At 35.7% G+C, this 72089-nt stretch overlaps 2 protein-coding genes across 2 annotated transcripts; both read left to right on the top strand.

Annotated features, from left to right (window-relative positions):
* The first annotated feature begins 833 nt into the window (after positions 1-833).
* LOC100372228 (aminopeptidase N-like) lies at positions 834-24705 on the top strand. Its single transcript, XM_085505273.1, has 19 exons — positions 834-1630; positions 8807-9592; positions 13044-13332; positions 13851-13971; positions 14172-14326; positions 15347-15460; positions 15577-15714; positions 17060-17125; positions 18128-18193; positions 18987-19168; positions 19769-19857; positions 20149-20282; positions 20603-20806; positions 21068-21141; positions 21260-21364; positions 21976-22143; positions 22268-22408; positions 22566-22647; positions 22861-24705. Exons 1-19 carry the CDS (start codon positions 834-836, stop codon positions 23029-23031), a joined length of 3882 nt encoding a protein of 1293 aa, XP_085361399.1. The 3' UTR covers positions 23032-24705.
* Positions 24706-63194: 38489 nt separating this feature from the next.
* LOC100372379 (somatostatin receptor type 2-like) lies at positions 63195-64534 on the top strand. The gene has a single exon (XM_006819265.2). It carries the CDS (start codon positions 63195-63197, stop codon positions 64362-64364), a length of 1170 nt encoding a protein of 389 aa, XP_006819328.1. The 3' UTR covers positions 64365-64534.
* Positions 64535-72089: the final 7555 nt, after the last annotated feature.

Below are 72089 nucleotides of genomic sequence, written 5' to 3' on the forward strand. Positions count from 1 at the left end.
GAAACACTGTCATTAGATTTAAAACAACTTCCGATCGCTGTATCCTGGCCCATTGTCCTAGAATTGTCGATCCCCAAAATGATTTCGCATCACCAGAGTTGGTCATTTAACTTTTATACGTGGGCAAGCCGAAACAAAGTACCGTAGTAAATAACCTTTGCCATCTTTGTGTAACTATGACTTTTACATCATAGACCTGAAGGTCCATGGTTACATCCCGTGACTCCACTTGTCGATGAGCGCCCATCTGTTGCGTAATCAGCAATCAACAGTCCGTCTTATGGCGTGTCGTACAATTACAAAAACGTGCTAGGACTGCTGTCGATGAGGAATCGCACTGTGGTTCGCGATAACACACGATATAACGCGCATTCCATGTGTGATCTAAATTAGAAATGGAATGGCGTCCAGTCGGAGATTTTAGCATCGTTTGTCACAGAGGACTATTTTATTATTGTAATCGTACACTCGTGTGGCAAATCGTAGGATGGTTATTTTGGATAACCACCGTCAGAACGCAGTAGGGGTGGAACATAATACGTCTACTGCCGAGCTATGCTCAGTCGTAGTGTCCAGTATATCGGTGCCCAGCTGAAGTTATACGGATGGAAACTATTAGAGCGTTTTTATCTCGTGATTTGGACCCAACATGTGCGTGATAACTCGGACGTTGACGAATTTTAAAGAGTTTTTGTATCAGGATCGTGTGGCTTTTAAAGGAAAACGTACACCATTGATCATGGGTCCGCCAGAGGTTCAAGTGGTAAATCTGTGTTAAAATACTCATTTCTTCTCAACGTTTCGTCGCTTGAGTATTGTGGTGCGGTCGGAAGATGGAAACATCCGAATCGCAGCTCGCGCTCGCACGACTTAGTAGTGTGATATCGGATAACGGTGCCGAGGTGCAGTTTGGTCAGGACGGACCCGCTAGTAGCACTGCCTCTACGAAAATCGCGATTCATTCGCCGAACGATACGCAACCGGACGAAAATGTGGCGGTCAAGACCTTTTGTAATCGGCGCAGATGCTCGTGCGTTTTGGTAACTTTGTTATTGTTTGTCGTCCTGGTCGTTATGTCCGTGGCGTTGGCTTTAACGTCGAAGCAGTCGGGCGTACCGGCGTGTGTGTCTTTGTGTAACTCAACCGCTAATGAATCCTCAGCATTTCCGATGACAGACGTAGAAAGGGAAAACTCGACTGTTAGTATGAATATGACTGGGTACATTTGGGAGGAGTCCCGTTTACCCTTTTCCGTAATTCCGACATTTTACCAAATCCTCCTTAATATCGATATAAGCTCTAGACGATTTGCAGGAAAAGTTGAAATAGAGATATTGTGCCAACAAACAACCAACTTGTTAATTCTGCATGCCCACCAGATAAATATCGAGAATACTGTCGCCATGGTGATGGATCTACACACTGGGGCTAACTTGACCATTATAGACAGATTCCAATACGCCCTGTATCAGTATGACGTCATCGTTCTGCAAGAGCAACTGGAAACAAACTCCCGTTATCTGCTGACCATATCAAACTTTTCAGCGCTGTTATCGGAGAACTACGAGAATTTTGCCGGAGGTTTTGGACTGTATCTGTCGTCCTATGAGTCTCCGACGAACGGGACCAGGTGAGTGTCATTGTATGTTTACTGGCAATCAAAGTGTGTCAACAAATAGCTTGTATAATGCCGTAAGGTCTGTAATCAACTCCCTAATTTTTAAGTAGCCGTCGTGATCTCGTTTTGAACGATAGAGCCTCCCCCCCGAATAGTGTCCATTCTTCAACACCATAGCATCATCTGGCCATGGGAACGAGGGTATCTGGAACAGTGAACGCTGTGGCGGTACAGGATAGAACACTATGGGGGTGCAGGCTGTATGGGTGTATCGCTTTCCCCGCGATCTCGTCGGCTATTTACGAATATGATCTATTAATCTTGAAACATGACCAATAAAGAGATTGTAAAATATGTATAGACATGCGCAATAGTGTTTTTTATCGAATAAATACTGTTGTGTCTGCATAAGCAACACTTTTAGATTTCGATAAATCAAAATCCAATTTAGCTTTCAGCATGTATCACACCAAATTATCATCGGGCAAATGTATGTAGAATTTAGCGAATTTTTGTGTAAGTAACATATTTTAGGTAAATGATTCATTGAATGCATTGTCATAGTGTGTCTCTCATATTCGTTGAGTATTGCGTGTTCTAATTTCGTGCAAAGAAACAATGTATTTGAGATGCGTTTTACGCGTCGCGTGGGACGCATATTAGAAATTGATGCGGCGAGGCGACCTTGCCACTTTGTACGCAGGCATAAACTGATTACGCGTTGCCAGAGAATTGGTCGTCAGTGTACACACACACCGAAACACAATAACGAAAACATCAACATAGATACAGTTTTAAGATGCGTTTACGACGGTATTTGGTCATTAACAGCTTTGTTTCAATAACTTTTAACCCAACGTGGCTCTCATCTAAAGTCGTTCGTCTCTGATGTATATGATAAACACGTCGATGTCTGAACCTATTATCACAAACGATTAAAATTTATATTTGTGTACGAGGTATATACACCGCGGATACCATTACCATGTGTGTGTAAGGGGGTGGGGGGGTGCAACTCCAAGTGGAAGCCGGCAAAGTCCGAGTCGTTGAACCACCCAGTTTAGATATGTTGTTATCTAGGGCAGTGTAACTGAGATGGTATTTTAATTTATGCGACTGTAAACTACATTAGAGTTAGATTGACAAATAGTTTCTCTCATTTAACGTTTCAGAAGAAATGTAGCTGATTGCCATGGTGACCAGACAAACGCGTGGTGTACCATAAGTTACGATACTTTAAACATAACAAAACATACTTTAAACCCAAAGCACGCCCTCAATTGTTGTAATTTTAAAAGATAATACATTTAAACAAATTGGCTAACCATTAATTCGCCAAACAAACGAATTATATGCTAATATAAACATACATCCGTGAGTAATGTTGAGTTATAACATTCATCTAACACGATCTCCGGTTGAACTTGTTGTTGAAATTTACAGCCGCTACTAATTGGAATGTCCGATGGTGTTTACTTTCAGGCTGGAATTATCGCTCTGGTGGTCCATATCTCACACTGGCAATCGTTAGAGCCAATCACAATATTGTAATACTATCATGTACGTTACTGCCTGTCAAAACTACCGCCAAGGCTGAAAGTATTCTTGATATGGTAGACTGTTGTTTACGTGAAACGTCATTTTTTTCTATTACTAATAGTTAAAGGAGGGCAACTCGAACGCTAAGGGCAGTTAACGGCATGTTTGGGGTCTCGCTCTTAGTAAACGTCTGAGGCCCTATCTACGGGTTTTCACAGTTTACTAGAACCAAGAAGAAAACATGCCGTTACCGTCCGAGTTGTCGTCCTTTAACGAAGTATTGCTGCGAATATGGCAGGTTGTAGGTGTTTTTTTCTGCATTCCCATCGCGGATTGTGTGATGTCACATTGTAAAAGACTGTGACACCACACAATAGGCCAACGACCTGTAAAAATCGCACCTGATTCATGTACATACCATTGTAAACTACATGTTGCAATCGACCTACCCAGCTCAATCAGTAGAGCGGCCGATATTTAAATCGCCTATTTTCAAATGGTGAGGTGAAAGTTCTACTATCGACTTGGATCATGTGAGAACAACTTCGCTCTGAAAACAGTCCTTTGCCCGTAAACAAAGAAACTAGTAAACGGGTACTGTTATTTGAGATTGTAGTAAATATAAAGTCTCACGTCGAACGTCGCCATTATTGCGAAAGAGATGAACTCGAGTAGTGCTGTTTAATATTACCTATTTATCAACACAATTTTTGTATTTTAATTAATGGTACTTATCAGTAATACAATACGCACGCGCACATACCGAATATAAGGCAAAACTTTCACGATTTAAAGATAATTACCAGCGAACTATTCAATAAAGAAATGTGCTATTATAATGAACGACACCAATTATATCCTATTTATGTTACAAATTACTTCTCAAATTTTTCTATAATTTATCATGCCAATATTCAGAGACTGGTGTAAAGCTATATCAAGGTGATTTATACCGACATACTACTAACTGCACAAGAATAACCCATTCTAGATTTAAATATTGTGAAATAGCAACCTTGTGACTACGCTGGAAATAACGCAGAGTCATTATTCTAAGTTAAGGTCAGGTCACTCAAGGTCAGTAAACACGCAGACATTTACATCTCTTTAAAAGTTGATCAAATCGTAAAAACAAGAAGAATTTTCATGGATACACGTGTTGATCCCTTTATTCTTTATTAATGGAGCCAGCTGATACTACGGGAGTTTACGATTACGCATTCTGTTATGAAAACTGGTGTCGGCGATTAATACGATCAACATAATTTATCTGAATGTGTTTCAGAATGGGCGAGTTATCCTGTGTTCGACTGTAAGAAAACACGTCTATTTAAACACAGCCTTAACTACTGATGAACAGTAATGCAGTATTCCCCGTTTTAAACTCATTAATTCATTTGCAATTTTCTACTTAATTAAAAGGAAACAAAGCTACTACAAATTGTTATTTCAGAGTTGAGATTTTTTGCAGCATTTTCAAACCTGTAACGCATTACTCATTCGGAAGGAGCTGTTTGAAGAACAGGGTTCTCAGGTTTCTGATTAAATTACAAAACTGGATCGAGCACATGTGAACATGCACATGCAATGAGTCGGTATATCTGTGGCCAACTATATTTTTTATGCGATGACAACTCCAATGTAACTTATTGAAGGAGTGGAGGTTTCAGGGAAATAAAATTCACACTAATTATTTTCACAGAATTGTTTTAAACCATATCAAACTATATGAAAGTTCACAATTCACACTAATTAAAAATCGACGTGGTCACGTGATTGCTATGTAAATTAAATTGAATATTCAAATGAGTACTATGAAAAAATTGAAATGAATACCACAATTTGTTTCATAAAAATGCAGAATAAAACATGAGAAACTTAACAGTTATAGCGATTTTGCAAAAATTGTCTATTTTTACAATCAGATAGTGAATCTTAAACATGCGTAATTTTACCAAGAATCGCTGATCGTATCGTATCGTAATCGTATGAATTATATATACCACATCTACAATCTCTGAAAAATGTGAAGAAATCTGCTGAGTGCTTCCTGATTAATATTCATTTTTATGTCATAATTAAAACAACGATATACACTAATTTGCATATCAATTGATGAATATTGGAGTTGCATTATTTTTTTAATGGTTATAATGCGACTAATGTTTGACGTACAGTAAAATGTAGATGATAGGTGAGCATCTAAAGATATTGCAGAATTATTTCATACTTGACTATTATGTGTGATTATTAATTAATTATTTAAAATACGTGAAAAAAGTATAAACATGATTAACATGCCCCCCGAATTCTACCGCATCGTTTAAGGTAGCAATTGGGAAAAACGAATTAAAAATTGATCTGTGATTCACATTCTCTAAAGGTTACTGGGCATGCTACTATAACAAACTATACATTTTCTGAAAGCTTAGATATATGTGAATATGGCAGTACACATGCCCTACCGATTTTTGTTTTGCTTTCGCGCTTTTCTGACTATACCCCTGCTGCCCGATGAAAAGGGCTGTCGCAACCTTCAAATATCAGTAGCCTTCCAAATGAATTACTATACTTCAATCGAGACAATGCAGACATAATTCACGAACAACATATCTCATTATTTTTTCAGCCTCTTAAAAAAATTAAAGCTAAAATTAACCTCGTTGGCTACGTTGCTTGGAATTATTTTTAAATACACCCAAACCATAGACACACATAGCCACAGTACACACATAACAAATACACTATTGTCTTTAATTTGCAGTGAAACAGCCCATGTGACATGCTTTACATCGTGGATACCTGAAACCATTGTTGCTGCAATCGGAGCTGACTGAGCGGCAGTGAAACACACTAGCCGAACAACTTTCAATCTTACTATTCTCCATCTAAGACTGACAATTGCCACCAGGCGGGATATTTACGTTGACATTCAGTCAGACTCTTTTGCGTATGGTGTGAATGTGCGTGGATCGTACATAAAAGACAGGCGACACTCGTTTTGAGTAGACTATAATATATTCAGTACAGACACTTCCGATGTGGCATATTTTACGAGGCATCTGATCTGAATTGACACATTTTTATTACCAAATACGACTGAATAGTTTTAGTCGACCTCCCATATGCTTTTCATTGAATCATTCTCACATTACTTTCTTACTCACGACTCGGTTTGACATTGTGATATTTCAAGGTCAATTTCAGATCCCGTTGGGATAAGTTAGCAATTCTTCAAAAAATAGATCGAATATTATTTAAATTAAAGATAATCATCTAACGTCAAATAACCATATACACTATAGTCGTTATTCTCTCAATGTAACTGTTTTTTTAGTGGTTATAAATCAATTAGATAATGACTTTTAATGTTTTAGTGCAGTCAAATATATATTCAGTATATAGTTGGCAATATTTGTAATTTTTGCAATTTTTGATAATCTACTAAACTTAGCAAATTCAACTCAGTAGAATACATCGAGTCCGGCGGATGCTTCACTGAATTGGTTTCATGCGTACTTATTACGAACATGCTAGCAGTTGTTTTGCGTTATGGTTCGACCAGATCATGTGATAGAGGCGCCAAATGATTGGTCGATGGGGTAACGTGTTGTTTCACAATTTTCACAATGAATCAACTTTATAAATTGCCATGAAATAAACGCGTAATTACTGTAAATAAGAAAAGCAAACGTCCCTGTAAGTACTGCCCTCAACATAGTTTATGCCGTGTAATCATGACACAGGAAATTGACTAGGTTCCGTTTAATGCCACCACGCTCTTTCAGTTGCACATTAACGGATATGGAGTAAATTCAAAATTAACTACAGAGAATAACTTTTTATTTAAATGACAAAAACTTTTTTTTCAGCCGTCGGGCTCAACAAAGGGACGGTTTTGTACATTATATATATCAGAAGGTGTTTGCGTTATCTGGAAAGTGTACACAACTGCGACCTGAACGCTGAAAAACTTGCTAATGCCAAAATGGGGGATATTTGTAAGAGCTTTCTTTTCTTTATACAAACTGATTATTTTTTATTCCACGTAACAAAAAGCAAAAATTACATTTGTATCTGTACAAGAATTGTTTTCGAGCTCAATTTATAACCGCCAAGCTGTATTTATGCTGTTCATGTATGCATACCCCGAACATCATAAAAATGTAGTTTCATACGTAGTAATTCGGGAAATCATGTTTTTTCTCAGTATTAATGTACCAGACAATCGACTGAAACTGCAGCCCATGCTTGTTTCAAAGCAGAAACATGTTTATTACCTGTATTCTACCTGTATAATCAATTTATATGATACATCTAATCATTTTAATGCAAACAGCTCATCATACGTAATGTATACAACGCCTCTCTTACGGGGACTAATGCAATAATGTTTTAGTAAGAATCCATTGTAGCGAAAACGATCCATGCGTGCGAGCAGATAGTACATATAACCACTAATCGTGACTTATTGAAACCGATGTCTCCTTATATCTTATGTCCCGGGGCTGTCGTTAATAAGTACACAGCAACTAATGTTTATATATAACTCAATAATTTGTTTTGTCAGCTAGTTACGATGAGCGTGTCTCACTCAAGAGAAATGCTGGGATTTAGGACTGACTAACCTACGGGTGAATTCATTGTAATTTCCAACTACTGAACTCACTCAATTAAACAACATATCAGTCACTTGCCTCTTATTGACTTTTGTTCGAATTGTTCAATAAGTTAATGTGCATAATCTTTGTTGAGTTGAAGTTTAGTTCTTTTAATACAACATTTGCGTAACTGGCTAATGATTAGTTTCTATCATCACCTATATAATCAGTAATTATTAAAACGTGTTTTCAAAAGTTTTTTTTTCAATAGCTTGAACAGACAGATGTTATTCTTTTTATTTTTTAAAGAACTTTCTTTCTTTGATCGACACAACTGTTTTTGTTTTGTAAGCATGACACCAGCAATAATCAAGCTTTTAGTATTTTTGTAAAGGAATTACTATCGCTATTTGAAAAAAGTTGACTGAAACATATTTATATAGTGTGAATATTCAATTTGGTCGACATTTATATTGTTGCAATCATCACATCTTCATTTTGTTAATGTTCTTTCAAAATATTGTGTGCCGCACCAGTTTTTTTTTTCAATTTAATTTAACAGTTTAATTGTCATGCGAAGAAATGCGATATGAAATACTCCAATAGGAGCAAATCAAATCCAGGTCTCGCCCACCTATGTTATGTAAGAGGAAAGTATCGATGTTTTCGATCCTGACTGCTTATTCGTGATGCATTGCTCAACGCGATCGCCGTGTCATCGTAATCTCACATAGTTAGTCGTTGAACACATCGAGTAGAAACAGTATTACAATACAGCAATTGACTTGTTCATACTCAGTCCATTTATTCCATGCTTTTAGTGTCAGTATTCAAGACAGCTTGGTATATTTCAGGGTCAGTACACCGAGTGTATGCCTGTATGGCTCGTGGACACTCATCAAATACACGAGAATAGATCTTAATCAAAACAGCAATCAGGATTGGATATACCTTACATTAAGAAATGATTGAATTGCACTTAGAATATATTCATTGTTTTTCCGGGTTTCCTATATAACTGATTTGCTTGATTACAATCGTATATTAGCTTTTGGATGGAATCGGGCAGGCTTGATGCAGTCAGACTTGTACTCGGCGACAACTGCATTCACAGTCCTCCAGTCGTTGTTGTCGACGGCGGCGGCGGCGGCGACACCATGGCGACTTCCCCAACGACAACGCAAGTACAGACGTTTCCATCGAACAATTTAAACTACGGCTGTAACAAGCAAGTCAAGGACCTCGAAGTGCGCATCACAGAGTTTCAACCCCACGCCAATGGACTTTACCTTTCGCGTTATAAGGCAGCTTTTCTAGCTACCTCCATCCTTCTTCTGTGCCTCGCCGTGGTACTACTTGTAGTGTTTGTCATGAAAGAACCAGCATGCATTGACGGTCCCATTGCCACGCAACCACCCACCAAAAGTGTAGCCGCTGTATTAGGGGATCCCTCGTGGCATAGTTACCGCCTGCCTACAACTTTAAAACCTTTGTTTTATAGGCTTGAATTGCACCCTTTCATCGAAAAGGAATACTTAAGTGGTAGGGTCGAGATAACCCTGACATGCTTGCGCCCAACTAATTTTATTCTTCTCCAGAGTGACTTTTTGGAAGTGACATCAGCTACTTTAGAATCAAACAATCCAGCACAACATTCGCCGAGCATCGTCGATGATCCGGTATATTCCGAAATATACAGTTACGTTTTGTTTAAATTAGACAGTGACCTCGTGGAAGGTGGACAATACACAATTCATATTGAATATTCGGGATATATACTGTCCGATGTTGGTCTTTATAGAACGGGGTACATTGATGACAATGGAGAAAATAGGTACAGTATATCTAAAATCGTATGCTATTTTATGTTATTGTACAAATTGCTACTCTCTATTTTTAACACTTAATAATCGTGGTTTACGTAAGGAACTGTCCCGACCGAGTTTAATCCGTTATACCATCCCACATGCACAACGAAGTAGTTCTACACCTTCTAATAAATTATAACAGCCGGCGGTAACAAACTGAGAGACAAAAGGGCAGGCATACCGGGCATTGACTTAAAATATTGCCAAGCTCAATAAATGTTATACAGAGCATGGAAGGTACTAAGTTACCTTCCATGTACAGAGCAACGCTTCCAGACAACTAAATGATGTGCTCATGTAATTCCTTGTAAATATAGCAGTATGTCTTTGCCTTGAAATGTTTATTACAAACAAATGAAAATAAATGAATTAACGTTAATTATACGCCGTTGACACATAGCACATATTTACAACAACAAATGTAATGCCACTCTGCGTTAAACTGTACCATCTATGTGTTATTTCTTGCCCTTAATAACATTTGAAACGTGATTTGTTGGCAGCAACGTGACAGCCTAACTCATCGACAACGCTTATTTAGTCCAATCAATCAAATTGTAATCTTCCTAATCGTATTTGCTACCAGCGGGGACAGCATACTGTCGTACGCATACTGCGACTATCCGTCTGGAATCCCCAACATATGTTATATCAATCTTTAGTATTTTATCACGATCCCATGTACCAAGAGCGCGTTAGTTGAAATTATGTTAATAACTGGTAACCATGACGTAAATGATTGTAAAGTGCACCATACGTTTTTCAAATTAGTTTCTTCACTTCTATTGATTGATTTCGTTGTATTAGCAGCGCTTGTCGATTTTCGATGTATTATCGGTATCGCTTGGATGTCCACCTAAACGGCTACCCCTATTGCGGTTTTAATATACTAATAGCTAATAACAACACACACGTGTCCTTGTATATATTAGAAAAGACACACGATACCAGGAATACATTTGTGAAAACGAACTCCGTTAGGTATTGTGGACTATAATATATGATAAAATGTACCAAAGTCGGTAGCGATCGTTGCAATCTACATGGATATGAAAATGGGATCGTGGACATGTTTCATTCATCAAGGCCAATATATAAAGTAACATTTAATAGCTTGATTATTAAACATCAAAAGAAGGTCACTTATAAACACCAATAACGGAATCATCACACTAAAACCCTAACTGACAGGATTGTCCTGAACATTAAAAGACAAACTAAACAACGAACATACTTTTTATTTACAAAATGATTACTTACATTGAATAAAATTAATGGATCGTATCAATTACAAAATAAATGTTGCTATGGGAGGCGGAAATAAACTTTTATAATGTTTGCGGTTCCTCAGAAGAAGGGCCCAGCGAATCTCCTTCGATAAAATAATAGGTTATTTCTTTTGTCTGTACACCCGTGAAATGAACAAGTTTTCAATTATTAAAATAACAATAAATAATAACATCATCACCAATTACTTATATGTGCTTCAACGGTTTAGCTGGAGAAATATTTATAAACAAATTATAATTAGGTGTTGTTTAAAATTAAAAAAAAAAAAACATGAGTGGTCGGTTATACATATGGCATATAATGTGTGCCAATTCTACTACAAAGTGTCCAAGAAACTCATAACCTCTAAAACTATGACGAACTTTGTCATATTTATTGTATTTGAATATATAATGATCAGCGAACTTTTGAGTAAAGAAGCAATAAAGACAGCTCATTCGTCTATAGGTTATTGCACTCTTCAATTAGATTTCAAGGACATTATAATCTCCAGCTATTGTTGGTTTAATGAAAAAAAGTCTTGTACAATGTGGTACTTCTTTGATGCATCTTACGGTGAACAATGTGTTAATTAGCTCAATGCTCACAACATTGATTACGTAACAGTGAGTGATTTGACACGTTATTCAGAAGAGAAAATTGCGCATTTAATAATTGGAGCATCGAAGCACTGCCATGTCTCTATGTTTCATTTAATAAAGTTGTGTTACCTTGAAATCTGCAGATGTATTTGCCTCTTTATTATATTTCCAGGATACAATCTTCCACTAGTGTAGTGTTGATGAACCAATCATTGTGTTAATTGACTTAATTAATGCTCTGATATGATTTTTTAAAGTGTGTATCATTCATCATTATCGAGTTTGTTTCTGCTATAATTGCAATTATGCATTTGTATTTCTTTTTTTCATATTACATAGTGTTTTGTACATCTATCGTATTAATCTCAGTTTTTGTGCGGTGGTTGGTCTCTACGAATAATCGTTGATTTCGTTGGTTGCCTCTTAACTAAATCGACCCTCTGGCGTGCACGTGTTCACTGTGCGTTGCGTTGCGTGTTGTGCGCATCGTCGTAATTCCAACGAGTCTCCAATGACGCGAGGTGGGTCGAACAGTATTTTTCATCTGCGTGCATGAACCCCCCAATGCCACTTCATGCTACTTCCTTCGGATACAAGTTCGCTATCAATAAAAGTTTCTTAATTATTTAACAGTCGTCACTGAAGTTAAATAACAGTTTAACATGGCACAATTCATACGTGAATTGAAAATCACTGCTGTTATAGGTCAACTAGATACCGAATGTGTGACCTTTAACGATCATACAAAATGCATATTGGGACAAAGCTTCTTGTGGCGAGCACATCATCATCATTTAACGGCTTGGTGTGCACTTTGTGGTACAAAGATCGATTGACATGATGTACTATATATTTGATTACGTCGTTCTTCTCGGGCAGTGAATTTATTTAAAGAAGGATCATCAATTCTAATTGCTGCATAATGTATACATGTGTAGCAGTGTTAGGATTTGTGTTTAACTTACTATTTGTACTCAAACCAGCACATCCTGGCTACCAACTCATTTGTAACACAAACAGATAGCACGATTATAGATCTCTTCACAGACGAAGGCAATCATTTCCTATCTAGTGGGAATAAATTAGCAAGTCACATCCTAGAGAATATGTGTATTGTTCAAGGCGTCAGGTTACACCGAAAATAACGTTTTCGGGCTTTCACATTACAAATTAATCATATGGGAAATCAGTAACTTATTGATGATAATAAAAACTGTCGACGATGTAAGACACACGAACGTTTGCTATATACTGCTTGAATATGGGAATACGAAATATTGACAACATGGAGAATACATCCGTATTCACCATGGATTGTGATTTAAAATAGACACGCATGTGCTTTGAATTTTTGGTACGTATATGTTATTCAAAGGTCATGCGCTATATTATTATCCAGATGAGTGTTATTCATATTGTCTCGTTAACATTTGTGATTGAAAGTTAAACCTGTATCAAATAAAATGTTATTTTCCCCTAAATACGATGCATATTACCATATATAAATGTATATTTAGTTCTTCATTTGCTTGGATTCTTCTTCCAGGTATCTGGCGGCATCGTTTCTATCGCCAGTGTCGGCCAGGAAAGTGTTTCCGTGTTTCGACGAGCCAAGCTTCAAAGCTAATTTCAGCATCACCCTTATTCACGAAGCAAAGTACATTGCGCTGTCGAACATGCCGGAGAAACTGTCGCCGTACGGTAAAGAGAAAAGACAAGACGGGTTGATAGCGACGCATTTTGAGACTACCCCAAAGATGTCTACCTATTTACTAGCGTTTATTGTGTGCGACTTTGCACATAGGGCCACCGTATCTAACCACGGACGTGTCGAGGTATGCTTCATACAGTCAATGTACCTTTTAAATATAAATCCTAGACCTATTGGTCGATTGCATCATAGTCAATAACCATCTCTATGTTTCATTGGCGAGCCATATCACGGGACATTATATTATTTATTCGAATACAATATTTATTAAGAGACAGTCGTTACACTTCACGGTAACATTTCTGGTTCTGTAGTGAAATCAAATATATATGACAATGCATATGTACAGTAGTTAACATTTTGGGTGCCAGGCAAGCATATACTTGAAGTTGAAATTGGTTCAAAGCCCGAATAATAAAAGTTAGGCTAGAACTGTGCCAATGACCGGTAAATGGGAAGTATAGTCATCTTCTGGAGTACTACAAAGCCTGGAAATAGTCTGTTTGTGACAAACTCTTGATATTGTTCCCAAAACAATTCGTAAGTAGTCCTTATTTGAAAATTCCTATCCGTCTATCACATACTTTAGATATTTATTCAAATCGTTATGTAACACGTGACATCCATGCTTAACTTTTCTAGTTCCGGGTGTGGGCACGCAAAGGAGCCATGGACCAGGTAGCGTACGCGTTAGACATTGGACCAAAGATATTCACGTATTTAGAGAACTATGCGTCCATACCATATTCCTTGCCAAAAATGGGTAAGCATAACTACAAAATATTGATTATTGAATTAGTTCAATTTAGTTAATTTTATTTAATTCAAATCAATCATGTTATTTTAATAGGATTCATTTAGTTAGTAACGAATCATCGTGATTGTTATTTGTGTACATTTCGTAGAACAATGCAAATGTCAGCGTACGACTTACAATGCATAATGTTACGTATATTGTATTAGATATGATAGCATTGCCGTCGTTGGTGGCCACTGGAATGGAAAACTGGGGGCTGAATACGTTCAGGGAAAATGTGTTACTTTACAAGGAAGAACTGTCATCGAGTCGGGATAAACAATGGATTGCACTCCTTATTGGCCATGAACTCAGTCACCAGGCGAGTAACCTAAGTTTAAAGCTTACGTTGTCAACTTTCCGTAATAATTTACGTCAATATAGCGAGAATTGTCAGCTAAAATATATTATGCATTAACAACATTATTATGCATTGTGTTCGCCCTTTAGGTTACTTTATGTTTACGATAAAAATAGATGATTAATAGATTGAATGATTGTTTGATTTATTGATCAATTGGTTAATTTAAAAAACAACAACACAGAAACGGAATTGATACACCAGTTGCTACAGTCATTCATAATATTGCAGTGCAGTGTGACGAGACGAAAAATACAAGCTTATAATATCCAACCTAGACCCCCGTCATAATTAATGACACATCCCTTATTACATTTTATGTACGTGCTCTGACCAACGTTGCGGCCCCTATCGGAGTACGGAACACGCATCGATATGAAATACGATGTCGTGGCACGTGGTGTGTAACCATCAGATACCAATCCATTTCCGACACAGAAGAGCACACCTTCCGGTTAACCACTTAAAAGCCATCTGGTACTGACTCTATGTCAGAGGCTTAATTAGGCCTGGGTCATATCAACACTGTTAATCCAGGGTCTATTATAAATATTGATATATGAATAGATTGTGGACGAGCAGGTTTCCTGTTTAATATCAGCAAAGTATGACACGATTTACATGACATAGAACTTTAAAGTCGGCAATGCTAAACACAATACAGTAATATGAAATAAATATCACTCAATTAGTCAATCACTCGTATTAGAATAAACTAAATAATGCGATTGCCACTTATTTAACATAACGCTGTACCGCATCACAACCAAAGAAAAATACTTCAATACTATAAGTGTGTTGTCCTATTGTCCAGACATTGTTTCAAATCAAATCTATTTAAATTACTAGTAGATTTTAAAGACGTCACAACATTTTCTTAGCGCAAAGGGAACTTTTGATGTACCTATATTTATTTGACAAATTACTTGGCACATTTTAGAATACGCCGGTGTAATGAGAGATTTGTTTTTTTTCCATCAGTGGCACAGCAACCTTGTGACGCAGGCGTGGTGGGACGAACTCTGGTTGAAAGAAGGCTTCGCCACCTTTATGGGATTAAAAGCTGTGGATTACGTTCATCCGGATTATCAAATGGTAAGTCGTTGGATTACATCGTTAATCATTCTGAAAAATAATGACCAATAACCATATCTAAATCTGTACGCAGAATTAATTTTCATTAGAGGTTTTTAATTTTTTTTCATAAACAGATAGCGCAGCAATTTCTTTGTGACGATTTGCATAATGTGTTTTTATTGGATTCATTGTCGACGTCACATCCGGTTAACCAACACGTCGACACTCCCAGTGAAATCTTGGACAATTTTGACATGATTGCGTACCAAAAGGTAAGGGTCGATTTTCAAGGTTAAAATGATCTTGATAAGATATTAGCTATGCAAGATTAAATTAGCAGCATGGACTAATTTCCAACCGATTATCAGTGCAAAGTTTATGTAGAAAGAAAGAAAAAACATGACTCATTTAAATGAAATCAACTGCCAGACAGTGCTTGATATGACATGGCTACATCGAATAAATCATGTTCCTTCGAGGTACAGTCCTTGACACGATCACGTGGTGATCGAGCGTTGTCTTGATTGGCCCGTTGCTTAACGGTAATCAGCCATTCAACAGGCAATTTGTATTAATGAAATAACTGTATATTGCGGTGATCCACTCGCTGTTAAACTGATCGTCTCTCATTCACTTTAATCACAGTTAACTTGCGAGATATAAATTGAAAGATAACCACTATTTCCATTCTAATGGAAGTTTATAAGCAAACTAACTCTTTCCGCGCTCCACCGAACACAGTCGCATTTCCATATAGAAAGCAAGGCCACTTCTGTTCATACCAAACCCCGATATTTGTATTGGCGTGCGTGACCAGAGCGCGCTAATAGTTGTCAATCCTCGCCCGAGTACATTATAACACTAAAAACGTTATTTGCTTCTGACTGCATATATTATACATGCCACCTCCTCGCACTACACTTGCTTTCACATGTTGTAACAGCTGGACAGAATTAAAATGCCACTGTTGATCCAGGGTCTAAGCTTATGACAATTTGATAATATGTTCCATACGTGTGTGCATGAATGTATTCATTGCGTCACCCGCTGATCCATTTAAATGGGGACAATCATATCAAACTTTTTATTTTTCCACACTGTAAAAAAAATTTCGAACACAATTGGAACTATTTCGGGATAATTGGATTCGCTTAAAATGTGCTAATGTAGGGTTGTATTGTTCTTAATTTCCTCATTTCTGATATCAATACAAGAAATTATCAGAAAAAAATCTAAAACGAACAAATAAAATATTTTTGTGAAAACAAACCAGTACAGTAGCACATTTTAAGCGAATCCAATTATCCCGAATTAGCTCCAATTGTGTTTTCGATTCTTTTGGGAAGAACTGAAAATAACTGATTTTGACAATTGAATTCAGAAATATATTAAGAATATTTCATAACAAAAAAATCACAAATGCACACCAATAATATTTTTGATAATTACACAAATATTAAAGACAAGACATAATTTGTTATATTCTCGATATATTTGCAATTCATTTGTCTTGAACTATGACTAAAAGTAGCTGAATGAAATTACAAAAAATACAATGTGTTCAACAACTTATGTATGAACAATAACTTTTATACTAATGACTGTTTTTTACGACAGGGTTCAGCTTTAGTCAGAATGATGTACTTCTTTCTTGGCGAGGAAACATTTACTCAGGGTTTATTTGTGAGTACAAAGTTTCATTATACCATTTTATTTATATGGGTATTCCGCGACGTGATACGTAACTGGCTATATAGGCGGGTAATGTCGTATATATATGGGGATTATAGAATTGACTAAAAGAAAAGCATTTGGGGACTTTAATGTATGACATCTTTAATGTATGACATCTACTATTATATCGTGTATTAAGCAATTAAATTGAATGCCCTATACTGATATGATGTTTAGAAATGTTATATGTCGCTGTAACACTACCAACAAAGTACTTGGCAAAGTTCATTATCGTTGAAAGTTCATTATTCAGTTAAAGTTTCTAGTATGTGAGTGGATATGGGACATTGTAATTGTGCCACGTGGCCGATTGACACAAGAACAATAGATGTAGTTTTAATTCTCCAACCTGATAATACATTAATTTGACGTTCTAATATTTTAGTACATTCATTAAATGAACCCCCATAACGTATTTGAAAAATGCATGTGAAAAGACAACACAAATATCCGACACTCTTGTGGTTAATTTTCAAAACTCCCTAAGCACTGGTTTTCATTTTCTATTCGTATTTTTTTTAACATCTGAGAAAAGCAATTGAATTTTGGCGGCGGTTTTCTGTATGTAATCTTCATTTCAGGATCCCCAGAGGTTATTTTTCTCTATCTATTACCCGCCAATTAACCTTTCCACACTGAATATTTTTAAATATTAATAACATAAACTATTAATTGGTAACATACCCTGCTTTAAAAGGAATGCCGCGAACATTACCCTGGGCTAAGTATTGAAATACATGATGTTTCGATTATAATTACGTTCAGAGACTACCCTATGTAATGATATAGGACACTTCTTCCCACCGCCTTCTAAGTAATTATAGTGGAATGCTTCAGCTGCAAGTAATTCTTTGGTCTGTGCTACGTCTGGAATATACATAGCATTTTATTCCGAATAGCGACATGTCATATGTATTTGAATAAATATGGATTAAATTTTATTTATTGCAGAAATATTTGAACGACAATGCTTATGGGAGTGCAACATCTCAGGATCTATGGGTTGCAATGGATTGGGTGAGAAAGTATTTACGCATACTGCAGCTTTTGAGGATTTTGTCGGAATATTATACCGAAATTACATTTGTTGTATTAAATGAGCAAACAAACAGTGACACGTCAAGTAATGTGGCGTGAATTTTTAAGAGTATGTTGGTAGCTGGCAAATGAATATTTGTTCGTACAAAAAAAAAAAAAAAAAAAAAAAACTTGTTCAAGCCGTCAAGGTGTTGTTTGCATACGCACAGACATGCTTTCATGTATATTCATTTGAATTTACCAAAAAATGGTAAAACGTTTATGACGATTTAGCAATATAAGTATGTATTTAATAGAACTTAAATTGTTTTATTATTTGAACATACTTATAAGTCACTAAAATGTGCTGGGAAATGTAGAATATTTTATTTTTACATGTACCAAACAGCTGGTGATACGATACAAAACATTGAACAATTTCGATACATGTTATTATTGTGGTTTGTTTGTGTTGTGTTCTTTTTCTTACGTTCATTATTAGTGACTAGACATTTATATTTTGTTCGGATGCCATTAACGAAGTGTCAGTCTCTGAAATTTCATAAAATGATAATATTTTTAAGAGTAGCAATTCTTAATAACGATTTTAAATAGTTCTTGCAACGAAAATGAAAAGTTTAGTGTTGAGTAAACCCTTAAATTTGTAACAAATTTAAAGATATGTTTTTGAAAAATAAATCCGTTAGAGTACGGGTAATATTTTGTTTTTTCTTTAATTATTACTAATCAATATTAACATCAGTGCGTTATATGTATTTGTTATAATCACCAGGCTGCAAAAAAGAATGATTTACCAGTGGATGTGCCTACAGTTATGGATAGATGGCTTCTACAAATGGGTTACCCACTAGTGACGATCACACGAGACTATCGCAACAAACGGGCAACCATTAGTCAACGTCATTTCCTAATTGATAAAGGCATTAACGGAACGGTCAGAGAATCTCCCTATGAGTGAGTATAATAGTGGTTTTTTTTGCAATTTGCTCATTTGGGCGTCATGTAGAATTATATTTACCAAAATATGCAGACCAGTCCTGTTTTCGTAAACCTGGTCGATAGAATGTCAGAGTCATATTGTGTGATACAGTTGCATAAAATCAATTTAAAATTGAAATATTTGTTATCAATAGCTAATATTTAAAATTAACAATGTTCGCCGAAAATAAAAACACGTTGAAATGTTTAATACAAAACAGAAATTTTATATTATGATGTATTCAAGTCACGAGAGTTGCAACGGGACACAAAACCCCATTGATGAGAAATAAGCGATAATATTGTATACTGTATGGGTATGGATTCCTGACTGAATGCATCAGACAGATATATTGAATATTTATCCTGGCGTGGGTGGCTTCGTATTTTTACTCGAGCTCCCTCTCTCGGTCAAGTGAAAGTAATTTTAGCATTTTGACCGCATGGTGAAAATCAAGAATCAAAATTCACCTATTAGCGATGTGTATGTGTGAGACTATTTAATAACCGACCATACCATATACTTACACATTCCCTGTATGGTAATGTTTTCCTTCTCGTTATTTTTACTTTTAGTTATTCATGGCACATTCCAGTAACGTATACGTATGGAGGGAAAGAAAGATTCTCAGATGCTTTCCAAACGTGGCTGATAACAGAAAAAAGTGAATGTTTTAAATATAGTATTTCTATTAATATTAATATAAGTGGAATACATAATTTAAGTCAGTTTGTATTTATAACCAAATTATTAGCTAAGATGATTTATCTTTAGAAAACAATTTCATCGATCATTATATATATATATATACACATACGTGGACAGAGAAATTAAGATATATATATAGGAACACAGCGTCAAACAGGATATGTGACCGAGACATGTCTTTTAGAGCAATATGGTGTATCTCATTTGAGCCAGAATTACAAATGATTTGCTTATTTTACTTCACTAGAAATTGTTGATTTGTCGAGTGTTGACAATGATGAATGGGTGGTGGCTAATGTTAACCAAACGTATTACTACAGAGTGAACTACGACATGGACAATTGGAACCTAATTATAGACCAACTCAAAACCAATCATGAGGTAGGTACTATTAACATTGCGCCGCCGCGTTTCCCGCGTTATGTTTTTTTTTTTGTGGGGAAAGTCAGTATTTTCGCAAAAAATGGAAATAAATATAATATCTCCATGAAAAATGATATATGCTTCAAGAAACATTTGTCACTCGTGTTACTTAGTCTACGTTATATAACTCTCGGAATCGCCGGACCATAGTATCATTGAAAATTTAGATACATATTTAGAGATTACGAATGCGCGGATGTGTAAAAAAAAGGTCACCTGACTCGATACAAATATGCCCAGGCAAGAATCTAAGGGACACTTTACTTTTTTTATTGCAGGATATATCAGTGAGCCAAAGAGCCGCTTTGATCGATGACGCTTTTAATTTAGCTAAATCCGGAGAACTGAGTCAAATAATTGGCTTCCGACTCACTGAATATCTACGAAATGAGACTGAATACTTGCCATGGAGAACAGCGATGAGAGTGCTTGGGCACATCGATCAACTTCTAGGGCATACCGTTGCATATGGCGTATTCCAGGTGAGGACGGGTTGTCAACTAAATTCATACGCTCTACCGAGTTTACGTTTTGTATACGGTGATGCCATTATAAAATTGATAGATTGATTGATATAGTATTCGTAATTCATAGGTCATTTTGTGATTATGGGTTGTTTCTTAGTCGTTTTTCTTTTTGTGGTTTCGAACAAGTGAATTTGCTTTATGAATTATGACTTTAGATATGATGTCCTTTTGTCTGTTAGTGTATCCGTTCATTATTTTTTTGTTTCAATCCACTAGAAATACATGCTTAAACAAGTTGAGTGGTTGTATGAGAAAGTTGGGTGGAATGATACAGGACTTCAACTCGAAAGGTATGAATACTTACATTGTAACGACCTATCATTATTGCTCGTATCGACGAACTTATTGATAACTATTCGCACCTTCTTACCGATAGCATTAATCACAATGTGTGTTGTATTGCTTCAGGTATCACCGTATCACTATACTTGGCGTGGCGTGTCGCTATGGACATGCTGGGTGTATCCAGAAAGCCAGCGATCTCTACGCTGATTGGATGGAGGGGAGAATTAGGTAAGTAACAGCAAAGCGCAATTGTCTTTTGAAAGCGCTAATGCCGTCGGACATCGCGTACTTCGTGAAAATTCGCAATGAATTTTACATGTGTTGTTTACATAGTGTTGGATCTAAATCCTCTAACCACCAGCCGTCTGTTATTGAGATAGACTGCCGTGAAAACGGTAATTAAAATATAACTCGATGCTATTTATCCATATCATCCATAAATTGACATTCTTCAACATTCAATCAGTTAAAGATGCTATGTGGATACATTTATTTTTGTTTTAAGCATATATTTCGATACTTCATTTTGGTATACAGGTCATATTATGGTTTACCTCGAGTCTTAACAATATTTTGGCCGAAAACAAACTATAGTATTCGTTTGATAATCAACAACACACCTTGCGGACTAACCGTGGATTAATTGATTATCAGTCACAAGAACACACAAACACATACAAACAACGTTTAGTTTAAAACAGTCTAGCTTGCATATTAAGCGTACAACAAATAGAACAATAACATTTTTTTTACAAAACACTGTGGATATTACCTCTTTAAACACAATTGTCATTTTCTACGTTGTAAATATTAATCAGCCGTATGTTTCCCTCCGGCAGTATCGCCCCCAATTTGCAGAAGATAGTGATTTGTGGTGGAATAGCCGCTGGCGGGCTTGAAGAGTGGGACTATGCATGGCAGATGTATAAGGAATCCAATGTAGCTTCGGAGAAATTAATGTTTTTGGAAGCATTGGCTTGCTCTGGGGAACTGTGGATTTTAAGTAGGTATGTAGAACAGCTCGTCTCATTAAATCAGTTGCAAATAAGTTACGATTATTAATAGTATTTTCATATTATTACCAATATCACAGTACATTGTCCATATGATCTATAATTATCCTCTTCGCAGGTACCTGGAACGGACTTTAGACACAAACGAAATTCCGTTGATGTTGGCGTTAGATGTTTATAAATCAGTTTCTTCCAACCACTTAGGGAGCTACCTTATGTGGGATTTCTTCAGGGAGAAGTGGAGCATTATTGTCAATAGGTATGTTATATCCAATTACGTATGTGTAAACCAATAAAACATTAAGCAAATCGACCTTTATGTTATCTGACTCGAAGACGTGCGTGCCTTACATATGCATCTGTCGACACGTTCTGTAAAACATCTAGGTTTAATACTACTGTGTTCTTTCTGCTAGGTACGCCGGTGGACTGTTTCAAATCGCCCCACTTGTCGAATCTATAACATCAAGTTTTGACACAGAGACCAAGCTACAAGAGGTAAAGCGTTGTATTCTACGTCTTTATTGTATACTGCTCTATATTAAACTCATTTTCGTGCAGCAAAAACATATTTTGCATATCTTAAAAAATGTATTAATAAGCAAACCTATATTAACTGGCTGGACGAGAACGCGATTGAATACGCGACAAACTGTTAGTAACTATGTTTCTTTTGGCAATGAATTAACTAATCTGTTTTATTTTCAACAGCTGCAACTTTTCATCGACACACATGTGACTAAGAAGGAAGACATCGACTCCGGCGTGTTCGCGGGTGGCAGTAGTTTCCTGTCGGCGATCGATAAAACCAAAGCTAATATCAATTGGTTGAAGTCCAATCAATCGCCTGTACGGGAATGGCTTCTTGAAGCAAGCCGGTAAAATGTGTAAATAGTTTATTCTAAAATAAATAAATAATTAATTTTATTGTGTTCCGTTTAACGCTAGAATAATGAAGAAATTGTAGGCATTTACACTGTGTTGGGTGCTGTACTATACTACTCGGCGGTGTTCGGCTGAAAGAAAACGAAGAAGAACAGAACGTCTAACGTTTATATGTAGAATAGCGCCACCATGTTCGAAGGCTCCATTTATTCGGCTCTTCATTTAGGAGGCAAAACTTTAATTCATGCGATTTAAATTCTTATTGTAAATATCTTATCTTTTTTTTCAAGTATTTGTATCGTTTGCCAATCACTGTTCTTGAGTGTGTATGCTTGACACTAATTACACGATCTGTACAATATTTACACATCCAATGTGTCTTCCATATAATATCTTTACGCTGAACCTCGATCTCAAGGTAGCAGGAAGGTACTCACCGTCTTACGGTCCACCACAAATACCATAGACTATTGAAGACCTAACCATTCTGTAGTACTACAATAACAAAAAAGTTGTACTTAAACTGTTTGTTTGTTGTTTTAGCGATGGGTACAAGTTAGCTAAATTTGCTGGAATGATAGCGGATTTAGAGTGAATTTTTAAAATCCATGAGCTGAAAGCGGCATGCAAAGGCAGATGGCCATGGTCGATGTTTGCAAACAAGAGTCTACCCATGAGCCTTTGCGTTTTTATCGTGTGCTGTTATTGTCGACTGGACGCGCGTGCGCAGGTGATAGCCCCACCGCTTTAAATTATTCATCTCATCATCAATGTTTGTTTAAAAGTGACTAAGGACAACACCCGAGGGAAGCACATGGAGCTTACCTTTTGGGGACGTGCCGCTGAAATGAATCCTGCTTTTCAGGACTTTAGGTATATACGAGTTTTACTTACTGTTCAAATAGGTACAAATCCAGGTATAAACGGCAGATTGTAACTGCCCGAATATATATCAATATGCAATTATCGAAATCCCAAATATGGGTTGCCACTTTTGTAGGCTCGATGTCACCTTTCTACCCATTTTTAAGTTAAACGCACTCGAGAATGATTATAAACATACCATAACAAAGACAATATTGAAACAGTTATAAAAAGCTTACTATCCATGATATTGCCTTAGAAGTTCGCTATCAAACGATTGTTAAATGCCATCAGCACTAAAGTTCAGTGATAGACATAATTCATTACTTGACAGATTACCGTTCTGCTACTTTGAGTCGAGCAAAAGATATTGTTCTTTATGTTCTTCGGGGTAAACGGATTTTTTGTAGTGAGTAAATGAAAATGTGATGTAGTAATGCGTCGAGGTACGGTGAGGTGACTGTGGGTGTGATGACGTCATGGCGTACCATAAATGCGATGTCGGTAATACTTCGAAATTGTGTAAATTATACTTGATTTGTAGAGATGAGTGATTGTCATATAAATTGCCATGGTAATTAGACACAGATGCGGTTCTGTATTTTGGTGACATTGAATGTGCATATTAAGTAATTATTTCCAGTAATATCGTCAATATTTTAATACTCGCATCACTTATTGTAATTTATGCCCAGTTATTTTTCATATTCGAATGTATGCGTTTTTTTATGTGAGAATGGCAGTGTATTCAAAAATGCATTGTGATAACTGTATCCCAGTAAAGTCTCGCGTGTTTCATTACGGTAATGTGACGACTTGTTCTGTGTATTTAATAATATTTAGAGATAGATCCGGTGATAATATTAGAGCTTAATTTATGTAGAATAGAATGCAGCTGTTTATTCATGCCAAAGAACAATGTGCAAAGTGCGGTGGTCATCGCGCCGCGTCCTGTTCGATATCGTGTCCAATATCGACGCATAAAACGCGTGTAAACATAAAATTCAAACACGCGCTGCATGCCGACATCCGCGCTTTAATATATAAAAAATGAAATACAGTCCAAATAGTTGGTCTAGTTTTACAATCACGATTAACTTTGAAAACGAAACTCTATTATTTCAGATTTGAGAAATGTTTATTGTTATTAATATATATTAACACATTATCTTATTTTAAAACAAGTCTTTCAGTCATGGTCGTATTAGTCAATATTTAATTTTATAGATTTGAGTTTTTTCTAAATAGTAATAGGTTTTCATGAAGTTGTATTCGTCAAACGTTGAATCAATCAACAAACATCTACCTATCCGATTGAAAGATCATGTCATCTTGTTTATTATACATATCAACTGAATATATTTTGGAATGGGTGGACAAATACGATAGTCAGCTTGCAGCTTGGCAACATTTTTATCAGGGCGCCCTCATAAAACATGTTACCGGTACTGAAAAATACACTCCCCCGGGAAGCAAAATGTTTTTTCAATTCAAAAGCAGCTTTCGTGTATTTCAGTACACAGATCGGTAATTATAATTCACAAAGTAGTATCCGGCATGTTTCCACATTTATCTAGAAACATATCTACAAACAACAACAGCAACGTCAAACGTATTTTTCAAATTCTTAGAGATAAACAAAAACTGCTATAATGTAAATAAGCTGTTGTAATGACTCGTTGTGTCTATTTCATTGTCGGTATGTGTATGCTAATCTGTAAATTATATACGACCTTACTATTGTGTATTTATATCAATATTTTTTATAATGTTAAAATTGTATTAATCATGATATCTTCAATTTCGATTGTGATGTACTTATTCGTGACCATATTGCCAGTATTATAGTTATAGTCCTTTGGACATATGTGAATAGTGTTATTTGCGGTCGATCACATGTTTTTAGTAGTATTGTGAAACCAGTGTTGTATTATTCCATTCAAGATGTGTCTAACTGATGGGGGTTATCGCATGAATATACAAATTCTGTTTTGTTTAATTTAATAAAATAATCTGCATCGTGTAACAATTTCACAATTGAGCAGTTCAGAGAAAGCATACTTCGTGTGCGACCATAAAATTCGTGACCATGGTTACGCATGATTTGATATTTTATCAATTTCAGTTTCTCACGTTCGAAGTGTTCGCATATTTGTTTATATATCAGATCACATTGCACCGCCCTCAACGCCAGACTATAAAATGTAATACGCGAGCAGTGGTAATAATCACCATATTTGGGTAAGAGAAACGTTTCACAATTGCAAAGCAACGTGAATTCTGAGTATCTCGTATTTCAGCGCCTTTGAACAAAACTTAGTTTTGGATACCGGCGCTATATAAGTTTTTTAGATAAATAGATATATCTCGTATCGGGTTAACAAACCGCGGTTGTCAGGAAATCAGAAACGCCTTCATCGTACGTGACTGAAGCATACTTGATTTGAAGCCGCGGAGCGTTAAATAGTTTTATAACGCACATCTGCCAGGGACTACTTTTAAATGACTTACGATTTAAAAAAAAAAAATAAACGTCACTCCCTTCACAGCATTGTTTCTCATTAACGCTGAAAAGGGGGGGGGCGTACTTGAACATGAAAATTCCATTAGTTAAACGCCATTTCAATAGTACGAAAAACGGCGGATAACGAATAGTTCATCATCACTATTACGGCGATATTTAAATTCCTTTAAACAAATGTATGAGATTTGGCGGTGGTATTTCAGATATTCCCAAATCTGCAGTGAAAAGTGATATAGATAAATATATACAAAATGTTATGCAGTGAACTGTACATGTAGTCATAAAGACTGTATTAAAATAACGATTACCATTAAACCATATTTTTAGTCTGACCTTTGTTCTTCGTAATTCACGGATTACCGGGTTAGGGTTAATTGTTAATTCATATTATTCCATTACCATATATGTACTTATATTTAATATATGTTATTATTCTTATATGTTATCGTCATAGACACTAATTATGACATGTATAATTAAAGTATGTTATAGTTTATGGAGTTGTTGTGAATGATTTCAAATATTAATAATTTATGCAACCCGTGTTGAAATTAACAAGCATTTCAACTCTTTAACAAGCAACAAATATATTTCGACTCGGCATTTATCTTTTTTCCCCAGTTCTCCACGCCTGCGTGCACATTCGTGCATGAAAAACAAATCTCATTTCAAATCAGTGTCAAATCTTAAGGTAGAACAAGCGTTGATTAATTTTCATATTGTGTCGTTGCTGGGAGATTTGAAATCAAGCCATAGAAAGATATATGTAGTACTCGTCGGACCTAACTCGTTCATATATTTTGCTGCTCGATATTAAGTTTCCTCAGCAACTTAGCGAATCGAAATTTGAGCCCGAACAACTTGTTTGTCGAAAGTCTAACGTTTAGCTTATATCGCGCTGTGTATCGAATTGAAAACCACATAGTACGATGTGCCGAAATTGTGACATACATCGCAATGTGTGTTGAAATCGTCACGTATATTGTATTGTGTTCCGAAGTCGAGGGTTAATTCGTACTATGTGCTGTGCAGATAGCATGAGATATATCGTAGGGTATACCACACTGTATGTGGAAAGCATACGATGTATATAATATAGTGTGTCGAAATCGTGAGATTTTTTATTGCATGTATGTGTCGAAATCGGAAGATATATCACAAAGCATGCTGGGATAGAAAAGATGTATCGCATTGTGTGCCGACATCGTGGGGGTATATTACACAGTGTGCCGAAATCGTAAGATATGTCGGAAATCGGAAGGTATATCGCATATTCGTAGATTTGGAAGCGATGTAGATGTAGTATACATTGCGAAGTGATTCACAGATATATCCTATCATTGCAATTGACGATATAGTGAGATAACAGTACAGTGCATATACACAAAATAAACCAGTAGTGTACGTGTATTTGCTCAACGACTCCATAAAACACACGCAAATATGTTATTGTGTTTTTTGAGGAAACAAATCAAATAGATTTTAGATTTATTTTTCACTTGTACGTGCAAAATTTCGAGAATGTTATGAAAGGAGATCTTATACTATAAAAGAACTATTCAAACAATGTTTGTCGCAAAAGAATTCCTATGACTGCTGCCCTTAAAAATCAGACTAGTTTTGGTGCCTTTCGGTAATAAAACAATATATTAAACAACATGTCTCATGTATAATTATTGGTTAGTCTGTTCCATGGGGTATACAAATCACGTGACAGGATGTAATCTTCAACACCTCGCGGGCGAACAAATACTCGTGAGCAATCCCAGACATTTTTTTCCGGTGTATGGTGATTTTTAACAAGGTCTGATGAATTAAGCAAACCAACGCACCAAATTATTAATTTCCCGATGTGTTGAAGCAAGGGGGCGTCTACGTCGTTATAGAACGACTATGCTTCGCGCCGCAAGACACGCGGCACTCTACTTCAGAGGGACACAATTTTCCAATTTACGTTTGACTATTTATAATTTCAACTATGAAGAGTGCCAACTTTATCTCCATGCAAAGTATGACAGATTAGTAAATTGCAATGGAAAACCAATTTGGCTGCGCCTGGAATTCAAAGATTTTTCGCCTTTGGTGAAATACACTATACGTTGTTCTCATCCCGAATAGATAAATACGACTGCGCAGACTGTCAGATCAATGGCATGATAAAATTCTCGTTGATCGATAATCAGTACTGCTTTGATCATTTCTTCTAGTTCTCGGTAAGTCGATCGATGCACATTCAGCTCCGAGGCTCGCCGCTTGTCTTGTCTATATCGATCTGTTAGGGTTGGCGATGTTTGTGTTTATGATTTCTTTTGATGGGCATAACGTAATATAGATTACCCTAGTACACGTCGAGTTATGTCAATTTCGGCGGAGAAAATGAAAAGCTCTGCACGTCGAGGTGAGTGCAGTCAAGGTCAAGGCTAACGTACGAGTGATATAAATACAGTTTTGGGGAACAATTGTATTTGACTGCGAAAACAGGGGATAATAGTCAACATTGGATCGATAATTATTTTAAAATAACGACAAGGGAGATTTTCTCATTCTCTTGAACCACGCTTTCTAACTGAGCTGGTATGTAATTAAGATAACACTTAATACTTGTCACATTATATATATTCATATATTTATAAAGCTGGGTGTGACGTGGTTGATTCTTTGTCATTCATAAATTGGTTTTGATTTTTGCCTTAAAAACATTATCATATGGTAACATATGAGACTTAATTCATTCTTCATTTATGTTATTGTATGAGAATTAACAGCCAAGTAATATTAACACATAGTCTACAATCAAACGAAGTAAAATTTAATCGAAAAACAATGTTTGAATATAGTGCATATTATAATCCCCCAATCACCCTCTGTTAGCTACATTACCACCACGCATATACTATGACATTTTAGTTTTTAGACTCAACTTGAAAATATTCAAAAACGGTTTCAAAAAGTAATTTTAATAATTATCTATAAATAAATAATGATCATACAAAAAATGAAACCTTCTACACACTACACAAAAATGCATCGATGTCATAGTGTAAATTTATGTTTAGTTATAATTTGTTTCTAACCATAAAGGATGATAGAGTGGCTTAACCCAAAAACCCACATAATTGTGCCACCATATGACGTACACATACACAATTTTTACACGAGACAAGCGAAATTGATTCCTTGAATGATGCTGTCTGTAGTTAAGAAGTTATGAAACATTGATATCAACAAGTATTCATTCATTCATTCATTCATTCATTCATTCATTCATTCATTCATTCATTCATTCATTCATTCATTCATTCAATATCTATCATTCTTGGAGTTGTCCATAAATGTGTGTAGGACATAATTATCTCGCCACCGTTGATTATAACTGTCTTTCTATGGACTGGCAATGTATTACAATTGCCTTCCAGCGAAGTTATTACTTAGCATTCACCAGTCACGCACTGTTGGTTTGAAAAAGCAAATTGTGTTTGTACGCCATCCATCATCACGTGACTAAATTTATGGTGCATATTGTTTACAATCGAGGCGTTCAGCGTGAAGTATCGCGATTGATGATATGGTAGGGAATGTCACGATAGCCCTCATTATTTAATTCATGCTCAAACAGTATGCAGAAAACAAATCGTGCGACAAATACTTACATGGTGCAACGAGAAAAAACGCATAATAATGCAAAAATATCACTGACCCTGGGAAGAGTAATATTTCTGCCGATTATCGAAATCGTCGGCGGTCGTAATTATAAATGCTTGATCTTCGATACGATTAGACGTCATACCCAATTAGTCCGCGATTAATATTAGCTAATGAGGTGATTGCAATATATACCGACTCTGCGAACAAGTAATATCTGATGGCAACCTCCGTGTATGGAATCAAAAGGTTCCGAATGAATTCAAATTCCATGTCATCTTATTCATACTTCATTATTGGGGTTAATGCCATTATAATAATATATTTAGAACAACTAAATTGGGTTCGAAATGTCAACATTTACATTTTAGCACTGGTTTCTATATGGTGAAATGCGACGAACTTCCCGAAAGCTCAGTATAATGTGATCAAGCAATTATTATAAAACTTGTGTTACATTCTTATCAGATAGATGCGAAATTCTAATTTTGAAATATTTCAACAATATCTAACAATAGCTTTCATTAGAATTCAAAGAAGCATGGAGCTTTTTAGAACTCATTATCCAACAGGAAATAAACACTGCGTCCTTCACCTTTGTTCGTGGCCCTCGTTGCATGAATATTTTTTTATAGTACAAGACCTACATCTCTGATTTTATTCTCCTCCAAGCCTTGGTTGACTGTTTTTAGAATAGTGTATCATTTTTTGCATATGTTGATCCTATATATCATTTATTACAGCAATATAATTTTCATGTTAAAATATTGTACATATTTGTTAAATAAATAAAATGATTAATTTTTATTTTAACCTTGATGAGACAGTTACCTAGACAAGACAATGTCTAATCTCCAAACAACACTTAATGTGCATCAAGGGAAACCATGTTTTCCATTCCAAAACAGGAAAAAAATGTCTCCCACCATTCTTTTGTTAGGTTACAGGTATAATGTTACAATAGATGTAATTATGTTCCCCCCACATGATGGACTAATCCCGCATTGATCTGAATGGGAGGGCTGCTTTGAATTTATAATTACTGTTCATTGGAAGGACATTATGTAATATTTTAAATTAAAAAATCTAACAGTCTTGTGTCAATCGTGACACAATATGACAATTGATCAGTGGATCGACAACAGTGAAAATGTGAAATTATTTTACGTGTGCAAAGTATGTTTCAGAATAAGGTGAAATATGTTTATCCTGTGTGTGTTATTCACCATTTTTTTATACAATATTTAATGTGGTATAACTTTTGAGGAACGCAATGTATTTTAGAATTACAGTTCTATGGAAATTCACTTCTCCCAGTGATTTGACTTACTTGGTGAAGATTTCCCTCCATTGTCAAATTCAATTATATACGCTAGAATGTCTCATGCGATTAATAGGGTTGGGTCAAATATTAACCCCCAAACCCCAATAATATTTTATTACCTCGTGTACTGGTTATTAACCAATTTAAAATTACACAATTTATAAAACACGGGGATAATTTAGACTGATTACCACCTATATGGATCAATAGAAATATGTGAATATATGAATATAGTTAATAACACATATGACGCAACACATTAATAACGTGAAACCATAGTTTATTAGGTGTAACACAATTTAATGTGTGTAGGAATGTTCGGTACCTGACATTTCCGGACGCGTGTCAAGTCAAGTATAGTGTAGAGTCGATCACCCCCAGTAAATTACGTGTAGGCAGTGATCGGAGTTCTTAAATAGAACCGCCGAAATACATTCGCAACTGTACAACTAGATTTCCTTTCCAGTTTGACTTCATGCTGTGGATCTGCATTAGATTTCTAAGTCACCCAAAACATGGACCCACTCAGTTGGGCGAAATCTCGAGCAGCAACTTGGTAGAAACACGCTGGCCAACTTTAGATATCGGCCATGTCGTCACAGTTTAATGTGTCAATCGTCTATAATTTCCCCCCTTTCCTCTTAATTAGTTCTTAATTTTATCATTATGATCAACAAAAACATATATCAATTGTACGTGTTGATGTTTATTTTGACGTGCAATGAATGAATACATTTTGGATATGTTATAGGTGGTACACATAAGTATATATTCAATCAATAGCCGTGTTAAGGCCTGATGAGTAGATATATTTCATTTTTTCTATAATACTGTAATATCATGTGTATTTTTAATGAATCAAGGAAATCGATAACAAATATTAAAATGTGTATTGTGATTTTGTAGAAAACTATTTTGTTAAAGTCTCAGGCAGCTACAAAATATAAGATATCCTGTTTCGGCTCTACACAGTTTAATCAAAGAGCATCAACTCAGAAGTATAATTTAAAACATCAGCATTTTTTAAAAATCCCATCAATAGTGTAATTTATTCACGTGACAGCATTTACAAATACGTCAAGCGCATGTATATACCTATGCATTATATATTCCATTTGTCTGATTATGTAATGTCCATATATACTCTGCATGGAATCCAAACGTTGGAGTAGTTTGTAGATATAAGGAACAGCATCCTATCTAAGTGATATTTTCTAAATGGTTTGTCAATCGAACGTATCAATGTGTTTCGGTATTGTTACTACTATATTACTGGAATGCATGTAGGTCACATGGTACTCGTATATGCAATTCACAGTCTGAGGGGAGAAATGTCATCTTGAGTAAATTTACTTTAATTACTATTGAGAGACCGTGATATAACTTACCCATTTCCTCGTTGCTCAGTTGCGTTTCCACTCTTTTCCTAGCCATAATAATTACACTCATACAAAATCAACGTGCTTGGCTTGCAAGCAATCTCCGGGAAATTAGCGTCATAGAAAAGCATCTACTATCAGGAATACTTGACGTTTTTTTATTCGACATTTCTCTCCGGCTGCTTTGTAAGGTTGTATACATGTTATATTCATGGTACTTCATCGGAAGAAGAAGCACGGTTATCCACGTAATGTGGTTTACAATTTACATATTCGAAGACATCATTTGCGAGCTGTATGTTACAGCTAATAATGTAATACTTCAAATATAAGAAATAAGTACCTTCTAACAAACTGCACATTGCTAACAAATAGACAACAAATACAGCATTAAAATAGAGAACCACGGTCACGGCACTATATGCAGCTCCGCTTCATACAACGCCAAACTACTGCGCCAAAAAAGACAGTTCGAAACAATGTATAGTGAACACCAGCCCACAACGACTAGATGATAATGCACGCCACAAAAAACGTATATAACTATGTATTCAAGGTTCGAATAGACTACATTTTGTTACAATTGATCCTGGGGACAATTGTATCTGTCAATTATGCAGAAACAACCACTAAGTCGAACTAATAAAATGTACTTGGAAACAAAATATTACATCATGAAACACTAATGTAATCATTTTATCCAACCAAGTAGTAGTGTGGCATGTGAGCTGCAGGAAGTCGTGCTTCAGTTTAATTGTTTTGTTTTGTGCACCACAAAATAGTTTCAGACGAACCGGTGAATAATTATATTAGTACACTGCCATAGAATAAAGGTAATGTTATGACACTTGTTCACAAAGATTCTAAGCATAAAATTACTTGGCAATTTGCGGTATCGAACTGAAGCTATTGATTTGAAGAGTTCATATGTAATATTGTCAATAAAAAATATTGTATAAATATGAATGTAGACATACAATGTTATTGATTCGAAGTGTCCATTGTCAACCGGTGCGATGCTTCGGTATCACTAAAACTGTCAAAATAAATTCATTGCTTAAATATTGTTCGAATTATCGGGAAATACCTTTTCGGGAACGTCGGAGGCTGCCGTATTTATTTAAGTATTCTGATTTGGACGGTTTCATTTTTGAACAAAACTGGAATGTGTCGTCAGGGTGTGGGAGGCGGAGGTGGGTGGTTTACATCACACTTGCCAATGGAGAGAAACATCGACAATTGCCTCAGACCTTTTGTTTAAGTTGAAAGATGATAGAAGAAAACAAATCACTTGTGTAAGTCTTACGTGTTCAGTAAGGCATTGAGTATGCTCTAATATGAAATGTTTAAAATATTACACCATATTGCTTTATTATTATACGGTTATACATTCTCAATTTAAACAAACAACCCATTATTATAAGGCTAACAACAATCAAAATACATAAGTATTCCCAACTGAGTCTAATGCTGAAAATGTCCACTTATCAATGTATATAATTTTTGAAAAAAACACAAAAAAAAGTGTATTAATCAAAACCCGTTTTACAATAAATTGCGTAATATCAACGTAGTGCGTATTATCTACAATACATTGTACTGCATAGAGTGCATGACCTGCAGATCTAACTATGGGTTTGGTCAGGTTAACAATTACTTTTGAATCTCTCCATTTGACTATGGAATTGTCTTCAGCAAGATATGGACAGTAAATGTTGCAGTGAATGTGAACATATACATGGAAATAATTACTAGAATATTTTAATGAAAAAATATCAGTTTAAGTCTTCTATTCGGATCAATGTAAAGATACACATTTAGAACATTTATGTCAGCTGATTTCACATAAATACATTTAGCGACGACCACAGAAAGTGTATAGAAAACTGTTATTATTCTCAAGGCAGTATGTTGCCTCGTTGGATTGTGTTACAGTGTCTACTATATGCCTACAAGACCTGATTGACGTTGACTGCAGTAAGAGTGCAGTAGTAGACCACATATAACCCAACGGTGTTAATGGATGTTGTATTAAACACACCTACCGTTGAGTATTACATATTTCGAATGTTATATTTATACATCGTGATTTATATTTACATTTTAAATGTTACAACTGTATATACTCAATAAAATAAATAATCTGATTTGTTATATTATTGTGATTGTCATTAATATTTGTGTCATCAAATATTATATTCATAATATGTTATTTTTGAAAATTTTAAAACTGATGCAAATTAAGAACTCATAAGAAATCTCAGTGTAATTGCGGTGATGAAATTGACCAAAAGTGTAAATCGTTGGTCGCAATGTTCTACAACAATAACAATGATAAATGAAAAGATCTTTCTTTAATGAATACTTTTCACAATAGTTACATTTACTGCTTCTTATTTATTTAGTACTATTGGAATTTGTATTATTTAAAACATATTATTAACATCCCAATTGTGGCACAGTGAACAATATATATCGTTTATTTTCGTGATATATTGGTCACTATTGATAAATAAATCATGTTATATTGAATAAATCTATTTGATGTGGTCGTATTTTTACAATGCAAACAAATCCATGATCAATGTTTTTTTATTATTGATTAATATATGTTATCAGTTGTGATATCAATTGATCATTGTTCAACCACATAAATTATATATCACCCGGACACAATAAAACATAACCAGCTGCCCTTACACATATCAAATAGTCCCAGAATCATAACATTGAGGTAATATATGAGATTTTATTTATAGTCACATACGTATCCCGAGTGTTTCCCAAATGATGCCAAGGCGAAGCCATGCAGATTTTCAGTAGGCATGTGATACAAAATCCATAAAGAAAACACTGTGTAGACCGTAACTTCGGGTTCAGTCTAGAATCTGGGATAGGCAGCTGGACTTGATTTATGGCTAAAATCAGCGTGCTTTTGGCGACACAGAGGAGAGTGCGTCTGTAGGAGTAAGAGCACACCGAGAAGGATTGTGGCGTAGAGCAGTTCATGTGATTTCTGGACAGGGTCACCGATAAGCCGAAAAAAACAACGTTCCAAATTTCTTAGACTATTGTGTACCCTGGATATGTAGTAGCATTTTAGTGCCGAAGACGTAGTGTATAGGCTATAACCTCATTCATCGTGACCACATAAGTCCTGTAAGATTATGTATGATGAATCGTTTAAGAATCCCCATGTACACCTCGCATATCGAGGGTTTGCTGATCACAGTGGATCAGACGATGAATATATATGTCTGGTAACCTGCGGTCTTCAAACATAATAAATAAATGAATGATTCAGAACTATCGATCGATGCTGTAAGAAAATCTCAACTCTCCAGCGAATAGCTATGTGGATCGGTTTCTGACACACTATCGAAACAGCTGCACTGCAATTTTAATCAACTCGGGTCTGGGTAAAAGGAGTACAAGAAACGAACTGCTACCTCCCGGTGGTGAGGCTTTCGGGCCAAATTGGTGCCAATCTGTTTTTTTTTTTTCAAAACGAATGGATCCTGTATTCTGTTTTATAGAAATTGGTATAACTTCAGTGGAATCCCGGTAAGAAAATGCTTCCACGTACGCTACCTTAATACAACATGTATTTCATGAATATGCCTAAAAAGCGTTTGTAGTTACACAGCGTCCTGTTCAATGTGGATCTCAAGGCGACGTACACAACGCATGTGAAATACATTGTTTGCTTTATACATGAAAATATAACATGCGCTGTGCGACGCCCTTTAAGAACGTCTACGTTGAGTAAATGGTGTTTTTTGAAATATATTCTTACACTAATCACAACAAACACAAGTGTTCTTAAGAAGTATACGTGGTTATACTGAGAAATTGAATTTGTAATAATTATGCCTCGGTTTAAAAATGGTTTTGTTATAACTCCATAAAAAATAAGATATTATGTCAATATCCGTAAAGTAGTTTTGGCATTATCCCTTGAAAAAAATACAATTTCAATTAATTTCAATTAATTTGATCAATTGGTCAAATTATTATAATATCCATTAAAATGATTACATTATTAGTCAGTTATTACATAAGATTATATTTTCGATTGGTACTATATTATCTGTTATCTATATTACCATTTCGTTATCAGCATCTTCGAACATATACAAAATGTATTGCTTTTCATATAACGTTTAAATGGAATTTGGAACGAAATAAAGTAGTTTTTGAGCATACTAGATTATAATACATTATAATTAAACTATGGAAATTTGATAAGTAATTATATTACAAAGAGTGAATATATTTATGTTGAGCCGTTTATCTTGCACTGTTGCTACTCGATGGACTTCTGTAATGCTGAGATTGGTTATTCAAAATGGTGTCGACCATTATGATAATGCACGTTGTATGTGATTATTAGAAAGCACGCATATCAGCTAAAGGCATTCGTTCCCACGCGTATGGTAAAATATTAATCTTCCGCTAATAACGTCGAACTAATGATCGGATTTAACAACGTACACATTCGAGCAGCAATATGTGATTGTGTTTTAATGTAATCTCTAGAGAGTTTATATATGTTTTCTTCATACTGGTACATAGTACAAATATGTTTAATTAAATTTGATTTAAAAACACATGTGTTATACATCTTTAATTTGATTTAGAAAACACATCACGTGTAAATCACGTGTACGTTACATGTGTACATTATTATAATAGTGACGAAAGAACGCATTTTTACACTTTGTAAATGTGTTCATTATCTCATATATAAGCAAACTCAATAACGTGTATGTAAGATTTGTAAATTGTAATTAAACTACGCTTGATGTCCATTACAAATTCCAAGCTTTTCAACAAAAAATCAAGAAAGATGCCTTCCAAACTTATTTGATGATTTTCGACAGGATGGAGAAATAGCTCACAGATTTTCTTCGGATGCTGAGATATGTCATACAAAGATTTATCTGGAGGACACAATCAAATATAGACTCATTTCAAATTCGTTTGGGAACGTTAGTTTTGATGCTTTTGGTGACCAGATTAATAAGCTTTACACGGCCTTCTTCAAAATATAGGGCCGAATGTAACATGCCACACTGCTGCACAATTTACACGTATTTGATTTTTGTTTTAATAAATTAGGTATTTTGATTAATTATACAGAAGAAATCAGATGGTTCATAGAGAGTGTCTGCTCAGGATAGCTATCAGTGTTTTTAAGAGTTCTACAAGCTTTTTTTTAATTTGTAAATGATGTGACTTCCCTTCTATCATAAAAAACGACTGTATCTGTATTTGCAGATGATGCTTGGGAGATTGTGTTGCAAACTGACATTCAAGCTTTGTATATATGAGTTGTTAAGCAGGTAATGTATTTGAACGTGATTGTTAAATATAATTTAATATTTATTTACAAAATCTATAAATTAGATTATCATATAGATGAAGGAATTTAGAACCACATAACACTTATTGTAATTTGGGCGTTGATCTAATATTTTACACACCAATGATTTCGAATATTGAAATGTAATAATGTGACATTATGAAAAAAATTATTTCTTTAAAGTTTCCGACAGCACCAACAAATGAAATATTTAGTTTCTAACAGTTCCCAAAACAAACAAACAACATAGCAAAATCTTAATTCAGTTTTATCGCGAGACAACCTCTGAGAATACGTAATGTCATACGCAATGTGCACAGTGTGTCCTTTTCGTTAGATTGTGTAATGTCTACATTCACCCTGAATGGCTCGAAATCCGATGTTGGAGTAGTTTGTAGACACAAAACATGTTTTAGACCTTTAGACTCAACACTGATATTAATCAGGCAAAGAGCGCCCTATCTAAGTAGTATTTTCTGTATGGTCTGTTATTGACGACTTATTAACGTATGTATGTGTTTCACTATTGTTAACGCAATCTTTACATTACAAACATGTAGGGTATATAATACCCTTATATTGTGCTTTAATTTACAATCTGTAGGGGTAATGGTATTACGAGTAAATCTACTTTAATTACTCTTACGAGGCCGTTATATAACTCACCTATTCCCTTCGCTATTTAGGCGTGTTTCCGCTCATTCCCTCGTCCCAATGAATACATTAATTCGAAGGCTACGCACATGGAGTTCTGCTTGTAAGCAATCTCCGGAAAATTAGCATCTTAGAAAAAACAGTTACTATCTGAAATAATTCGCTGGTTATGTATGGTTGTATACATGTTATATTCATTGCACTTTGTCAGAAGACATACCAAGGTTTTTTCACGTAAAACGGATCACAATTTACATATTCGAAGATACGTTTTGCGAGCTGCCGATTTATGTGCTGTGGCTGACACACACCGTAAGCTGGTTTGGAGATGTAAAATACATACTAGATACATGAGGAGAAGAACAAATCGACCACATACACTATGCAGTGACTTGAAACTTTACAAGCTGTATTGCTTTTTTACCATTATTTGGGTACATCGCTGCAACAATTAATACAACGCTGGTTACCTAGAATTTAGCACAGAAATAAAGAGATTATATATCAATGTGTGCATACTAATCTTTGTTCAAGACGTTGTAAGTATTGTTAGACATGAGCTGAAGCAACTATGCGGAAGTGTACTATGCGTGTAAAATCGGATGAGCACGAGTTTATCTGGATAGTGGCTTGGTTCCGGTTCATGTCTACATAACTGCGGCAATCATCATTAAAGCTGAAGTCTAGTCAGACAACTTCCGGCGAGTACGTTTCGGACGCGCAGTGTTATTAAATACTTCATTATTAAAACTATAAATTGTAGGGTAATCGCGAATGTGTAGCTTAAGTCAAGATACCACGTCTGGAGTTAACTAGGAGATAAAGGGCGACAGTCGTCGCGCCACGCATGCGCTATATATATGGGTCCATATAAAGAAAGATGGCGACTTTGACTGTTGCGCAGATCAACGAGTACAAACTGAGACGTTACCAAGCTTTAATTGTGTAATTTTTAGGGAATTGGAAGGTATCGAAGGAGTCACCGGCGGTAATTAGTGCAAGTCGCGTCCAGGTCAAACCTCATACTTGTGATTTCTACTAGAAGAGCGCATTGGATTGTACGAAAGTCATTGTTTATCAACACAAATGTCGCACATGCGCAGCGCGACGACTGCCACTCTTTAAGTATTGCGTTTGAATCCCATGTCTTGTAACGACTGAGCTATTGCATCGTCGGCTTGCATGGTGGTGTTCCGTTCGGACATTCCTCCCTATCGCCGGAACATTCACCTTGAACATTAAAGATGCAGCTATTGAGGATTTCGATTCTTTTCTAATGTCACGTGGTATGCATTAAATTATCAATGAGGAAACAACAGAGCTTACAATAAACATTTTCTATTCATGTAAATTGAGCTCAGTTTTCAGTGCTATGTATGTGCCAAAGCAGATGGTTGCTGAAACTGTTTTTGTCGTGATATAAGTTAATAAGAACATCTCCGTTTCGTGCGTTTATGATAGGAAACGCTACAGTTTGGGTAGCATGGTGTAAATGTATCAACTCGTGTGATAGTGTGATCATCTATACTTAAATAATGTGAGGCAACACGTACCAGGTTATTAATCAATATTTTTACCACCCGCAAATATATGGGGGATATGAAATACAAACATCCTACTAAATGAATCATCAACTATTACTATTTTATACAGCGGTATGGTGATCTACAACCACCCCATACTTATTAGTATGCATAGACTTCATATTGTCATGTATGGATATATTTCAACAAGAACGTTCATCGACTTATTTCCACCATGGTTAATGTGGTTATACGACATAACGAAAAAAAATCAATGGTTAGCTACATTGCGATTAAAATGACATAGGGAAAATGAAAAGTGAATAATACTTTGATTTGATTTTTAATGCTAATTGGTCGCATGCTTTAGGCGCGCGTCAAATCAGATTACACTAAATAAAAATACAAATGGCTTCGTCGAGGTGTTAGTTTACATGGAGTTCGCAAATTGTGGAATTCGGAAGAAACTACCATTATCGCGGCGCCCAATACGTTATACATACCTACATATATACCTACCTAAAATACCCACTTCGCTATACAGAAGTTAATACAAACACCTCCTTGTCGAAAGAAATAACGCCCAATCGTGAACGATACACTTATTGATGACTCGGGAAGTGATACAATAATGTGTTTCAATTCGGCGTGTGGTAGATTTGGGTTTCCAAACATTATAGTCGAGTCATTATTGGAGATGTTTCCTGCAGGCTGAGTTGTGTACATTTTCGTACTTTGTATATTGTCAGTATCGTAATTCATGTTTTGTAATTGCAGACGGTTTATTACTCTCGAAGCCTGCTCATGACAGCGTGACTACACTGTGATCTCTCTTACATTGTTTTCAATACGTGAATTCCCATGTTTGATATCTTGATATCTAACCAGCATGTCCGTGTTCATAGTGTGAACACTAGATTACTGTGGAATACTTTATTTTCGCTGGAATAAATTTTTGCTGAAAAGACTTTTTGGGCTTTTTTTATGGAATTTCTTTCCACTGATTTTTGATAAGTTTAATGTGAAATATAGGAAAAACAGTATATTCGCTGGATTTTATTTTCACGGAATCATCCCTTCAGCGAAAAAAGCCAAAATAATTCCAAGCAAAAATAAAGTATTCTACAGTAGTATATTTAGTACAACTAGAGGCAAACAAACGGAAAGCTAAAAGACACATTTATACTACTTTTGATCACATGAACTTGGCTGACCTTTTATTGACCTTAGTAAATCCATACCTATCTCCGTGCAGGTTGTAATCCGTTAAGGTTGTAATCATATGCAGAGTGTAATCGTTACAGCTAATTGTACACAATCTGCGAACCGCTATTGTAAATCAGACCTTACACCTTGATTTACATAGTACAGCTTTAATCAAGGTGCGACGTCTGGAGTTGACAAGAATATATCTTTCTTCCCTGTGAACAGCAAAGCACAATAGACATATTGTATTTATGTAAATTAACCTTAGTTGTTCGATGTATGTGTAATTTAATTGCTTGCTTATTCGTTTTTGTCGTGATATAGGTTGTGTTGATAATAAACTACGTAATTGTGATTAGTATCATATATAAACGCCCGTAACAAGCTGTTAATCACGGCAATGCCGCTCACAGTCATAAATACACGAAGTGCACTCGATTGGAGGTGTCACCGCCATACGTCAGAATATGCCTATCACGTAGTAACTCAACCGGTCGAGACATGATACCGGCAGTCAGATTGTCTAACATGTACATGTATATTTCTTTCATCTATGGGGGGGGGGGGGCCTAATACTTCTTTCTGCAGAGTGCTACAGACGCGTTTTTAGGCACGTCTTTATTTCATCCATGAAAACCTGAGTGGTAAAATGAAGATTCTACTGAAAACGGAAATTCTAAATAAAACTCGTGTCTCAGCAAAAGTCGCAAATAAACAATGCTCGCGACTAGAAAACATTTAAATATTATTAAGTAAATATCCGCTATGAAATTGCATTTGATTGCCTTATATCCCAAAACACGTAAGATGCACTGAGTCCATAACCCTTTTCGTATTCATTAAATAATCAAATCAAACTTATTGAGACCTAATAATAGCTGAACTTAGTATTTGGTAGTAAAATTATTATTGGAGTAATTGATCTGAACCTGAGGATTATTTTTTTAATTTTATAGTGATAAAGTTGAAGATTTAAAGAGCAAGACAAAAGTGCGGAGTGTATATCACCTAGCACTGTATATTTCAACTACAAGTGTTGCTGATTGATATGACTAGTACTTCTATGCGACGTATACAACACGTGTAAATTACACTGTTTGTTTACCTGAAATCTGCGCTACAACGAGAAGTCTAACTAACAAGTCGTGTAGTATTAATAAAGAGTTTTTAACTACGCGACGAATCTCAATCTGCGCGTTTGTTGAGACATTTAACCATCGCTAGTTAAGTACGTACAGCCTGTTCTCACGTTATCGCGTTTGTCAATTGTGTGACGAATGTGGCCAATGTTTAAATGATGTTTACTGATAAGGACGGCTAGGGAGATTCGGATCTTTCAATCGGATATGGGAAATGCACATATGTGGCTCATGCTATTATTAGATGATGAACCACTATCATTGGCACTAGGTTTATTGTCAAGTAGAAGAACACCCCATGCTGCCACGAGATGGTGCTACCACTTGAGTAGGGAAATGCACTGATGAACATCGGTGTTAACCGACAATACCTCCTTAAATGTACACTAACCTGCGCATATAGATAGCAAACAAGTAATGTAGTTGAATGTACTAAATATTATACATTTATTAGATTTACCAGAGAATGACAACAAGAATCGCTATCCCCAAATGGTGGCTATTGTTTACCGATACCGAAGGCCCAGGCCAAATACATCCACACGGGTGAAGTTTTGACTTTGGCTGACATCGACTAAAACCGAAGTCCAACAATTATTTCATCATCCCGAATGAGGCGAAGACAGTTCATAGGTCGTATCACTATAATCTCACCGTAACATATACAAACAGAGAATCCATAGTATGTACTTTTCTTGGTTACCACAAATACTTTCTAACCAACAGAAATAAGCTTCTTCGTCTAAATAACTACCAATTCTAAATTTCTTGCTGAAGCCTAGGAGAATTGCGCTGCGTCGGCCATTTTGTTGTCGTCTGCTAATAACCATGTTTTCAGGATTTTAATGACGTCAGTACCAACGCAGTGAGGAGATGCCACATCGGTCATAATTATTATTTATCAACAATCATATATTGACAAATCAAAATCAACCGTATTAATTAGCGTTACAACGCACAACATAACATCCATGAGAGCAAAGAAAACTTCAAACGCCGATTACGACAAGCAGGTGTTTCATTAAAACTACTACGCAAATGTGACCTTATTTTCAATGACTTGGCAAGCGAGCATTCCTTACCAACGTGTGACTCACGTAGACACGACTTGATCCTTATGAAAACAAGAACCTCGAGTGGTTGTTACATTGACTTCTGTCTGCTCTATTAAATACACACAGAATCTTAAAACTTTCAAGTTGGTAAATCGGCGGCACTGTTTCTAAAACGAACATGAAATGTTCTGTTTTCAATTTGTATTCATTTTTTGAATTGGAGATCTCCACACTTATATTATACGGCAATTTGAGCATCGCTTCTATGGAACTGCTCTTATTGATGACATGCCTGCCCCATAATCCTAACAAATCAAATATGTTACTTCAATCTCCCACGAGTGCCTTTCCTAATATTCGTCCTCATCATATACTACTTAGTAATCATCAGAATAGATTTTTTTTCAATCTTGTATTGACTTAGCCGATATACTTTGTTGCGAGTTCGCTGGTGAAATATAACTGGACCAGCTGTGTACTTAACAATCCAGAGTGCTTTTTACTGTATTAGGACATTTTAATATATGTGTAGGTGCATCATTAAATCCTTAGAGGGTTGAGAATAGCCCCGAGAAATGAAGTGCGATATTGGATACTTTGACAATTCGTCGAAATACAGTTTGCACACAAGGTACGCGGGTAAAACGAATCTCCCTAGGTCACCAGAAATCAGTTCACGCGTGAATGTGCGAGAGTGGGTTCTGTTATGACGTATATACACTAATTTGGACGTAATTCCTCTTCTTTAGGAGATATTTTTTTATTTCGAATGTGTAATAGAACACCACCAGTCGGTTGTGTAGATGGGTTAAGTCTGTTTTGCGAAATGTTGAAGTCGAGCTGTCAACCAACGAATTTTTTCAGGTCACAGGTCACAGAGCTGTTCGTGATTAGAAAGGGACAAGGGGGGATAGCTGGTACAGTTTACGGGGAATAAGAAAGGCATTTTACGTTTTTACAGGAAATAAAATGAAAGTTACATTTACTGTACAGTAAAAAATAGATTTTTCCACTTTACAGATGAAGTAAATTCCTAATTACATTTAACATTTTTATAATGTTTTTGATATTTGTGTTTAATAAAGAAAACTGGCGATTGCGTACAAATTAATTTGAAAAATACTTTATTCGCTTACAATAAATAATATCTTTGTACAAATTACGGATGAATAAAATAGCTGATTACATTTCACACCTTACCCATGTCTACGAATTCACGTTTTTCATTTTATTTAAATTACATTATTACGAAAATAAAAACAATTGATTACAGCTTACGAAAATACCCCTTGCCGCCCCCCTGATCAAAGTGTGACAATACTTGTGGCTAGTAGTAGTCGCTACAGGTCAACGATTTCCGTAACAATTGGCGACAGCGGTGGTATAATGTGAATAGTTTATACTTCAATTTATGGCTTTGTTTTTTTTAAGTGTGGTTGGATTTCATTTGCTGGTTCCAGTTAGCTTGTCGCAAGTGCACTGAATATACGGCGCCCTTGTCACTAGTTTTCTCACTAGTTTTGCCGTTTTTGAAAATTTAAAATTATAGTTCTTAAATTCCTTTTTTGATCTATGGCTGAATTTAATGATACAGTAAAATTTTAAGTAAACAATGAAATCGAACGTTGAGTACTTGTGTTACGTGATGCTGTGATGTGTAGGTACTCTCTAAGGGTTGTTACATTACAAGAGGGATGACCTATTATATTACATTGATTTTAATAATTGAGAAATTATGTTTACTCAGTCATTTATCACTAGTCACATTAAGCAAAATATAAACTGGTACATCAATTCAAAAAGAGGAGGTTATGTTATTGAGGCTGTGGTTTATTCTGGCACTATATAAAGTACAATAATACTAATATAATAATAATTCATTTGTCATTAAACGAATCTGATAGCCCAGACCAATTTTAATTGAGATATCTAGTTGCTCCCTGGCGTTAACATTTTCCTAGGGTGTGCATGAGTATTAAAGTAAAAGTAACTTTTGGTAAATGTATATGTTGTGAGAGAGAAAGTGATGGTACAGCAGTAAGATGGAAAATAATCCTATCTAGAATTAGTTTGACGGGCATGCAGATATCACTGTACTTTAGGTAAGATCAGATTAATTTATTACTTGTATGGCTTGCCAGATGATGATATAACTCATATATGCATCTGCAACATTTCTACAAAAATAAGGAAATCAGTGCAAGAAGGCGTGTGTCTCTACAGACATATTGTGGTTGGTGAACAATTAATAGCAACTTAAGTATTTGGTGCTTCCCCAGGGTATTGTAGATTATTATTTCACACAATGTGGAGGCGACTACAGTTGCTAGAATTTTTTCTGATAACTTCCCAAGTGGATTTAGTATGCCTCTTTAATGTCAAACCATTGGTAATTTGGTAAAATACAGTGATTTATTTGCACTTTGATTGGTTACTTAATGTCTGAAGAAACGCAAAACTGGCCAATGTTTTATCCGGCGGTGAACTTGTCATTGGATGTTGCCATTGCTGCTGATCTTCGAGAAGGCACTGGAAAATACCAACTGTTGAAATACCAACTGTGGGACGTGCATGAGCATGCTCGGGAAAAGTTTCGGTCTATTGAAAGGCAACATTAAGTACACTATGATTGTTTGGTATTTATGCTTCAAATGCCATATGAACAGTCAAGCTGCCGGACGTTGTCTATCATGTTCAACAGTCAGAGATCTAAGCCAAAAGTAATATATTGTGAGAAATTAAAACTCCATAAGAGGGAATCATTAACATTGAACACCTTTTCCTTGAAAAGAGAACACAATTAAACAAGCCAGATAATGATGGAGTTGAACCAATCGCATCAGCAATAAGTTCTGAAGCAAATGATCTTACTCTAATAGATATATGACCAGTTACTGAGTGTAGTATTGATAGGGAATCTGCTGTAGCAACAACATGAATGAAATTGATAGCCATGATATTTCAAACAGGTGATATCCAGGATGAATTTTTTTAACTAAGTGTTATTGTTTTGTATTGTAACCAGTGGGTTTCAAGTGACTTTGACTGGTCCAACATATTACGCACAGTCCAATGTGTAAGGCATCTAGTGGATTGATTAATCAAACGATAATATTTCCTAACAAGTAGCAAACTGTGCTGTTTTGCTGTTTGCTGGTTATCACAGTCTCTTCAATACTATGACTATTATAATATATATTATTTATTATTTTACTGGACAGCAAGGTTGGATGTTTACAGATGTTGTAAGCTCTGTTTCCTGGCAGTTTTGGGGGAAAATTTCTCAGTTAGTAGTGCTTGGGAATTCGAGAAAACTAAGTTGAGGAGAACGTAATAAAAAAAAACTACTGGATTGCTAGTAATTAGTTTATACGTGAATATGCAAGACCTTAATAAGAGAACTTTTTAAATAAGGATGTATGTAGGCAAGGTGATGCGCTGTTACAGTAGAGCTCCCAACTAATTTAATAATAATATTGACAAGTTTGTTTATAAGCCATTTGAGAAGAAGTTATAAACATAAGCTTATTAAATATATACTAAATATGTTGTTATATGTTTGACAAATTAGTTCTACATGGGCAATATTAAATTATGAAGTCACGTTACTATTAAAAACCACATTTTTTCTCATTTCGTTTTTTTAATTTGATTTTTCTATTGATAAACAATACTACTATGTTAATGTAACCCAAATATACCTTTTATTATTTATATAATGTGTGCATTATAACTAAAAAGAACACTTTTACTGTCACTAACACTATAGATAAGGCTGGGTGTAAACAATGATCTCATTTGTGCACACCAGGCTGCCTGGAGCAATATGCCTAATGTAGGACACATTCTCCCTTATGCCCAGTCGAATAATTATGCAATCACAATGTATTATTTAAAATGTTAGGGAAGCATTGGGAGTGTGTTTTGTTAAATGTCTTTATTCGATATGACAATGTATATATGAAAGCCGCGATAAATTACCATGATATGCTATCGAGAAACTTTGTGATTCTGGTACTACGATTAAACAAAATATAGTGTTGTGTTGCTATTGATCGTGTCTATAATCATAGTTACTAGAAAACGGATATAACTATGAATACATTAACCGTCATTTAATTTCATGGAGCTAGCCATAGTTTCAAATAGGAAATATCCTCCTATAATTCAATATTTTGTAATTGCATTGTTGTAATGTAAAAATAGGGGTCATGAAATAAATAACCTTAGCAATTAAATCTTATGAGGTTATTACATGTTGAAGCTACGATTTCATTGCAGTCTGTCTGTCTTGCATTACCACTATTCATTCAGCTTTTTGACCTTTACATAGGGTTAATTGCGAGTCAGGTTAAAGAGGCTACAGCTTGCTTCTCAGTTACATGAACCGGGCAGTGTGTCTGTGCAAAATAATCGATCATTAGATCAAATCGTCAGAACAAATCTAAGGGAAAAATAATGATCGGTGAAAGAAAATAATAAATGTTGTACTTCGGGGGATTATTTGAAGACCAACAGCAGTTTTTTCACGTATATTGAAAAAGAAGAATGCCCTTTTTATTCGCGTATAACTTAGGGTTATCTATGGCTCAATTCTATTTACATATATTGGAAGTTGTTTTTTCATAAATAAAATGGCAAATAGGTCTTATTTTGTGTTTGAACACATTCAATGATCCACACTAGGTCAGTGTGATAAAGCCGTATAACTTTTCGATATATGCATACAACAACATAAAACATAATTTAATTCACTTCTTTGAGATTTCTTTGCAAACAATAAAGTAAATCTGAACATGCCGGGTTTTGTGGATGTCAACTAAAGCAGGGTTTCGTTTTGAAGTCATCAGAGCTTGGCGGCGCAAATTAGCGTCCGCTAAGCAGATTTTGATACGGTCTCAAAAATCACAATTTTTACATACAGAAAGACGCTAAACCGAAAAATAGAATTGCCAAAGGGTTTGAACAAATGAAAGTCACTACACTCGTATAATAAATGATATATTACAGTGTTCTATATGAGATAACATGTGATATCAATCCAGTTTTTATATATGATTGAATCGCTCAATATTTGTTTTTAAAACTGTTATTTTTATTGAAATGAATACGTTACTAAATATTATTCACCTTAGAGTGTTCTCTGGTATTCAGTGATTATACGTTGATACCATATCTAGATTTGACTTTAGTAAACTGTGGTCATACAATTAAACAGTTTTTCATCAACACAGCAGTAATTGTATACGTATTATAATACTATCAATTATGAAGGATAATAAAAACGTTTTCACTGACCTGTTTTTTGTATTTTATATAATAATTTTGGACTATACCAACACACATATATATAATGGGTAATTACCCAACTTTGTATCCAATACAAAAAACAGTTATCCACCTTCCTAAATATGTTATTTTCTGAAGAATTTCGACAATTTGAGAGTTCAAATGTCAACTAATCACAACAACCTGACACGCAACTGTTCAAAACGATGCTCAATATAATATTCAGATTTGTAGAGATCACATTCAAACCAAATGACTGTGCAGTGGAAGTACGAAATTATCAAGGCAAAAATTGTGAAAGAAAATGTTTACATCTAAACCTTCGTATGTATATTTATACATGTATATGCTTCAAACATTTATCTATATATAGAGAGATAGAGATTACCGGGAGGTGAAACGATTCGAACAAACAAAAGAAACAAATGCGACATATGCTAAAAGCCAATAAATACAATGCAAAACAAACCTGGAAAGTAAGTGACAACATCTGGAAAAAGAGAAGTAGTTGTAGTAGTAAAAAAAATATTATGATTGAATATTGATTGTAGTTAAATCAAGCAGCGGACGGGTTTGGACAGTTGCCGCCATTTACATTTTGTTGGTGGCGATTATTCTAGGCTTAAGGCAATTTAATATGAGAATAAAATACACGAGTATAGAACGAGGGTCAAACCAAATCGAACAATTGCATCGAAGGCTAGATTTTGGTGTGACGACGTCGTCCTGGATTTGTGTTTTAAACATAGCATACTCATATTTTGTTGAACTCTATTTTATTACAATATACGTGATTTCAAATATCATAAAATGATTATATTTAATCTCGAATTTTGAAAAAAAAAATGCAGGCATACTTTATTGCCATTGGTAGCGCTGTGTTATCAAGAGCGTGTTGCACAATACATAAGTGTTAAATTAATCATTTGTAAAAAAAATACTATTTATGTAATTCTACTGAATTTATGCAATAACTTGCCTCGTTTATTGCAACGACTAAAAATAGTCCGATGAGTATGAGTTTCTGTGATGATTGACGGATGGTATTATTGCAGAAATCACAGTGTGAACACTGCAAACCGCATATTTACTCATATATTGAATTGATTATTTATTTATTTTCACAAATTGAATGTAGTAAATAATAAATAGTCTAATAGGTGTATGTATCTTTCCCCGTTTGACCACATTTCAAATCTAACATCCCATATCTGTAACTGATATTGTATGTCTTCCCTCATTTAAACACGTGGTTAGTCCTTCTCGATTGTGGTCAATTTTCCCCCAAAATTGTTATCATTTTGATCACAATTGTTAGTGTTACATTAAATCACCTAAACATATTGAAAAAAATGCATAAAACGTGACTGCTAATGTGTTTTGATGAATTTTTTTGTATATTGTGTTATTGCTCGTAATATTCTGAATATTTTATTAGAACATATATTAATTTTGTCAAGTTACTTAATATACGTCATTTGTGCCGGTAGCAAACACGATTTAACCGATAGCATTTGAAATATTTATTGTATTGGACAAGTGTCAGTCTTCAAGAAAAAATAACTTTTTCGTGGCATATAGTGGAAGATAGTCCCACAAAGAATCAGCCGACATCATTATACTATGACTTATGCTTGTTCTTATGAGACGCGAGCAAATCATTGACACACGAAATATTCTCTCCCAATTCAAGGGATTCGGGTTGTGTGTCAGATTTGTAAAGATTTCAAATTACAGTGAGCAACTGTAAAACATGTGGAGAGCCATTGTATTATTGAATCAAAGCAGTCGTTAGGTAGGTTACTTTTAAAACACAATTCACCCTTCATGGCAGTCAGTAAATTAACAATCTCGGGGACCATGTAAATTACAAGCCTTTTTTGTAGCGGGTTTGATAGCAGTCTATAGCAACTAGTCTTCATCTTATTATTATTATGCAACAATGTGGCGTTCTCTTTACGGGTAATCCCCCCCAAAGTATCACGTGACTGATACTGGTATCCTGTTTTCTATCGCCAGCTAGTTTAACTAGTGTCTCGTGAACATGCTAAAAACTGGAACCGGAATTTCAGAGGATTTCAAAACGTAAATTTTATATTGTGCAGATCAGTAAGTTGTTAAGCAGCTAATACATTGCACCTAGAATTTTGTAATACTCGTATGTACATTCCCCCAACCAATAAAATATGTATTTATATTTCAATCACGTCATAATAGTTAGACAACCGACTGCAAAACTATTTAATTGCGAAGATATATTCCGTATTTCCATACAACGATACAAACAAATACGTAAGCAGAACAGAAGATACTATTCAATTTAGAATTACGTGTGGCGTAATATGACGCTGTAATATGGCGCCATCTTTGTTTGACGAAAATTCTCCCACTGGGTTCTGTGGCTGAAAATATTACTCACCAAAAAATGTGTTCTGTAGTGACAATTCAATGACAATGATGTTCATTCATCCACCCATTTCATCACTACCACAAAGCATGCACGCCGCGCTGTCTGACACGACCCATCGTGCGTTAATCACCGAATACCGTGCAAGAATCCGCATGTGAGCTAGGAATGCTAGCACCGTACAATTACGTATCCATGGAATGCAATTAAATGTTCTATTGTAAACGCAAATGTATATTCAGTCCCTTGTTTTGTGCCTACTCAATCTATAAAATACGTAATCTCGTGGCCGCCATTTATATACAAACGGTGGTAAATATCTCATCAGATCTGAGTGAAGCTTCATCCTTATGTATATTTCAAACAATCAGAATACCAATAAAGCAATCAAAGCCCTTTATGCGTGATTTCTGATTAAACCTCTCATTTTCATAATTATAACAGAAAACATGTCGGAGCAATAAAGCTATTTTGATTAAGAAATACCAGGATTTTGTTTAATTGAGATCGTGAACCCGCATGTTGGCACTCACGCAGCTGTTGATAATGTGATACTACATACGGCGAAACATATTTTCTGATTGTTTGTGATTGTTTGTGATTTGTATGGTTTATATACAGGATTATCAATGTGGCGACAACTGCCAAATTAATTCTAAAACTGCAATTATATTTCACTCTACGGATTTGAGCATTGAGGTTACATGTAAAAAGAGTATCAATTGAATTTGACATTCTCTAATGCAACCTTACACCGCCGCTGCTTATGTTCATCTATCTCATACTACCATGGCAATGACGGGGGATGTAATTTGACATTCCATAGATCAGAGAGACGTATGTCGGCCATGTCTGTATAATTACACGATGATGAGAAATTAGCTGGTAACACAGTCAAACTAAAACAACCCCGCCCAGTATAGTTTTGTAGGGCTTGTCATTTAATGTTTATATCATATTATAATATTATGCAAACATTATCACAAAAACGAGTCAAATTAGCATGCATTCAATTCAATGCAAAACATGTATTGTATTGTGACACGTGAGTTTATGACGGGTGTGCAATCAGCCGCATCTTCTAACTTGAAAACTAACGGAAACGTCCGTTGTCGCTATCCGTGTTGTTGAATTACATTGGGATGGTTATATTTACAGTCATTGACAGCGAGTTCCACTAACAAAGCAATTAAAATTTACCTGGTCGATATTCTAAGTCGTTCTCAAGGAAAAAGAATACATTCAATTGAATCGAAAAGAGACTTAGACTTAGTTTATGGTTTGTTAACCCTTTCCTGGTAAATGGAATTTTCCAACAACAAAATGAATCGCTAATATTTTGTAAACAAATTGTACAAATGTTGTTTGGATAAATACGTTTTCTTAAAAAATATCACAAAACTAGTGGGAATAATTTCTTTGTACCGTAATCTTTTGAGGTCATATCGTATAATTGGATAATGTATTGTAAAAAAAAGTTATAATTGGTGGAGGAATTGTGCTTAACAAGAATTAAATTGCCTCGGCATGAGTGTACATTAAATAAAATTATTAGAAAATTGTTCTCCAGGCAGACTGATTAAAACTGAGTGCAGCGGGCATTCAATCATTTAAAAACTAGTTGTATATATCTTCAGTTATGCATGTCGACCCAGCCTATGTCAATCAGCTTCTGTATTACTTCATGATTTGGTCAAGTTTGAAATTAAGCAGAAGGCTGATATTTAAATTATTGTAACTACCACTGGTATCGAAAATATGTATGAGAGACAGGTATTGTATCGAATTATTATGTGCGAATATCGAACTGGATCAAATTCTAATAATATTGATTGACACATGTAATTATTTTGTATTTTGATTGCCGTAACAAGTAGATAGCAACCACATGTTGTCAATGACGCATGTGGAGCTCATACGAGTTAACATTTTAATTATACTTTTAATAAGTGTATTCGAACATAGATCTGATGATTGTCAACCACCAAATAAAACACAAAAGTACTTTTACACCAACTAGAATTGCTCTGTTATGACTTTACCTTAATTGTCCGTACGTTACAGCAAAGACAATTTCCTCCACAAAAAAGTGCTATATTGATCGATATTGAACAAGTGCGATGCACATGTACTTATCCTTTCAAACATGCCAATCAAACATGTATTGAGATACAATTCCGCTATATCGGCGTCAAGCTGTACTGGGGCACGTGTGCGACTGGTGGGAAATTATTGTGATTCATTTATTGATGTTCGATTCAAGATATATTTCCAATTTAGTCGAGATTTGAACAAATTAATAATTCAACTTTATAAATAATTAAGGTAAATTATGCAGATGTGGAGTTTGTTACATAATGATTACACAAGACATACTAGTTCAAAGGTCTCTGCCTCCAACTCTACCTACTCGAGACTACTAGTATTTCCACTCAGGTACCTATGCTTTCTATTAAACCTTGCATATATATTTTTAAACAAAACCACTAATGTAGTTATAGTCACGATGACATTGCAAACTGTTTCTTCAAAAGTCCGGTAATTTTCATAAAATGCATTGAACGTATATGTCAGTTTAGAATTTATTCAAAGGGTTGAAAGCCACTGGTATCAGTGATATAGTGTGTAAACAGCGTTTTTTTTTTTTTGCTTTTAGCCGACGCCATCTTTGATTTTGGTAACAGTACAGCAGTATGTTGCTTCAGTGATAGATTACAATTGTATAACTGGTGTACATGTAATCGACATTGGATACCAGATAATCGGATTACAGATTTATACCAATCTTGATTATGTGCTTTATAGTTCTGGGCGTACATTTAATCATGTAAATCCATACATGTGTCATCGTTCTTATACAGTCATATGCAGAGTGTAATCGCTACAGTAGTTATGTTGCTAACACACGCATTAGAAAGGTTCTTATGATGTCACGTGGTAAGCATTGCATTATTAACGAGCAAATGACATCGTACAACATATCGTATTCATGTAATTAACTCGCTTTTATCGCTCCTGTTGTGTCCAGAGATGTTAGTTAATAGGATAAACCGAGTTAACTGGTAAATGGCACATTTTAGTTGATACTGTGAAATTCCCTGTGCTGACCGTTGATAATCTTACACATGTACTGACCAGGGAACATATCAAAGCCACGATTGGTTACTGCGTGACACGTGATCGTAATGAACTCTCTATGCTGAAAGTCATAAATCTGGTTTACCCTATGACGAAAACAAGATTTGTCCGGTATTCCAAAAAGTGTGAAAACACTACAGCAACTAATCTACATCTAAATGTTCAAAGCAGAAGTAGGTTATTTAGGATTTACAGATACAGGTGTTTGGTAACATATACTTTCAGATTCTTTTATGTTCACATTGATGGAATCGCACGCTATAACACACACAACGCTTTCAATAACTGCCATGTTAATTGGGGTTATTCCAACACATGTGACCCTATTTCACGGAGGCAGAAGATGTTTTTTCATAGAATATACTGGAATATATACCTGATTTCTTCCCAAGAATTTGTTAGTTCCTATGAGTCAATACAAATTTACCCAGACTCAATACGCATCAAATTGCAATACATTATACACACATTACATTACATTACATTACATTACATTACATCTGATATAGTAGGGTCACCAATTTGACATCTTGTTTATGCTATAAAAAATGTGCACAAAAGATTAGCGTTGATGAACACCTATTGCTGCCAGCGTATCATGTGCGATCAAGGAACAATAAACATATTTACGATTTCAGGGATGTGTTGGTATAAAAGCTGTAGATCTTCAGCGGAACAGTCTTTTGCTTAGTAATTTCAAGGTACAAAACATCCATTTTGAATTCCAGTTATTTATTTATTTAGTTAAATGTAAAATATTGTATTATTATTATTATTATTATTATTATTATTATTATCCTGCTCAATGAAAAACAAACTAAAGTTTCTTTCTCCGATCCATGGCAACAAGAATCAGTTCTTTATCAACATTGTGTATATTTGTCACAACAAAAAAAAGAAAGGCGGTAAAATAATAATAAAATAAATGTTCACAACAGGACTCATAATTTGCATTTTAACAAAATAATAGCATATTAAGACGAATATGAACATGCATATCAAAGCAGTCTTTCTGTTCTGATGTTTAAAGTTTACTAGGTACACATCACGGGATCTCGACACGTGCCAAAATTATGAATCCTTACAGCAGTTGCTTTCACGTCAGTGGGGACTCACATCGGGTCCCACTCGGCTCGTGTCGAAATCACGCCCTCGTGCATTGACCTTGACCAAAACATGGTAGACGATACGCATATGATGATAATAATAATATTTATATTATTGAAATCATATCTATTGCTGTTACAGAATTTATTATGAGCCATCGTGCACATAAATGGCAAAAAGTATTCAAAGAACTTTTTTGTCACGTCGATGCAGCATTGCAAAAATAAACTGGTTGCAGCAGCACATAAATATGCGTTCTGCATTCATTTCATTCATTACTACAGCACCTGACCATATCTACTTTCTTTCATCGCCATGTGATACTAGTATGAATCAGTCTGTGTTCTCTTGAGTATATCACCGAGGGCGTGATTTCGGTTCGTGTCGAGCGTTCAGACAGCAAATATCGGCAGGTACCGATTTTCGGGCCTGAATCTCTATTGTTTTTTTAGTTGAGTTGATTTTGTGGTTGTTGTTTTTTTCGGCACGTGCCGAATCGTTCCTGACTGTTCACACACACGTTCCAGCACGCGTCAACTCGGTCCCGACTCGTTCTCTGGCACGTTCTGAAATTTGTAAGGTGAACGCCACTATATATTGCTATTGCTATATGTTTTATTTCGGTGGCAGTGCTTTCTGATTCTGCGCGCCTCTCAGGAACTAATGTGCAATAACAGTTGATTCAGACTCAATAAACACTGCAGAAATCGTGGTCTTCTTATTGTCAACACGCACGAATCACAACTGTATGCGTACAAAAAGAATGATATCAATCTTTTCGGAATGTTAAGTAGTAATATTCAAGAAAAAATGTAAAATGTTACAAGCAAAATTTACCCATGCCTTGTGGCTTGACTGCAAAATATTCTTATATTCCAGCCTAATCTGGGAATATGAGTTTTCGCGCTCAGAACTTCGATCAGGCATGTGTATGTTTGTACTTATATGGGGAATTTTTATTTTTGAGTTTGCGATAACTACGATTCCGTCGTCAACAATCACCTCACCTTACTAAAGACATCTGGTAATGTATACTGACTAAATCGACCACACGACACGATATGTCCCCCATTAAATACGTACACAATATACTGAACGCCAACATCGCTACACATCGATAACATCGACCGAATCAGCATGAGACAGGAGAAGTAATGTTCTAAATTACATACTATTATCATGATTGTTCATTGTTATTGACAATGTTTGACAGTTGATTGGTATTCAAGTATACACTAATAACAGTTATATTGTCAGCATGTTCGGTTCCCCGGATCACACTCACATCATCGTCACAATATTGCATGCTGGGTAATACATTTGGAAGCTTCTGTGCAGTAAAACGTTTTTGTATTTTTTTTTGTTCGTGAACACTGTAATCTGCATAGCAGGTCTCATCTACGCCGCTAAATTGCCTTGGATATATAACTTGACATCAACGAAATCGCATGTTCTGTGTGACTGTGTGCTTGCTTGCTGATTAATCGTTGCGAATGGACTACCAGTATATGTGCTGACTGTGATAAAATAACGGTCATTGGTCTGCTTTGCTAGACGTGTACCAATACCCAAATCAACACGGCATGCACAGATGTGTATATATGTGTATGTGAATGAAAATATCTCAATAATAACGTATATTTTTCAAAACTCACTATAAACAGTCCGACCAGAATCTGTGTAAACAGAGTTACCAAAAACATAGAGAACAGTGGCAACAAAAAACGTAAACATATATTATTAAGTAGCAGCAACTGCCTGCAAAAACGTTATGAAAATGAAATTACATTAGAAAAGGAAGATATGGTACAAAGTTTGGTGTTGTGATTTATGTCGCGGGATTGGGTATATAAATATAATTGATATGAACATTTAAATGCAAGCAGATTACTCGAATACAAAAATGTTGCACTACACAGAATACACTTTTATAAACGTTTAGATTAATTTTTGAGATCATTATTTTTATTATTATCCTGGTTATTATTATTATACCATTAACGTTTTAATTATTAAGCACTGTATTTGAACAAAATGATATGTAATAAAGTAAACACGAATAGTTTAAATGCATGCCCAAGGTCGAGGGGGTCTTAAAATGAATTGCAAATGGCACCAGATTGAGTGTTAGTCCAGGCGAGCTTTATTGTTGTAATCATGGCAGTGCTTTGTAAAAAGATGAGAATTTCACGCAAGATAATAGATACTGTATAGAGAGTTGGTTGAAGTGGTGAGCGATTCTATTATGGAATTTGAATACACATTTACTCCGTGTCATGAGTGTTTTTGTCTTTGTTTCACAGCTTGGTACCACCGACCCATGAGTTTATCTGGGTCACTACAACAGCTGCTGACAGTATAAAAAAAACATAATCCCATTTGTCAACATTGGACGTGTGTTAAATTAAGTGAAGCCACCACTGCGTATCGGATATGTCAAAAGAAAGATACCTTGTCAGGGGAACCACTTAATACATATGAATAAATTAAGGAAGCGTGCGATGCCTGTGTTGTTTGAATAACATCAACATGCTGTTTTAATTGAAAATCTACTTCAAGAATTATCTACTTGATTATTCAAATGACAAGATGATACTTTAAAAATACCTCGCTCGTCGTGACCACCCATTTAAAAGTTGGATTGCAACTCAGCTTGTGTGTGCTATGCCGACAATCTGCCAAAGAATGTTGACATCGGAGGTCGGCTGCCTGAGTATCGGTTCCCACAGCTAAATCACTGCGGTTCATGATTGTAAATCAAGATTATATCAAACACGTTTGCTATAATTTATGTTTTAATTGTATCTTTTAGGGAATCAGATATTTGGCATACAGATATTAATATCGCTGCTCGTTGGGTCAAGGTCTATCTAATTTGTGAAATGTATGATGTGTACACACAAAACACTATACAACATGTCAAGCTTAAAAGTACAGACATCAACCTGTGAAGTTTTACAAAATTTGCTCTTGATATTTTTCTTGAATCAACTAGGAGCAAACTTGAAGCAAAGAGCGCCAAGCATTGACGACTTTCGTTTGTACTTAATGTCCATGGGCTCAGTTAATGTCTAACTAACGAACACACATACATACATGCATGTATCCCCTAAGCAATCGGTAATTCTTTCTCAATTAGGATGTCTAAATATAGACAGAAACATGTGAATTCCTTCGTAACAAGGTATTTCGTTTTAGAATTCAGTATACGTACATTGCATTGTGGTCGTTTAAAGTTAGTCACTCGAGGTGGCAAAAGTGAATTGCTATATATATTGGTACCTTTATGGTTGCGAAAAAAAAGTACGCCATACCACACATTGTATGTGGTAAAAGGTACGATCAAATATGCGCGTTAATGTTATATTTGGAGTAAGACCGTATTCTTTTGATATGGGGTTTAAAGGCCCTTGTCATTGAGATTAAGAATGAAGCAAACAGCATTGGGAATTTAAAAGGCAAAATACTGAATTAAGAGTTTCACAGGACAGTAGGGTTATTTCGTGCGTCCACACATACTATGGAAGTCAATATATTGAAAGTGTATTGAAAAACAAATCGATAGAGAATTAAAGAAACACAGCGGTAAAACTAAATAAAAAAAACACAGACTTCAAACTGTTCGTATCACACTGTTACAGAGTTGTGTTCAAAGATAGAAACACTGTATCGACGAGAAATAGCAAATACTACTGGTCGAGAGGTAGGGGCGTGACGACGGTGTAAATTGGCAACATGTAGCGTTGGTTTCGCTCAGACTTATATGTCAACTACATAAGATATATATATAAGATATATATGCAATAATAATATTAAATACTGAGCACGCAGATTAGCAATTTTATCGGCAATTCAAATTGATGTCTTCCATAGAAAAACATACTTTTCATAATGACAGGAAAAGAATGATAAAAAAAAAACGTTTGGAGGAATTTGCATATTAAACACATTTTGCCATTTTAACTATTTTCCAAACACCTACTTGTTGGCAAGCGAGAGGGATGCCCAATTGACATGTTTTACTGAATAGTATTAATACTAATCGGTTGTCATAGCTACTGTGCTGAGTGATTATATTTGGACACGGTATGTGCTGCCGCGGATGCAACGAATGTACATGTATCGCTTCATTTACACAGAATTCAAGTAACGCCAAAATGTATCATTTAGAAAATACGTAACTTCCGGCGGCGTCGTTTTTTAAACGCATTTGTGCAAGGCGATATATGAATGTGATAAGAGATATTCTCTAGCGTCAACTCTTTTCAATTACATGCGCACTTGTCATCCGTCGTCAAATGCCATGCTTTATTGAAAATGCCTAATTTTCTTATTTTTTTGCGAGACTTCAGCGTCAAGTTATATTCAAGACTGATCACATTAATAACGTTTCGTCATTGAAAAAAGGATTACATTTTTTTAAATAAAAGATGCACCTGACAAGAGAATACTTGAGAGGAAATTGATTCGTTTCCTTGAGTAATTCCATACTTGATACTGGCAAAGTATCACGTGACATCGGCCTGTGGTATTTGACACCAAATTCCATACACATCAATTAGAGCCTAATATCAACATATTAAATAGTTTACTTCCGTGTTTATGCGCGACAAATTCAGTGTATGTTCATTGTTAATCAACAAAATATTCTATTAGTTGTTTTTGGCGGTTACAATGTAGCGTATTATATGCTACAATGTTCAATATCAAAATGTTTAAATATTTGCGGTAATATAAAATGTTCGAATATCTTCCTGTCAATTAGTGGATTGTTCGATATCAGAATGTACGTAAAATTTAAATTTAATATATTCAATATTAAAATATTATTAAGGGGTGAAATCTTGAATATTCACTATCGACATGTGTATTAGTAGCTGATTTCTGGTCTGTTCGATATAACTTGTTATATAGGCCGCAATCTAGACTGTTCAATATCAACTTATGTATAAGTAGCTGCAATATGAGCTGTTCAATAAAAACTTGCTATACTGACTGCTTTGTCAAATGTTCAATATATATAATACTTTGTTTAGTGCATTGGCAAACATGTGAGTAATTTGAAAGCAACTAACATTAAAATTAGAAGTCAATAGTAGCTTTCAAAAAGCTAATAACTTTAAACATTGTCAACAGGGTTATTGTATGTTGTCCGTGCAGGAGAACAAATTTTATTCGATCTTTATGTGTGAAATTGTGTAGCAAAATAATGAGTGAGAATCGATTTCAATTCGGGCATCACACACATGGTATTCTTGTGATCTATATATGTTTATATCAAATATGTTGCAACATGCAGGTTACACTAAATGTACCAATTATTCTTATTAATATTCATTTCTTAAGTAGAACAAGTTTTAAATGTTCAGAATCTGTTGATTGCAGTGCTATGCTATACCCGGATGCTATGATCATTTTGACCCTGTAGTAGTGGATAAAATCTTTGGGTGTAATAACGCAAATGTTTAACGCTGATTTATGCAGAGGTTACATAATAATATATTCAATAACAATATGTACGTGTTGAATCAATACGTGTTGGCTACACTGGTATGTTCAGTATCACCACTGGTGTCTACAGTGTGGCGACTACAATCAGTTATATTTTAATATTTAACTTCATGCGGCGTCGTAATTGGTCAAGTCCTCTCTGCCCGTAAAAGGTCAGTGGTCAGAAACTAGTGAGACCTTACGCTGCTCTTTATGCATGTACGTCAGAACAATATGTTCGTTAAAGAAGCTTGTGTTATCATTATTTGTTGCAAAAGAATTCATTTTTACTGCTCAATTAAAAATTAGAAGCAGACAGGATATTTTTAGAGATACATTTTCACTGTTTTCAGTGGTGGGCAAGGTTTTAATGATTGTGCTATATTCTAATGCAACCAACTATTCATCGCGGCATATAACAAGTATAAAAGGTACTGAGGCTAGTAATATCATTCAAATTATCGGCAACATTTTACAGACGAAATTTTCGAGCTTGTACATAAGAATGGGTAGATTGTATACCGGCACAACTGTTAATTCTGTTTTACTGTTGACAAAAAATCACTAGATTCTCCCAATCGATGAACAACGTGTGACTAGATTTAAATCTAAGGTGTTATAGTTATAACGAGTATGCGGAAAGTTTACCAATACAAATAGAGTATTGATTTGTAATAAGCAGAATATCGAACGAATATCACATGTACCAATATCGTTTCGGATTATAATCGTATGTCGAGCAAAGGTCGTGTATTCAGTCATTAGATGTCACCTACCCTAATTATGATAATTACACTATAATTAGCGTTTTTATAATTTTATTTTTCATTACATCTGTGATTATTTTCGGATATTATGTGTGTCGAACAAAGAAACTTGCGCGGGTTCGTACAAATTTCGCTGTTCATATATAAGAAACAACATTCATGTTTTGGTAGTGAAGCAAAGTTGCTTGCAATTCACTTGGGTGATAATATTATATTGAACTTTGCTAAGATATGCATCACTTTGTCGTTAGCCGTAGACTAGCGAGAACACGTAATAGTCATTATATTACTATAATAATCGATTATAAGCGTTTCTAGACAACTGATGAATACGTTAAAATCAGAATCATTGAAAATGTCAATTACTTGAAATATGACTAGTATTCGCATCGACGAGAACACTCACAATATATTTTCTAACTGTAACAGGTGCGTTGAATGAGAACCAGAACATTTAGTGTTTTGAACTAAGGTTATTTCTTTTATTGCGAATATTTTGAATCTTTATTGCGAAGGGGCGTTGTTATCGTCTCACTCTGTTTCCAAGGCAATATTCAAGCCATTGTTGAAATAAACGCTTATTTTGTTAATGGAATTGCTGGAGCCACGGTACGATGCAAATACCGCCGTATAGGTATCGCATTTTTAGTTGTTATTTATAACTAAGCTTACTTGTATGCTTGCGCGGTAATTTTTTTTCTCTATGTCAATATCTTTGACGGTTTCTAGTTCCTACGTGTTCATTGGCTGGTTATTAATTTCCGGGAATCTGATTGGTTGTCGATTAATTCCAATCGATCTATTCAAATCACGTTGATGGTGTTACTAGTATGACTGTATATTCACTATTTAATACCGCTATGACAGGAGGATTTAGGGCAAATCGGATTGGATACCGAAAACATTACGTAGAACGTGTATACCCAGCGCTTCACTAGACACGGAACTGGCGTTGACTTATGCCACTGATGAATGTGAGTTTTTTTACGGTCAGCTTTTCGCGAATGATGGGAAGAGCTCCCACGGCGATCGAATTATAGACCCTGTAACGAACGAATGGTGGTCGATACTTTCTATTATATATTGCCGAGCGTGTGTCCGTGTGTGATTCGCGGCGAAACATGAACGGTGACCAAGCTGATCGGCAGATCTAAGTCGACTGCTGTGTGTATACTAGTATACTGACACCGGTTTTGATGAAAGGGACCAATGATTCATTGCAAGGTTGGTAGATCGCTTCTCTTGTGGGTTTTCTTGATATCACCCGCGATTATTTTGCGTTGAACGATGTACCTAAACGCTACGATTGCCGACTATCAAACGGACGTCTATGCGTACGACAAACTTAACTACAGCACTTCCAACAATACTATCGACGACTTCATCAACCCGTTCGCATCCATACTCTGGTTGAAAACCATTTTCATCCCAACTATTTTTGGCGTAATTTGCTTCAGCGGTCTCCTTGGTAACGGAATAGTTGTGTGCGTACTGATGAGGTACTCTGACTTAAAAACTGTACCCAACGTGTACATCCTGAACCTAGCGTCAGCCGATCTCCTATTCATGCTCGGAATACCGTTCTTAGCGTACCAATACACTGGTAAAACATGGTTGTTTGGTAAAGCCATGTGCAAGCTTGTGATGGGAATAGACGGCATTAATATGTTTGCAGGTATATTTACATTAACCGCTATGTGTATTGATCGATATCTGGCGATAGTCAACGCTATCGAGTCGATGACGTACCGAACGGTTAACTCGGCGAGACTTACTTGTATATTCATATGGATTTTAGCGGTCATGGCGACTCTGCCTCTATGGATATATGCCGACACTAAGCCCGGCCCCGCTGCAAGCGTCAGATGTGATATATATTTTGCAAACGAGGTGATCCACAACGCTTTTATAATCTACGGTTTTATTATCGGCTTTGCACTGCCCCTACTTGTCATCTCACTGTGTTATTTCCGCATCCTTATTTACTTGAACAGAGGCACGCCGTCAACGTACCGGACTAGTAAACGTCACAGTAAACGATCATCGCTCGGCCGTGCTGGAATCATTGTTATGCTAGCAGTGGCGCTATTTACTGTATGTTGGTTACCATTCTGGGTAATTCAATTCATTACTACGTTCAACGCCGCTCCAAATAATTTGTATTCCGTTGACTTTATCATCGTATATTATTCCTCGATGTGTCTGAGTTACGCCAACAGCTGTCTTAATCCAGTCGTTTACACGTGCGCGGGTGGAAATTTTCGTCAAAAGTTAATTCGAATGTGTTTAGGAAGAAAACGTATTGACTACTATACTAGTCATAATAGTTATTTTCGACGTTCTAGCGCATGCGTGGAGGATGTCGTATGCGAGCTACCCACTATGACTACTACGATGTCCTCACAACAGGTTGGTCTTATCACTTGTGCCAACGAAATAGTAGACAATCAATTATAGATGTGACCTTCTCATTTTTTTTATTTGTAACAGAATTTGTGATCTGAAAACGCAGTTGTTTTACAACGTTGCTAGGCTAAACTCAAGCGCACCGATTGTTTGTTTGTTTGTTTGTTTGTTTATTTGTTTGTTCGTTTGTCACGAATCAAGATAGGTTACCAGAAAATAAACACACATGAAATTTGAAGTTGGAATGAGCATGTCTCCTGTTCATCGTGTACATTTACTGTCATCGACTCGTCTAATGGTTCACCAATTCGCATGACAGCCAGGGATTTAATTTTTATACGATGACGGAAATAAATTGAATTACGGAATATGACCATCGCAGTGTGAAGCAACTTATAATAGCATGTTACCAGACGGAGTGGTATTTGACTCATTAATCACACTGGTGTATTCATTATGCGTGATTTATACCGATTATTTCCATAGACTAGAAAATGTATTCTAGAGAAGTCATATGACGTGGAATGTTACGCTGCAGAGTGGTGCATACTAATTCAGACAATAAAGAGATTGAGAGATCAACGCAGTCGTTTTTAACACAGAACTCTGTGTTTACAAGGCCTTATTATATATATATTATCGAACTATGACAGGGTTGGATGTCTTCTATTTAAGAGTGAGTTTGACATTTGCGATATTAATCCGATTTCGTTTTCGAGTTGATCCGACTAAGAAAAAAAAATGAAGACAAAAAACCTCTGGTGCACGAATCTGATTTCATTTTAAATCGCATATACATACCCACCTATCACGCGCATACATATATTTTAGCTTGGTTGATTCGAGTATAAATTCACAAGAAATGTCTCGTGTTCATAAAAATGGGAGCTCAGACACTACTATTTAATTGATCGCCAAACGACATTTACTAAAGTAATGATAACATAACAAGCGTATCATGAATGTCTTGCATCTTGTATCTTGGCAACTACTTGCCACCCTCACCAAACGATTGCAAACCCTTCATCCACACCAACCCCAACACCAACGGACGCCACATAAACTGTCTTTCAATACTTGTCCTACCATTACACGGTCGATTGGTTAGAAACGAGTTTGCGTACGCGATTGTTGTTTCTCTCACAATTTAGGGTCACGAAACCGCACTCTGATTAACATACCACGGATGATACGACCGTGACGTTGTCCAAAGTACAGCATTATAATGGTACAACGCGCACGTGGGGTGAGCTTAGGGTCGACATTTGAAATATCGATTTTTAAGTGATAGTCTATAAAAGTGAGATATATTTGATAAAATCGATGCGTACTATAAATTAGGAAAGGCCAAATTCGGAACACAGGTCCAAAATACCTACTTTAATTAATACAGTGCTGCTTGGGTATAATCAGCGGTGAATTTTCTGTACATTTTGAGCGACAAGTAGAATTGATTGAAACCACTTATACACCGTATTTGTATAATATAATTTTCCCGGCGAACATCGCGACATGTCGATGCTTGGCTGAGCGAATGTCGTAAATTGAAGCACGTTTTCTTCTTGGATGTCAATAAGAGGTGCTACCTCATCATTACAAATTAGCGTTCGAGTGATCTTTTCACTCAAGTCACATTCTATTCACGCAATACGCTAGTTTTTTATGCGACGCGACGCTGAGCGGAAGTGCAGCCAGTGAAACGAGTTCGTTATCTCTATCTATCGAACGAACTATTATTCCCCGTATTAAGCCGGGAATATCATACCATCGCTGTCTCGATTTCAGATTTATTTAAACTTCCTTTGCCAGTGTTAGTGCTGAACAACCGAACACCAGCCGGCGCGCTCAGGCTGGCCATCGGGGACAGACTGGGAACGGCGTATATGTTTAGTAATCTACTGAAATGTAATCCACAAGGCTTGCTCTAATAAATGAATAATGATAATTTATTATAATAGGGTGAAATGAAAATTACCGACAAAAAAAATTGCAAAATAATTGTACAAAATGTCAAAAAGTGATATTTTCTCATTCCATAAACGCATATATTTATGTCTGTATCATAACACTATCATTCCGTGGGAAACAATTCACGTTTCATATTGTATACTATACATTATAAAAATGTAACTGAAATCATTTATTTCTAGCTGTTTGTTGGCGGAAAATTTAATTTATTTTCTAATGTCACGTGCGTAAACAAAACTGCGTCATCTGGGACGGATACGGGATTTGGAACGTGACCGGGCCGAGGCAAACTATGTGAGGCATGAATTGGTATTTTTTGTATTTGAAAGAACAAAAAAGTACAAGGTACTGAAGCATTCTGCCTAATCGCCTTTTTTCACATAATTATATCGTCGGTAGTCCCTGGTGGTCAATTGTTCTGTTTCCGAACGCCTGGCGGTGAAATTATACGGATGTTTTCAACATTGAGTGCTCAAGTCCATTAAACTACACTTTTTTGCCTGTCTGCTTTTGGCGTAACCTAATTAAAGTGGGTTGCAGTTCAACCAGAATCGAAGTCAATACAAAACAATTTAACTCGTGACCATGGCCCAAATATATATCATATATGCCACTAGGAATAGTAGTTTTATTGACAGACGTGTTTCTCCTGGCAACGTATCCCTCTATAGGGATTACACAAACAGAGAGCATAATGCAAACATCGAGGAGTTGGACTATGTAGCCTGGTAACCTTTTTGTTTTTCGTATACATGTATATGACTCGACCCTCTCCGTGCTATAACATATGAGGCTCCCCGCTGTATAAGTGGGTTACATTGTTATCTTAATACACATTTCCCGATTTCAGAAGGCTCGTTCCCAGATTTACCCATAGTTGCGTTATCATGTATATTTCAACAAGAGATGAAAACTTTGAAAATTAAATTAAAACCAAATCCAACAAGAGTGTCGAGTTCATGACTAGAAGACTTGTTATTATAAAAACAATGACAGGGCAACGCCAAAGCGGGTGAAATTCCACACGTTATTACCATGTGACATGGTATACACTCATTAGTGGAGGAACCAATTCGATCAATTTATTTTAGAAATTTACATTTCATTTCGCAGACGATCGGACTAGGTGGTAATGATAAAGAAAGAGAGCACTGATTGGATGACTGACATCGCAGTTGTATTGTCTTAATGATTGGGCCAATGATAATCACAAACACAATGAGACTTGTACGAAAATTGTATTCATTGTTTAATTTATCTTGGTATTTTAATCCAACAATATGACACATTCAATAGAATTTTTGTTTATAAACGGAATGTTAATATTATTGACATGTGGACTCTAAACAATAGTAAATATGCAAAATAGTTTTTGAAATGGTGAACTGCCTAGTAAAACTGGTCGCTTTATGCAGGTGTTCTTTATATAGAGGTTAACCGAAACACATGTTTGACTGTATGTCACGTGTCTACTGTAAATGTATATTTTATTGAAAGCCTTTAACTTTATTTTTAAATAAATCGATCTGTGGACCAAACTTATGGCAGTCACGACTTATGTGTGTCGTAGTCCGATTAACTTCGCAACTCATCGGTTCGAGTTACTTTTCATCTGGACAGCATTAATCCCATCATGCATTACTGTTTTGAATGATACATCGAGCTAAATATAACTAGCATTGTAAGTATACAATGTTCAAACTATGTGCAATTCAGTGGCAACACGGTTACAAAGAATCGTTCTATACATTTGGAAGCGTAGAACCTAATGGGTAGGCTGGGAAAACAGATGAAGCAATTGAAGTGAAGCGCAGCTGATCCGGGAATTGCTTGTTGGGGATTGCATCACGTCGAATTTTAATAATTTTGGGATCAGATTAATTCGTCAATCAGAAAATACTGTGTGTGAATCGGTAACGTGAAGACGCCCTAAGGTGAGGACAAATCCTAATGCCCTAGTATTTGGTTTATTACAAATGAAGTCACTATTATTATGTCATGGGTTAATTTTTCATGAAGACGTTCGATTTGGAAAAACATAAATAAGCAAATAAAAACTAAAATATCGATAGACTTATTTATGTTCTGGCGTCCATGTATGATGTATTTAACGCACAGTATTACATTCTAAGATTAGGGCACGTTTATTTATTGTAAGATGTTGTAATCGTGACAAGCGACATTTTTTGTTTGTTTGTTTTTTTCTGCAAGAAGGTCTGACATCTTGCAGATACTGTAACATTGGTTGTTGTATCCCGGGTATGGCTTATGTTCATTCATATGTCGAGACCTTTCGATGAAATATAGGCGACGATACAACCTTAGATATACACTCGGGGACGATAATTGTACATTTACTAGCGTATTTGAACATGTATGTGTCATGTTGATGGTATTTATATGCGCTAATTGACCCTTGACGCGAATGGCCGCTGAAATCTCGTCGAGAGCGAGAGAGTCACAAGACCTCAAATCGTGAGTCACGTTCTCTCGGCATTGCGTTCACTGTTCTATTGATTTATGTAACCAATACTTGGAACAGTGGGAACGATGATGGGAGCGAATGAAACAATATTTCAGGTGCAAAACAAGTCTCGTGTGTTTCTCGCTCTCGGTGAGATCTTGGCGTTATTTGCGTCAAAGGTCTATTGCGGGAAATATTCGACGATTCACCATGGTTTCGAATTACTGATCGCTGCAGTATTTAATTCGGGGAAAGGGCCGATCAGCAAACGTTTACAAGACAATATAAATTCGAAAAACAAAACATTGTTTATTTATGAAATTGTTATTTCCACGACCAGCTCTATCCGCCTAAGTCAAAATTAACATACAGATATGAGTTAAAGATCTGTGGTAATAATTGTGAAGCAGTTGTTTGAGAGCAACCGATACTCATGCATTCGTCATCAATTTAAATCAGCACGCAAACTCAATACACTCAGTAAAGTGATAGCTTATAGCAAAATGGCAGCTGCAGGTGATGGCAGGACACAGTCTAATTGCATCTGTACCAGCTCACACACAAAACCGCCGACATTTCGTTGTTCATAAACAATTTTTCTTGTGATGTATTTCTGTAACTGCCTCTAAAATGCGTAATGCGTCGACGATCGGCGCTACGAATAAGTGTAAATAAAAAATAACTCAACATCCAATTATAAAAGAATTATTTAACATTTGTGTTTAGTCCTTTCAAGTGTGACAAATTTACAGCAAACTTTGTTTATTGTAAAAAACAACAATTACGCATAATTCAGTTTTCTATGGATGAATAAGTGTTGTAATTCATGAATAACTATGGTATGGTCGTACAAATCTGCCCAAATCAATATTTCGCGCAGTCTTCTCAAGCTGTCGGTTCATGTTAGCCCTCGAATATGAACGTGCATCATACCCAATCACTGATATCATTATCAACAAATCACACGATCTGATGTCAAAAAGCATTTACAGTGCCATGCGATAGTTTAATTAACTGACAAAATAACCCCTATCGATAAATTAAATGCAGTTTCTTTTGACAACATAAGATTCGGTTTTATATATACACAAAAGAATATGTCACAAAGCTAGATGATTAAATGCAGTTGTACGGGTGAAATTGATAAATACAACTGTAATTAGACAAGATGAATGAATATGCAATGCGTTTTTTTAATCAATGATGATGTGTTTTTCTCTCTGCGTCATTTGCAATGTGATCGGCAGAATGGGAATGTATGTCCGTGTCAGTTCGACGCAATTGTCAATAGCCATCAAACAGTGGCTTCATTGACGCAAAAAAGGTATCCAGTAACCAGATATGTACCGTATAATAGTGTGAATGAATATTATCAAAAACACCGACTACATAGAGTCTGTCTATATATAGACTGTATATTGTGAACTGTCTGATGGTAATGTCGTTAATAGCTCCACGTTTTTTTTCATTGACGTGGATGTTACTTCTGTGCCCGGTGTGGATATTATCCTACATCCTACACACTGCATGTAGTGTAGTAAGAGAAAACCTACTCGGGGGGGGGGTACCATGTGTAGAGTATTGGGAAAGATAAGCTTAATGTTTCTCGGCCGAATGACGTTGTGTTTACAAATGTCCATTACCTGTTAATTGTTGGCGTTGGTAATGTCCCCGGCAAGATCTGTATGGCATAGTTAAATTTGACAAATACCTCCAATCGAAATGTGTTATGGATAATACGGGCATTATGTCTATTTCCATTACGTTCGTGCCGGGAAACGCTTTCAAAGAGCCGTGACGGTGAAATGGAACCAATTAGGCGGTGCTTGGATCCCACGAGAACAAAAGTATCGCAACCTCTTTCACGATTATCCGCCTGTTGTCGTTTCGATAAAGAGCGTGAATCGCAATCCATCAAGGCGACCGTCAAAATAAATGTAAAATTGCACGAAAACGAAAGAGCTATGAGTCTGCGCGTACCAAGGGAGTACGTTGTCAAACGCGCATTGAGTTTTATTTAGGCTGTTATGCGGGGGTGCATTTGGTAGGAATGCAGTGCGAAATCGATAACTCCTTTGGATATTTGGAGGTATCCGCATCAAATATGGGAAATTGAAAAATGGGAAGTTACTTCTCTAACTTCACAGGTCGCATTGCGTGCATACCGTATGTATCAACACAATGTGTAATCTGAATTCTCTGTTTAATTCTTGACGCATTATTATTATTATTATATTCTCAACTTTTGTTAAAGTTATAGAGAACAGAATGCCCGGAAGAAGGAGTAAGATGAAAGCAGCTAAAGTGTATTACGAATTACCGATGACATTTACTGCGATATGCATAGATGTATCCACGATTAATCCTACCACGGAGCAGTTTTAAAGGCCTGTAGATAACACAACATGTTGTGAATATTCAGCTGATCGTTTGTCTCCATGGAAATAACGATTATTTATTGTTTTCATTGGAAATATAAACGAGAACACGGCGGTTAGTATCAACAAACAAATTGGAGATTTGGTCTGAAAATGGATTTTATTTTCCACAGATTTTAAAACAAATGGGCTTGTGGGAATGGAGGTGTCGAATGAAATAGGGTTACCGTTATTACTTGATGAATAGAGTCTTTGTCGCGGAAGTAGCCGTAAATGATCGCTAAAGTGGAAATTTTCAAAACAGATGTAGATCAGTCATGGATAAGTTGGCTAGGAAGTATCGATCATTAGTTCATGAGGGTGAGATTTCACACGTAAATTAAGGTGAATTATGTGGCAAAATGCTGCCACTATTGCCCTAAATGTATTTTTGCTTTTGTTTCATTGTTATCAGCTCTGCGTATACGCTTTATTATGATTGTGAGATTAAGTCAGTAACAATTGGGTGCAACTAACTATACATTATGCGATTTCGAATTATAAGCCATTTTGGGATTAAGGTAGGAACGTCGACAATTCCACATAGCCTACAAATAATATATATATATATATTTTAAGAACACGATGATTTAGCGTTATGGTTTATGGTGACTGCTGTTCTATTTTAAACGCCACCTACGAAACACTTGAAGTTTGAAGACTCTTACAATTGCCCCGGTACAACTATAAACGTCATATCATATCAATCAGTCGCCTTCCTACAACGTAAAATGTTTGTCCCAATCAATTTGCAGTCGGGCTATTTATTTTTCTTTAACAAGAGCGATTTGTGTATTAAAACATGTTGTCCCTGGACTCCCAAATCGACATTTCGACCTTAAACATTTATTAATAAACATTCGACGTGAGAGTTAAGTTCGCTGGAGGATTGTGTTGCAGTAAACGATTTCTATGTATTTTTAGTTC

This window comes from Saccoglossus kowalevskii, chromosome 11 (genome assembly GCF_978046115.1).
Source record: "Saccoglossus kowalevskii chromosome 11, keSacKowa6.1, whole genome shotgun sequence".
In the NCBI taxonomy this organism is placed as follows: domain Eukaryota; kingdom Metazoa; phylum Hemichordata; class Enteropneusta; family Harrimaniidae; genus Saccoglossus; species Saccoglossus kowalevskii.

What these genes read in the sequence shown, in the direction of transcription:
- LOC100372228 (XM_085505273.1), top strand. Translation starts at nt 834, where the DNA reads ATGGAAACATCCGAATCGCAGCTCGCGCTCGCACGACTTAGTAGTGTG. An exon ending in GTCAGAGAATCTCCCTATGA is followed by an intron (nt 19,169 to 19,768) that starts GTGAGTATAATA and finishes TTTTACTTTTAG; the next exon opens with TTATTCATGGCACATTCCAG. An exon ending in AACTCAAAACCAATCATGAG is followed by an intron (nt 20,283 to 20,602) that starts GTAGGTACTATT and finishes TTTTTATTGCAG; the next exon opens with GATATATCAGTGAGCCAAAG.
- LOC100372379 (XM_006819265.2), top strand. Translation starts at nt 63,195, where the DNA reads ATGTACCTAAACGCTACGATTGCCGACTATCAAACGGACGTCTATGCG.